Source organism: Gigantopelta aegis, chromosome 3 (genome assembly GCF_016097555.1).
Source record: "Gigantopelta aegis isolate Gae_Host chromosome 3, Gae_host_genome, whole genome shotgun sequence".
In the NCBI taxonomy this organism is placed as follows: Eukaryota; Metazoa; Mollusca; class Gastropoda; order Neomphalida; family Peltospiridae; genus Gigantopelta; species Gigantopelta aegis.
Window position 1 is genome coordinate 72454870 of NC_054701.1, and position 63198 is coordinate 72518067.

A 63198-nucleotide genomic window follows, 5' to 3' on the forward strand; every position below is an offset into this window, starting at 1 on the left:
TTCGTACATTATTGAAGTTGAGCATTCGGGAAAATGTACGTAGTATCGCTTCAACATCGAAATTATATTATTAAAACGTAAAAGCATTGTTGACGTCATGTGGAAGAAATGGTGACGTCTTTGTTGCAAGATTTCCGGCAATTTTCGTAATTTAACGGAAAATGTCGAATAACCATTGAAATGTGTGCGAGTGGTCTGGCATACGTGTAAATTGGGGGGAAATATAGTTTTACAATTTTTAAGATAACGATAAACCATAGACAGGCGCGGATCCAGGGGAGACGCCAAGTGGCGCCCCCTTCACACACCCCTGGATCCGCGCCTGGTATATATATCAATTTCCATAAGTATTTTGCTCAAATACAGATGTTTCGGGGAGGATGCAAAATTTTTCCACGGTGGGGAAGTGTGGTGCAATAAAATAAATAAAAAAGTGATAATAATAATAATATAAAATTCAAAAGAAATAAAAGTAGAAATACTTGTTATGGGCAGATGCAGGATTTTTTTCTAGGGAGAGTGTACGTGCACCATTTAAGAAAAGGTACAGTAATTTAATGCAATACATGTATGTAGCTATTGTGCTTAAATGAATCAAAATTATTTTACGGATCACCGCAGTTTTATGACCCTTAACTCAGGCGCGTGCGCAGGGGTGGGTGGGTTTGGGGGTCAAACCCCCCCCCCACCCCCCCGCTCAAGGCGAACAAAAATTTCATATCCCGATTTTTTACATTCCTGTGAATGTGATCAGAAAGCAGCTCGGCTAGCCAGCAGAAAACACCTCAGAATATCCCTAAAAGGGGTCAATTTTTCAAAATTTTGGCCCCCCCCCCCTGCAACATTTCCTGCGCACGCCCCTGCTTAACGTTTGCCAAAGGAGCCACTGGACCCCGTTGGATCCGCGTCTGTATACCAGTACTGAGACTCCATTGTACTCTGACGGTAAGGTTGGCGAGATGTAGCCCAGTGGTAAAGCGCTCACTTGATGCGCGGTCGGTCTGGGATCGATCCCCGTCAATGGCCCATTGGGCTATTTCTCGTTCCAGCCAGTGCACCACGACTGGTATAAATAACAAAGGCCGTGGTATGTGCTATCCTGTCTGTGGGATTGTGCATATAAAGGATCCCTAAAAATGTAGTGAGTTTCCTCTAGGATTATGTCAAAATTACCAATTGTTTGACATCCAATAGCCTTTGATTAATAAATCAATGTGCTCTAGTGGTGTCGTTAAACAAAACAAACTCCTGACGGTAACAGAGTACTCGGGCTATGAGCCTCGGAACTAGAATCTGTCACCATGGTTTGGACATTGAACGTATGCATTGGCGACATAGTCTTTTAGGGCTTTTTGTTATATTCAAGCTTTGTATTTCTTGAATCATACATATTACTGATATCTGACCGCGTCTCGTTATTAGTGATAGAGAGGAAACTCTCTGCATTTTTTCCATTAGTAGAGAGGGATCTTTTATATGCACCATCCCACAGACTAGGGCCTCCACGAGTCCAAGATATTGGACTCGAATACTCGAGGGTCAAACTCGACCCGGACCTGAATACTCGAGGGTCAAACTCGACCCGGACCTAAGTACCCGACACTTACACTAGATGATAATGAGACAACAGAATACAGTAAAATAGCATTATGCATCTTAATTCTATCGCTGAACATGGATGCCAAATGATGCCATTGTATTGCATTCCATACATTCAACGTTTGTTTTCCCTTCATGTCGTATAGCCCTATACTGTAACCGTCGGCTAGCATGTGGCAAAGTGACGTAAAAATAGAATTAAATGAGAGTGCTATTCCTTGCATGGGTACTCGAATCCTGTGAACGGACTCGAGTACTCGTGGAGACCCACCACAGACAGGATAGCAGATGCCACGGTTTTTGATATACCAGTCGGGGTGCACTGGCTGCAACGAGACATAGCCCAATGAGTGCACCAAAATACAGCATACCGGTATGGTTTGTTGTAATTCCGTGACCACCTGCGTAAGTGTTAATCACTATTATTATGTAGCAAACTTTTAAATGGAATGAATGATAGCACCATTATACTTCAAAATTCGGAGAAATACCTTTCTGGACTTATAGATAAAAAACCAAACATTATTATTGCTTAATAGTTCTTTCTGTATTGAAACTAAGCCGACATTTGAATTGTATATCAAGAAAGTAATTTTAAAGCTTAGAGCATTCGTTCTGTTAAATTGTTACCCTATAAAAAGTTAAAATAAGGACCAAATTTCAATTATCGTGGAAATTTCCCACATACCGAATATAAAAGCCATCCATTAAATTCATTTAGACTTCTATTCAAAGTTAGAAACTTTAACGAAATTTTAATGTACAGTAACCTCATGGGGGAAGAGTTTGGGCAGATTATCTGTAAAGATAACTGAATTTAAAGCAGAATTTAGGAGTTGGACTTAAAATAGGAACAGTATTCAACAAAAATATAGATTTGATTTTTATCTGACCTGTGGTCATTTTACAATGTGAAAACGTAGATACATAAATCCAAAACATCATATGTGTACAATATGGGGTGAAAGGCTATAACACGTTTTCCTGGCATCTGGAACTTAAAAATTAATAATTTAAAACTATTTTTGTTATTAAGGTTATAAACATTTTTGTTATTAAGGTTATTATATTGGGGGGGGGGGGGGGGGGGGGGGGGGGAGTCAAGATAATTAAATTCTAGCACATAACAGGAGTTAAAGGTATTGACCCGGTGTATTAACTCGAGGCTGATTATAATCTTAGTAACAGAAAAGGTAATTTTGACCTATAGTCTCGCTACATTTTTCCGTTAGCAGCAAGGGATCTTTTATATGCACCATCCCAAAGACAGGATAACACATATCACGGCCTTTGATATACCAGTCGTGGTGCATTGGGTGGAACGAAACATAGCCCAATGGGCCCACCGACGGGGATTGATCCTAAACCGACCGCGCATCAAGCGAGCGCTTTACCATTGGGCTACGTCTTGCCCCCGTTTGACAGTAATGCTAATATTATGAATAAATGTTTTTATCCAGATTCGGGCATTTTCGTATAATTCGGGGGGGGGGGGGGGGGGAATCAGCCTCTCCCCCCCCCCCCCCTCTCCTAAAAAAGGAATCCCGTACGCAGTTGGAATCGCTGATCATAAAATTAATGTTTCAAAATTCAGCATTTAAAGTCGCAGACCCTAGCTTCAATTCTTAAAATGGATACCAAGATTAGTTAATCTATAAACCTGTAACACATATGAATAAGTTACAACAGAGTGAAACAAGAACTTGAGACGTTGAAACGGAGAAACACGCTTTAAAATAGACTAGAACTCGACTCATAATCGTATCATCTCAGAAGCAAGTGCGTTTTAAAAATTATGAAAAATTAATTTTGTAATATCAGAAACACCGGGATAAACAGAAACACTTCGGTTGTGCGGATATGGATATTCTAAACAATAAAATATAAGTAATGCTTGATTTCAGTGATCATAAACGGCTCTAATAGTGAAAAATATGCCTTAAAAGGACATTCCTGATTTTGCTGCATTGTAAGATGTTTCCGACTAATAAAATATTTCTACGATTAATCTTACATATTAAATATATTTTCTTGTTTAGAATATCAGTGTCTGTATATTTAATGTGTTTCTGGTCGTCTTAATATTTCTAAGAAGCCCAAACTGGATTTTGTCTTCAAATAATTTTGTACGTACGAAAAAACAATATTTGGGGAAATAAAATGAAATCTAACCTAATACAAATATCAGAACAATCAGAAACATGTTTAATATACAGCCACTAATATTTTATGCAGAGAAATATATTTGACATGTAATTACTATCGTTAAAAAGTCTGTTAGTCGATAACATCTTTAAAATTGCAGCAAACTCAGGACTGTCCCTTTAAGTGTTTAAAAACTAGGGTCGGTCACTTTAATTTCAAAACAATTTAAATGGATGGTGGTGCACCCAATCATTTCACCCCATAGGTTGTCTTTGTCAACAACGTTGGGCTCCCCACTCCCATGCGAGCCAGAAATACGTGACCGAGGTTAAAACAAACTAGGCTATGGCTTCAACATAAAGTTAATAGGCCCTAATGGTTCTGTGCATGGGCCACTCACTTCTCGGACTACAACTATCTTTGGACATCTTACATACTGTGACATACGTGAGGCTGCAATGTATGTAGCCTACAAGGAGTGGATATTTCTATGACCGGTCAAAGACGGGTCAAGGGTACGGAAAAATTAAGTTGTATCCTAACAGGCCGCGAGCGATTATTTCAGAAATCATTATTTATCCGTCGCGTCGCACGCGTCCAGTTAGGATACGGAGATTGAAATCAATGATTTCTACAATAATCGTTCATATCGATCGCGGCAGGTTAAACTGTATCCTAACCGGCCGCGAGCGATTATTTTAGAAATCAACGATTTGAATCGCCGTATTCTAACCACACGCGTGCGGCGTAACGGATAAATGTGTCGCGTCGCACGCGTCCAGTTAGGATATGCAGGGCCGTAGCTAGCGGGGGGGGGGGGGGGGGGGGGGGGGGGGGGGGGGGGGGAGAATAGAGCGAGACAAGAGACAAGGGGGAAATTGCCCCCCCCCCCCCCGAAAAAATCCGGAAAGCATTACAGAAACTTAAAGAAAATTATCTTCTTAACTGTTTAAGGAGTTTTAGACTATTAACTACTCAATTGCCCCCCCCCCCCCCAAAAAAAAAAAACCCCAAAGAAACAACAAACATTCTAGCTGTGGGCCTGATATGGCGATTGAAATCAATGATTTCTAAAATAATCGATCGCGGCCAGTTAGGATACAGCTTTACTACTAACTCCACACCTATAAATATGCTGGTGAATTTTTGTTCCATATCTTTTTTTAAACTTAAACACGCGGATGTTAAAACACTAATAAGCAATGATTACTTAAACTTTAAAAGGAACTGTCCAGACGAATGTGCAAAGGCGAGTGTGTTGCGGTCGAACCCACTGGTTTGAACACGAAATAGCCCAATGGGCCCACCAACGGGGATCGATCCTAGACTGACCGCGCATCAAACGATCACTTTACCAAACAAGAAAAAATATGTAATGCTAGTAGTGAAAAAGCCGTCGGTTGAAAACCTGCTAAAAAGTTTGTTTTGTTTAAAGGCACTACTAGATCACAGTTAAGTAGTTGACTTGCCTGGAGTTCTGCTTCTATACAAATCCAATCCTCATTTTTCAGCGAATTCAGTGGTTTTAACAGTTCTCATCAAATTTTGTCGTGTTCGTTCAACGCTTTTTGGTTTCCCGAATAAATTTTTAAAAATCAGTTTCGCATGTGGTCGACAATGTATGAACTGACCGTTTCAGCGCTGTCCCACAGACAGCAGCACATCACATACCACAGGCTTTGATACACTAGTCGTTAGAATGGCAACGAACCCACACCGGCCTCAGTTGTGTCATGGTTAAGCCATCGGACATAAGTGATTCTTGTACATGTAGGAGTATTTTATATTTGAATAACATACAAATAATAAAAATGTTGTTACTGTAGTTTTTGTTTATTAAAATTGTGTGGAGAACATTATACCATTTTCAAACATATTGTAATCTCCTGCAACCTGGGCCCCGTTTCACGGAACGATCTTAGCGCTACAATTAATTATCAGGGTCTGTATATTCAATGGGTCTCTTAATATTTGTAAGAAGCCCAAACATGATTTTGTCTTCAAATAATTTAGCATGTACGAAAAAATATATTTCAGGAAATAAAACGAAATTTAACACTGCCTTAGCCCCAAGATCGTTTCGTAAAACGGGGCCTCCAGTAGGAAACCGGTCCAACCGTTCTCAATATATCGATGTCTGCAAACTTGGTGTGCAATTATATATATATATTATATAATCATTTTGATATTCTTACTTCTTTGTGACCTAATAGCCAATCTGTTTTTTATGCTCCGTTTCGTACACATTCATTCATGCAAACTCGGGTGGGTGAGTGGGGTGGGGTGGTAATATTAAGGCAGTTTTTCTTTTCAGGCCTAGCTCTGGGTGAGCAAAACATTCCGCCAAATTGTCTATTAAACTTTAAAAATTGCAGAATGTTAAAATATTAGACAAAATTATTTTGCCAAATTAAAATAAAATTCGCCAACTGCTTTCAAAATTCGCAACTGGCAAATTTGGTAAGTGCCGGAGCTAGCCCTGCTTTTACTCGTAAAAAAAAACAAAAAAAACAACAACAACAAGAAGACGACTTGGTTCATGATCATCCCATCTTTAATTCAATATCAGTCCACTAAATTATGATCGTGGTCGCTCCTTCTTGCCCTTGAACAGAGCCCATAGCGAGGTGTTGGCCACTTTGACAATCTTAAACCGCACACCGGGAATATCTCCCACGGCGTGGCCTTTCCGTCCAAACCCGGCAACCAAAACTTCGTCATTTTCCTGGCAATGACAAAATAAAGCCAAATTAACAAGATTTAACAACCTTTGAAAATTTTGCACAACAATAATTTTAGTCAACATGTTTCATACATATATATATATCTATATAAAAAGACAAAAATGTATGTTTTTTGGGTCATACTGTAGATAAATAAAAATCTGGATTGTGTCCCCCCCCCCCCAAAGACTGTGCCCCCTCCACTAGAGATTAAGCCCCCACCCCTAATCCAGATATTTTTCCTATTGGCCTGCTTTGACCGAGCTTTTCATTTTTGACAGTTATGCCTCTATTTAACGACGCACTCCACACATTTCATTTACGGTCATATGGCGTCAGACATATGGTTAAGGACCACAGATATTGAGGGAGAAAACCCACCATCGCCACTTCATGGGGCTACTCTTTTCGATTGGCAGCAAGGGATCTTTTATATGCACCATCCCACAGACAGGATAGCACATACCACGGCCTTTGATGTACAAGTCGTGGTGCACTGGCTGGAGTGGGAAATAGCCCAATGGGCCCAATGACGGGGATCGATCTCAAATTGACTGTGCAACAAAGAGCGCTTTACCACTGGGCTACATCCCACCTTCCTCTTGAATAAATTCCCATAAAATTCAAAATTTATCTAAAGCTATATACAAAATTTGAGGCACAGTAAAAAAAATAGTCCTGAAAACTATGTTGGACGGACAGACAGACGACGGATAGAAAACCCCCACTATGGTCCCATCTGGTTGAACCGACAGGGGACTAATAAAGATATAACGTCATAATAATATAAATCCTCAACTTGTATCCTCCACCCCCCTCATTGGACAAACACTTTTTTCTTCTTTAAACATACATGATCCTTAATGTGCAGTATTTTCAATGTCCTAACATTTATTTTTTTCATAAAAAAAAAAATCCATCTCCTTCTCCCAATTTGAAAAACAAATTGACTGAAAATTTTGCATTTTATTTATTACAGCTTAAAATATCTAGAAATTTAGAAATATACAGGCCATAGGATTTCAAATTTCATGGAAAACACTCTTTTGGTTCTGTGCTTTGTGATAATCAGAAACGTTTTTTTTTAATAATTATATATAGATATTATTTTTGCTGAATGTTGTAATCAATTATGAAATTTCGGTTCTGTGATTTTAATGAGAACCCAATGACACGGTACCAGAAACAATGGTTTCTGTGAAATTTGAGGGCCTGAATAAAGCAAGTTTGTTTTGTTTAATGACACCACTAGAGCACATTGATTTATTTATCACTGACTATTGGATGTCAAACATTTGTTAACTTTGACAGTCTTAGAAAGGAAACTCGCTACATTTTTTCATTAGAGCAAGGGATCTTTAATATCCACCAACTGCCAGGATAACACATACCACGGCCTTTGTTATACCAGTCATGGTGCACCAGCTGGAACGAGAAACAGACCACCTACGGGGATCGATCCCAGACCGACCACACATCAGGTGAACGCTTTCTCACTGGGCTATGTCCCTGCCCCTTTAGAAATAAAACAATGATTACTATGGCGATGTGTCCCATTGATCAAGTGTCCCATTGATCAAGTGTCCCAACCGCACGTCTCATTGATCAAGTGTCCCAACCGCACGTCTCATTGATCAAATGTTGCCCAAATAAAATTTAAAATGTTCATAAACTGTTTATCATATGACACATATTTGGTATATCCCTGGAAAAAGTTACGTGGGATGTGAAGAATTCACCTCAATATAGTTCAAGCAGCCGTCATTGGGGACAAAGGCAGTGATTTTTTTGCCGTTCTTGATCAGCTGAACTCGTACACACTTCCGGATGGCAGAATTAGGCTGTTTGGCTTCTACTCCCCTGAAAAACAAATTTAAAAAAACAGTAACAGCAGGTCACATTTTACTTCCTGTTTCAAGCCACAAGGTCTGCTGAAAATGAAAGTTAATGTTTGTTTTGTTTAGCGACACCACTAGAGCACACTGAATTTTTTTTTAATCATCGCCTGTTGGTTGTCAAACATTTGGTAATTTTGACATAGAGAGGAAACCCACAACGTTTTTCCTTTAGTAGCAAGGGATATTTTATATACACTATCCCAAGCAAAATGTGCCTCTGTAAACATTTTCAGTGCAGTTTAATTTTTAGCAATCACAAACATAATCCTGATACTTTAACAAAGCCTGGGGGATTAATAGCTGAAGAAAGTTACTAGTCCCCAGGAAAAATCACTAGCCCCCACCCCACCCCCACTTCATTAGTGAAGCAGTTTGAGAAGACGAAACCTATATGGGATCTAGCAAGTTGTTCAAGGATGGACATCCATAATAAAATTAATAAAAGTGAACTTTCAAATTTGTTGTCATTTGTGGTTAGTTTTCGTATTTGTTTAATGGAGATTCCTTATTTAGAAGCCATTGTCACAGGTTTCTTGCTAACAATTGATACGTTTTAAAAGATCATAATTATGTACGATAAACATTACAGTAAATTACACCAACTTGGTCGTCATTCAGTCAATGTTTTTGGGGTGTGTTTTTTTTTTTTTTTATTATTAAATTACACCCCACTCCCCCATAAAAGTGGCAGCAAAGGGTGGGGTTTTACAAAGTCATACAACTCGGGAATAATCTTTACTGTTACTGAATTATTTTATTGTCCTAATACACTTAGATGTCCACTGGTAAACTCGAGACGTTTGAAAGAAGCTAGTTAAAATCGATCGATGCCAACATGATCTATTACACTGAGTTTATTTATGACCGACGAAACTAAAACAAAGCATACACACAAAATGTTCGCTTCCGAATATGCCTCATGTCAATTTATTTTGATGAAATTTAATACATCTACAATTTGTATATTTAACAGGTTTTATTGACAAAATAGTTTGGCTGTCTGCATCATGAATCTTGGTCACAACTGCTCAGTATTACACGCCCGGGGGACCAGCGCCATTTAAATTGTACATGCCCTCGGGGATTTCTAATCGCCTGGGGCGAGGGGCCAAGCGTTAGCATCTATTCGCGTGTGCCATTTCTACATTTATTTAAATATTCATATTTTTACAGATGTACAACAAATGGTTAACGTACACTTTTTCCCGGATAATTCCCTTGGCATGGGACACCTGTGCCATTCCTAGGTTTATTTAAATATTGATATTTTTACGTATGTACAACAAATGGTTAACCTACACTTTTTCCAAGACAATTCCCTTGGCGTGGGATGAGCCCTGGAAAGGGTTAGCCTTCCATCGTGTTCCCAAATGGGCCTTCTTGTAGTCCTTGTCGTGCCACCTCTGTTCTCGGCGGTGGGTCCTCTGTTTCCGAGCTGTATGAAGACCCTTAGGCTTTCCTAAACACAAACAACAATATCAGAGATTAAATTATACTCAACAAAATGGAAGGGTCACCAGACCTTTTGCTTGGCTCGAAATAGCGGCCTGCGAAAAGCAATCTATTTTTTAGAAAATAAAAATTAACCTGCAAAAATTACTAAAACAAATTGCAGTTAATATTTTTTTTTGAAGTCCACATTTATCAAAAACGTAATTCACTATTGTTTGGTATCTATGTATACCTTTTACAATATATATATATATGAAGTATCAATAAAATTAATTCTAAAACATTTGATCCGTTTTTAATATATTCACAATAAAAAAGTCACATTTTCCCCATCGCTTGCCAAACCGCCTGTCGACTCCAATAGCCAAGTCACATGACCCTGTGACACACTAACCAGCATATCATGAAAGTGTAATTCGCAGCTTTTCAGACATTTTACTGGGAAGGTGGAAAACATGTATTTTTATAGCCCGAGTACTCTTACTGTAAGAGAGCTAGACGGACATTTGGACATAAACACGCTCTCATTACAGTCAGAGACCAACTTATGTCTTTTTTTGGCAATTCCTGACTACCAAACGGTAGGCAACGAGTCCCGCTCTAATACCACAACAATCCTATGTTTGACGTCAAATACCTTTACATAAATAATTTTCGAGTTAAGTGATACAAAAAAATCCACATATTAATCACTAATACACATACTACAGAAAGAAACCCGACAGCACCCACATTCAGCTACGCTTCGTGACACTCCGTCGCAACAATTACAAAGCTCGGCGATCTATTTCGAGACTGGGCGATTCCGCCTTGTGCAGCAGTTACAGGGGTCATCTCATAAGAGGAGGCAGTACGTAGCAGGGGTTTCCCTAGAGCGATAAGCCGACACGGCCCGTGCTCCCTTTGCCAGCCAAGTAAGCGCCTTCATGTCTGGTAAGTGCCTTAACTGCAGGACCGTGTCGGCTTAATTTGTAACATGTATACAAAACAATGGAGCTGTGATCCGTAACGTCATTCACCACACATTATCACACTTCCATTTGGTATCTCTGCAATTCTTTAGATGTTCACTTTGAGGTCCATTGATCGCACCGTTTTAATTGTCGGCGGGCTTGTGCTGGTCACGTGGTACAGGTGATCGGCTACTACTAATCCGCCAGATAACTGCTTGTTGTAATAATGTCTGTATGCTTGGGAATTACGCATCAAGACAAATCAAAAGAAAATACCTATTAATTGAATAAACATCTTTGAAGGTGAAATTCTTGAGTAAAACATGTCACCATTATTTTAATTTTGTAAAGTCTTTAAACCAAAGTAATAAAAACAAACCGACACTGCATGTCAATTTGAATACACATGCCAGTTCAGGGCCGAAAGACATGTCGGCTATCCCAAGGGCCGAGTTCAGCCAGACTGAGCGAAAACAAAAACGTTCGCTACACTGGTTTGTGCGCTTCACGTTAAACCAAATGGAAACGACGGACACCAATCAAATAGTTCGCGAACGTTAGGAAGAACGTTCGTTGGCTGAACTGAGGTAAGCTCTCGGCGTAATATACGTCACGCTTCAGAGTCAGCTAACACCCACGTGTCAAGAGACATCGTTGCGGACATGAATAATACGATTACACGGAAGTAAATCTTGATGTAAATGTGTAGAAAAACAATAGTTGTTTGCATCAATGAATACCTAACTGCAGTTTCGTTATTTCCTTTGTCTTTGTTAATTTTGTACCTATGGTCGAGAGCACGCACTGAGATCGCGATCGCAGGAAATGAACATGCAGTATTTATACAAATTGCAGTTAAACGTATACTGAATTAGTTTACAATAATCATATTTGTTAGATAATGCTAGATATCTATTTGTTAAACTGTAAGGTGACAAGCATTTAACACGACGCTGAAATCAACAGCAACAACATGGCGCAAATTATGAAATTGTTGTGGGTGGGGAATTGATGGGTTATTTTTTTTTAAAGTTTTAACCCCCCCCCCCAAAAAACAAAAACAAAAAAAAACAACCACCCCAAAACCAACCACAACATGATTTGATATATTGAAGGCAAACACTTAACGGTTTTCAACCCACTACCCAACTTCTTTTGGCTTGATTTTTGTGTTATAATGATGCTATATATGTAAGCGCCTTAAAAAAATCCTGGGGAAAGGCCTGCGTAGCACATACTTTTGCTGTATCCTGTCGATAACACCCCAAATGTATCCTTCAAATTCAAAATGGAATCAATAATGTGTAATTGTTTTGGTTTAATGACGTAATGAAATCCAAATTCATCCAAAACGGCATTAGCCAACTCTTCCATGTTGTAACTTCGCTTGATATGAGACGGCCCCTGTAACTGCTGCACAAGGCGGAATCGCCCAGTGCGCGATCACGTGGTCTACGTCTCGAAATAGATCGCCGAGCTTTGCAATTGTTGTGACGGAGTGTCACGAAGCGTAGCTGAATGTGGGTGCTGTCGGGTTTCTTTCTGTAGTAAGTGTATTAGTGATTAATATGTGGATTTTTTTGTATCACTTAACTCGAAAATGATTGATGTAAAGGTATTTGACGTCAAACATAGGATTGTTGTGGTATTAGAGCGGGACTCGTTGCCTACCGTTTGGTAGTCAGGAATTGCCAAAAAAAGACATAGGTTGGTCTCTGACTGTAATGAGAGCATGTTTATGTCCAAATGTCCGTTTAGCTCTCTTACAGTCAGAGTACTCGGGCTAGTATTTTTAAAACGCAAAATTTTTATTATATTGAATTGAACTGTATGGATGGAACATTCTTTTGGAGAGTTTTCAAATGTAAAATATGGTGAACCATTGTTTAGTGTTTGGGGCGAACTGACAAAATATTTGGGGGCGAACTGGTACATGGGGCAAACGGGGCGAAACGCCATGGATTCCCACGGAGTTACTTCCCCTGAATAGAAAATTAATTTTAATTACATGGTTAGATGAAACTTTAATAAAATTATCATTATTTTAAAGGTGTTTCATCAGAACACATATAAAAAGTCACTATATTTTTGGTTTGCGGTCCCCATTTTAAATTAATATTTCAAGAAAACCATATCGCTTGTGCGTGCAGAGTCGACCACACAAAATACCATTTGAAGAAACTTTATTTTGCACAAGTTGCGTAAATCAGACGATTGAAACATATCACTATTTCAAACAATATCTAAAAGAACGTCGTCTTGATAACTTATTGATTTTGTAGTCTGTTTGTTTTTGTGTAATTCTGTTAAATTGTTCACGCACGTGGGCAACAAACTCACCCATATTAGCGACAATTTGTAAAAGGACGATCTCGCGAGAACTGAACGAGATCTCAATTGGGTTTCGACTGGTTCTATTCACTATGTACATTGCGGTTAAAGCATTCACTGGCAAGTTCCGTGAAATTTATTGTCACCGTTGAATTATTGTGTATATATTGTGTGTGTAATTTTATTGTATATTATGCGACTTCGAATATAGTAGCTAGAGCTCTGCTGCCATAGACTATATTCCTGTAACAGATTTGGAATGGGTTTTTTTTGTGGCATTTATATATATTTTCCCCCGGCGTTGAAAAGTGAGGGGGACGCGTCCCCCCTGTCCCCCACCGATCGACGCTCATGATATATATATATATATATATATATATATATATATATATATATATATATATATATATATATATATATATATATATATATATATATATATATATATATATATATATATATATATATATACACACCCGTTTTTGCCAAAAAGATATTTGACAAAAATTAATGGAGCAGCAACTTCACCCGTACCCCTGATATTTACAAAACCATTAGGCTACTGGAGGGGGCAAAGGTCCACATTTTTTTTGTATCAAATTTAGACAACGTCACATAAACGTGTTGTTGTTGATAGTTTTCATCTTCAGACATATTTATGAAACATTATTAGCAAAAGATAGATACATCCTAACAAAATATCGTTCACACTCGCATTGTTTAAATGTCGAAACAGAAAGATAATTTGGTTTGGATAGAAACCAACGTATATGTAAATTCTGCGATAGAGGAGATATTGTGCAAAGATGACTTTCAGTTTATACTTGAATTCCGAATTAAATACAGTTTAAAATGTTACTATTGTAAATTATCGGTTTTAAGACAAATTAAGTTATATTTACCTAACCCTAGTATCTGTAAATTTCTCTACGTTTGTACAGCAAAACGTAAATCATTAGAAAACTTGTATCCCACTTTAAACATAATACTTTATATTTATTGTTATATGTAATGTTTGTTGTATTGCGATTTTGTTTAGCACTGTGTACGGTATTGTATGTTGTTTTATTAAAATAATGTCACAACAGTTTGTAAATAATCATTACAAAATTATTTTTACTAATGAAATGTTTATTTGGTCTCGTTTTTGGTTCATATCGGTTATCTGTTTATAAAGCGCAGCAGAGAAAAATAAGTTAATATATCCTATCACGTGAAACATCACGTGTCCAATAATAATCAAAATGGAGAAAACGTACATTTCCTCCTTTGCTTTACTTTTCCTGTTCTGCTGCGTTTCAGTTGCCGATAAAGTTCCAGTTCTTTTATGGTCACCTACCAGGTACAGATTCTTTAAGAAAAAACTACATTGTAATATGTTTTAATAAATCGGTGAATAATCCTAACAACAATTGTCGGTCTTTATGGTTTTTACACTACCTGCCCTCGTCACGTGACAGCACCGGCACAGTCAACAGTGAATGCTGAGTGATGATAAATTAATAATAATATTAATTGGGTAAAACATGAACGTGAGCGCATTTTCCACTGTCTTGGGCGTATGCTTCAACAGCTTGCTCAGAATGTTCACTTGCATTATGTCATGGGCCTTGCAGTTTCCACTAAATTTGGCCAGTTTCAGTATAAAATAAATAAAATGTATTCTACCAATATTATTGAATATAGGCCTATAAGTTTATGGGAAATTGCAGGTGTGTGGCACATATGGCCATATGGGACGGGATTTAGCTCAGTCAGTTGAGTACTTGTCTGATGTGCTTGTGTCGCAGGATCGAACCACCTCGGTGGATCCATTCAACTGTATGGGTTTTTCTGGTTCCAGCCAGTGCACCATAACTGATCAAAGGTTGTGGTATGTGCTTTCCTGTCTCTGGGAAAGTGCATATAAAAGATCCCATGCTACTAATGGAAAAATGTAGCAGGTTTCCTCTTATGACTACGGGTCAGAATTACCAAATGTTTGACATACAATAGCAGATGATTAATAAATCAATGTGCTCTTGTGGTGTTGTTGAGCAAAACAATCTTTAACATATGGCCACAAGAGTAAACACTTGTTACTTTATACAGCGTTTCCCCTAGGGGCCGGTGGCCAGTGAAGGGAAAACAAATAAACCATCATGATGATGGTCAAATTAAATTTGTTTTAAAAAATCAACCAACATCGGTCATATGTAAAAAGGAAAACGGATCTACAAGTCAATACTTTCGATTTCTTTTCACATGCAACAGTTCACTAATGAATATATGGTCACCAGTAATCTATGCGGCATAATGCTCCATCCCTGAAATGAATATACTTACAGATGTAATTTTATTAAAGTCCAAGTTAACAAAATGTTGCAGTCATTTTGGTACAATTTTCCTTTAACTACAGTCTACTAAGTGACTGGTACCCAAACAGTTGTTACTCTAACATAGTGCAGGCGTAACAAATTAAATGGTGACCAGTCTCGTCAGATCAGGGTGGGTTTTTTTAAGGTTGCACATAAGCATATTGTTTTACGAACTTCCAAATGTTTTTTTTTTTGTTTGGTCTTTGGGTTTTTGTGTTGTTTTTTAAATTAGATTTAAACATTACATAATTAAATTTGCAAGACTTGAAAGAACTTATTTTTAAGTGCATTATTATATGATGAATTAACACAAATTTAAACATGTACGGCACTTACATATATAAAAAAAATATTTACTTTCTTTTATTTGTTTTATCAGTCACTGAGTGATTACAATTTAGCAGGTGAATTTTTTATCATGACCAGTAACTTTTTTATCCATTGGTCAGTATGGGAAGTCAATTATTTTTTAAATTCTAGAACCCCTGATATACATACAGAAGTAGGGCTAATGAATATTCAATCATAGATAATTAATTTTTCAAATCACCAATCCCATGGTTAGTGGATTTTTTTAAAGTTCTAGAAGACCTGGGTTTTACTTTTAGATAAATAGATAGATAACAGATAATACATATTACAATCAGTAATTCAGTAATATGTATTATATGTTTGTGCTTAGTCTAATACTTTTATACTTCTTTTTCAAATTATTGTTTTGACATTATGCAAATATTTAATAATAATAAACATTATTATTAAAATCTATCTTAAAATATCTCCTATAAGTGTACATGACACCCTCGTGTATTCCATAATGCATCTAAAAACAACTGGAAATTAAAAAAAAACATTAAGGGGAGCATGCCCCCGAACTCCCCTTGCATTTTCGCAGCCTTTAGGGCTCAGTTAACATTGCAGTTTATATTAATTATTTATTTTTAAGAGATTCAGAGAGCTTTTGCTGGATTTTGAGATTCCATGTCGTAATCTTAATTCCATTTCCGATCCAAAATTCACAGAATCCAGAAATCCAACTAAATTCACAGCCAGTGAGGAATTGCATGCATTTTTAAAATATGTAATATTATCATGAACATATGTTACATAATATGCAATCAAATTCTATTAGTTATTCCTATTTATTTGTAAACCACAGTTCTGTTAGACTATTCAACCCCATTGAATAACTATTAGTGTCATGTTAATTCCATCTTCTTCTTGTTTTTTTGTTGCTTTTTCAGACCATTGAGTGATCTACCCCCAACGTATGCTGGTAACAGCATTGATAGCAGTTCCTTTCATCAGAAATATATTGCCCCATTAACATCAAAACCAGGACAGAACCTGGTTGCATTCATTCAAGACAAGGTACATATGTTCAGCCGTGCAGGAACGATATCTGGGTGGGGGGTGGGGGTGTCACAGCCTCCATAATGGGGTCGGCCCACAAGCTATATATTAGTTTACCTTTATATAGATTATGACAAAATGTTCATTTACGTCTTAGTGGATGCACCCTCCCCCTATTGCTAGAGGCCTGGTATTTTGCCAGCTCCTCAACCAGCAGGAGTGGGATGTAGTTCAGTGGTAGAGTGATTGCCACAGTTGCAATGAATTTAAAGTGTGTTGTTGTTTACTGACACCACTAGAACACACTGACTTGTTAATCAATCGCTGTTGGAATGTTTTATTTTCCATGGGGGAGGTGCATATAAAAGATCCCTTTGCAGCTTAAGAAAACCGTCTTCGACAAATGTTTGAGAAAGTCACGAGCAGGGTTTCTGCCAGAAAGTAAAACGGGTATGCCGTATGGCGCCATACCCAAATGTTTTTGCAGATTAAATTTTTTTAAGTTAACATTTTGACAAAATTAATGACTCTTATCATTACTGTATGAAATTTGGGTATGGCGCCATACCCATTTTACCCTCTGGCGGAAACCCTGCCTGTTGATTGTGGTTGCATTCAATTCCATAGCACCTTACCCAAAAATTTCTTTCTGGCAGAAACACTGACTAGCCCTCACAGAAGCTTTGGCTAATGCCCTATGTATTATTGTAATACATTTGATAATTTCCACTGTCCCAGATGAAAAATGCACCAGGGGTTAGTTGATTTGTTGAACCCTGAAGAAAGTCAAAGCGGCCTTCATTGATTATTATTATTATGTGCATATGGTAATTAAAATTTGCAACAGCTACAAGATCAGCTACATGCAGGGCCGGATTTAGACGGATATGGGGGGGGGGGGGGGGGGGGGGGGGGGGGGGGGGGGGGGGGGTGGGGGGGGGGGTGGGGGGGGGGGGGGGTGGAGGGGTGGGGGGGGGTGGGGGGGGTGGCTTCAGGTCCATGACAAAAAACAACAACTAATTTTTGTAATTATTACATTTTTTAATAAAGAAAGTCCTTAGTCTGGGGAGCCACTCTGGCAAGGGGGCCCGGGGCAATTGCCCCCTTTGCCCCGTTATAAATCTGGCACTGGCAACATGTCTAGCTGTAGCCATTTATCTTAAGCTATCTTGCTATGAGACTGAGTACATTGAAATGGTCAATCATTGAACAACTATTATAAACATAGGCTGGGTGAAAGCAAACTGTTTTTATCACAATGCTTGTTTGTTCACAATATATGTGAAGTTTTATTCATGCATTTTTCTAACAACTGACAATACATTTACTAACAGAAACATTCATGATTGTAATTCAGTTCCAGTTGTTTCCTCCTGCAAGTTTTGAACCCCAATCTTGTTTATTGCAGCTGAGTTTGGAAGATTTCACAAAGCATGCTGATGTATACAACCCCTTCAGTGATGGAGGTGCCTTTAAGAATGTTAAGGTTTGTTGCAGACACAGATATTTTTGTTAAAGTTGAACCTTAATATAATATCCTGAAGATCCTGAAATTAATGCGATCATAACATTTCATTATTTCAGTGTAACACCATAGACAAAAAAATAATATAATAATTGTTTTTATCGAAGTGGCTACATATTTTTAAGCATTTGTATAAATGCAGGGCAGGACGTAGCCCAGTGGTAAAGCATTCGCTTGATGCGTAGTCGATCCCCGTCGGTGGACCCATTGGGCCATTTCTCATTCCAGCCAGTGCTCCACAACTGGTGTAACAAAGGCCGTGGTATGTACTATCCTGTCACTGGGATGGTGCATATAAAAGATCCCTTGCTGCTAATCGAAAAGAGTAGCCCATGAAGTGGCGACAGCGGGTTTCCTCTCTCAATATCTGTGTGGTCCTTAACCATATGTCTGACGCTATATAACCGTAAATAAAATGTGTTGAGTGCGTCATTAAATAAAACATTTCCTTCCTTGTTTAATGTAATAGTTGCTCTGTAATTTTTATTATTATTATTTTTTAATTATTATTTTTTATACATGCTAGTTTTGATATACAGTATAACTTCGATTTAACGCCAACCAATGTTCCAAAATAATGTTGGCGTTATATCGAGTTGGCGGTATAGTGAGGGTGCCTTGGGTTTACAACCAAACTTTTTTTTTTTTTTAAGTTGCTGAATGTCAAGAATATGATATGTTTTAAATGTAAATAACAGTAACAAAAGTAACAACAACCAGGTAACAACATTATTATTTTATTTGTCTATAAACATGGCAAGTCAATACACTAAAACATAAAACGCACACATTTCAATCGATCTGTGAAATACATTTATTTTTGTTCAATCCGCGATTGAAATAATGAATCTAATGTACCCATCTGTCACGTGATCACTATAGCGGTTGTTCTTTCTATACCAAGTGTTGATTGGACACAAACACCGCGCCTGCCTAAACAATTCTATCACTTACATCCGTTAATTGCTACACAATAAACAAAAACAGATTCAGTGTGTACTGCCAGTGTACAACGGTGTTAGGATTTCCCTAATCAACAGATCGCTAGTAATTATGTCACTATAATCAACTTTGTGACCAGACCATTGGCGGCAAAATCGAGGGAATTATAATGGTTAAATGGAGTTCGGTTCAAAAATGTCGTTGGCGGATGGCGGATACCGAGGGTGGCGTTATATCGAGGGAAATAAACATGAATGAAAACGGTACTTTAAAGAAAGTTGGCGGTATGCGAGGTTAGCGTTAAATCGGGGGGCAATAAATCGAGGGTACACTGTAATTTCATTTTACAAATCGATTCATATATATTTTTTTCACATGTAGGGTTTCATGGACGACCATTTTTCTGCTGATCTGCCATCAGTCCATTCTCCACACTCTGTCCTTGACCTTCTGAAAAAAGACTTTGTGGGCAAAATACATCAGGTGACTTCACCATCAGAGTTGTCCAAACTGTCCCTCAACAAGGATGAGAGTTATCTTATCCTGGTAACTCTTCCTGCCATTCAGGGCGCGGCTGATGAAGGAAAAGCTTTTTCAAAGAATGGTATATTGGTCAAACTTTTTTTCTTTTTTTATTGTATATACTATTGTCTCCTTTCCTTTCTCTCCTTTGAATTCCATCTCATTTCTTCCCAATCTCGCAACTGCTTCCATCTTTCAAGTTCTTTTGCTTTCCAACTCCACATCCCAGTCCTTGTTCTTTCCAGCTGTGACATGTGCTTGTCTCTTGTGGCTATCTGTGCCGCACACCTGTCGTTTCACCATCAGCTTTAACTGTGGGCTTAGTCTGACCACTTAGGAGAGAGTTCAGCGGGCCCTAATCTAGAATTAAAAAAGTAGGAGAAGTGACTTCTCCCTTCCAAGGAGAAAGGGGAGAAATGTGATCAAAATCTGTGAAGTGAACATTTATCTATACACTTCTTAGTGTTTCGTCATATTCCGCTTTCATTCAAAAGCATTCTGAATTATACATTCGATTCAAATCATAATATTTATTTGCTTTCAAGGACATCTACTTCCGGTAATAAACTTTAATCAAGACAATTGAATATTTTCATTAAACATGTGATAGAAACTAAGAATTAAGTAATTGATAATTAATGTGTTACAGGGCTTCTAGATTATGGTAGCCCCACTCCCATGGCTAGTGGTATTCAATGCTGGGCTAGTAAATAACTACTATTGCCATGCCCGACAGCTAGTGAACTTTTTTTGGGGTCAATGTTGCAGTTAAGTCTATTTTGTACATATGAATATCCTGCCCCCACCCCAACACACAATGTTAGTGTTTTTAAGCTCTATCTCCCTTTTTAGGTGACATATCTGATTATTACTATTATTTAGTAACTGTATAAACTTAAAGTAAGGTAGGGCTAGTGCATTTTTAATTGTGGCTAGTACATTTTTAAAATCACTGATCCCATGGCTAGTGGATTTTATAAAAATTTCTAGAAGCCCTGTGTTACTATGTCAGGACTTGCTTTTTTGCAATACTTCAAGATATTCAGCTGAAATGTTGTGTGGAACTTTGTCATGTAGAGTTATAAGTCAGTTTAACTTTCATGGGGTTTTCAGGATTTCTACAAGTTTTATCAAATCCACCAGTCATGGGATCAAAGATTTAAAAAATGTACAAGCCATGATTAAAAATTCACTAGCCCTACTTTACTTAAAGTTAATACAGTTTTACTAATAGTAAAATATGTCACCTAAAGAGAGAGAGATATATAGCTGTAAAACACTAACAATGGGGGGTGGGGGTGGGGGAAGGATATTCATATTTACAAAATAGACTTAACTGCAACATCTGACAAAACAAATTCACCAGCTGTCGGGCATGGCAATAGTAGTTATTTACTAGCCTAATATTGAATATCACTAGCCATGGGAGTAAGGCTACCATAATCTAGAAGTCCTGCCTGGCATGGCAATAGTAGTTATTTACTAGCCCAATATTGAATATCACTAGCCATGGGAGTAAGGCTACCATAATCTAGAAGTCCTGCCTGGCATGGCAATAGTAGTTATTTACTAGCCCAGTATTGAATATCACTAGCCATGGGAGTAAGGCTACCATAATCTAGAAATCCTGCCTGGCATGGCAATAGTAGTTATTTACTAGCCCAATATTGAATATCACTAGCCATGGGAGTACGGCTACCATAATCTAGAAGTTCTGTCTGGCATGGCAATAGTAGTTATTTACTAGCCCAGTATTGAATATCACTAGCCATGGGAGTACGGCTACTACCAATTTATGGTATAATGTAGAAGCTCTGGGTTTTGCCCATTTTTGACAGTTTTATGGACCTTGAACTTAGTAGATGCGAAAAATGTTTGGGGCCCCATTGAGGATATGTATTGCTTTAACTTGTTTTGCTTTCTGTTGTTTTTTTCAGTACTTTTAGTTAGCTTGTTTATGTATCAGTCTGTACGTTTTAGTCAGCTGATCACTTAGTGTGTTAATTATTATTTAATATTTGATAAAATGTTATTTATTAATATAATTTTATGAATGTTTTTTTTCATCCAGATGAACTGATTGGTGATTGGTGTTTTTTTTGGTTTTTCAGTACTTTTAGTTAGCTAGTTTATGTATCGGTCTGTAAGTTTTAGTCAGCTGATCACTTGGTGTGTTAATTATTATGTAATATTTGATAAAACTTTATTTTTTAATATAATTTTATGAATTTTTTTTTTTTTTTATCCAGATTAACTGATTGGTGATTGGTTTTAGTTTTTTTCAGTACTTTTAGTTAGCTAGTTTATGTATCAATCTGTACGTTTTAATCAGCTGATCACTTAGTATGTTAATTATTATTTAATATTTGATAAAATTTTATTTATTAATATAATTTTATGATTTTTTTTTTTTCATCCAGATGAACTGATTGCTGAAGTAATCAAACAGCTGGGGAAGATGGCCATTCAGTACACAGCAATGTACACAGCCAAGAGGTCAAAGGTAACTGTCGTGATTAAACATGTATAGCTAGCCGGATGTATTGGTCAGTCTAGAAAAATGTAACAGGTTTCCTCTAATGACCATTTTGTTCCAGCGAGTGCACCACGACTGGTATATCAAAAGCTGTGGTATGATGTACTACCCTGTCTGTGGGATGGTGCATATAAAAGATCCCTTACTGCTAATCAAAAAGAGTAGCTAATGAAGTGGCGACAGCAGGTTTCCTCTATCAATATCTGTGTGGTCCTTAACTATACATCTGATGTGCGGTCGGTTTAGGATTGTACACCACGACTGGTATATCCACGGCCATGATATGTGCAGTATGTCTGTGGGATGATGAAAATAAAATATCCATTGCTACTAATAAAAAAATATACCAGGTTTCCTCGTGAAGACTGTCACAAAATAAAAAAAATGTTTGACATCCAATAGCCGACGATTAATAAATCAATGTGCTCTAGTGGTGTCATTAAACAAAATAAAAAAATATTTTATAGCCAGATCAAGTTTTGGAATTTATTCAAGGGACATAACTGTCAAAACTGGAATGTATCCATGTTTGGCAGAATTATGGCCCTTGAACGTAGGCGACCGTGACATTTGTGGGGCTTGGTAGATTGAAGGAAAGAAGAAAGGAAATGTTTTATTTAATGACACACCTCAACACATTTAATTTACAGTTATATTGCTTCTTTTCTCTTTTTTTTACAGCGCGATGTGAAGAGTGAAACGGCTCACAGAGGCCGTCACCTGCTAGCTACGGAAGGTGGAAACAAGTCGTACATATTTGTGAACTACACCAACCAGATTTACTTCTATGCCCGCGGCATTAAGCTGGATATCATGAGAGGCAGGACGTCTGTTGAGATGTTGAACTTGCCGACAGCCCCCGATAAATACAGCGACAATGGGACAGAAGTGATGAATAACACTGCAGTGTAAGTCAATAGGTCTACTGAATCCTTTACATAATTATATAAATTCTATTCTTAATGGAAATAATATTTTCATATGCTTAACTTTTCTGACACCCAATTATAACCAATGTGTATTTTTGTGCTGGGGTGTCATTAAACATTCAATTATTCATTCATTTGTTTTTGAAAATAGCAACATACCTAGTGCTGGGGTCAATCCCCGTCAGTGGGGCCATTGAGCTATTTCTCGTTCAAGCCAGTGCACTACAATTGGTATATCAAAGGCTGTGGTATGTGCTATCCTGTCTGTTGGATGGAGCATGTAAAATATCACTTAGTACAAATGGACAATATAGCAGGTTTCCTCTCTAAGATTATATGTAAAGATTACCAAATGTTTGACATCCAATACCCAATGTTTAACAAATCAATGTGCTCTAGTGGTTCTGTCCCGGATCAGGCCACTGGCTATCCAGAACTAGGATTTTTTAACGAGTGTAGTGAGGCATCGAAATAAGTTGAGACTGGTCGTTCAGGGTACCAGGAGGTTTCCACATACCGGGAAAGTCGAGAACGGTACTTCACTCGCCAAAGAAATCTCATTAAGCTAAAACTATACTGCCTAAATCTTCATCCACTGAGTGTTATTAAGATACATATACAGTATCAGTACAGAGAGAACAGTGGTGTGAATGAATAGCAAAGTGTTGGTGAGTCGGTGATGGTATTTTATAGTAATAATGGAAATATAACTTTCAGGGCTCACCCTGTCTATTGCCAAATTAGTCGATTGTTAAATATTTTACAAAGTGGCTACAGTATTTGGTATTTGGTTAATTAAAAAAATCTTAAATTAACCACATTTTAATAATTTTCAAGGATACAGACGTGCAGAAATGAAAAATATTTAAGTAACCTGCCGGACCTAACCAACTAAAATTTACTAGCCCACCAGAATTTCTACTAGTCCGCCAGTCTATAGAACAATATATTATTAATAATAATATAATATACAGTGTCCATACTTCAAATTAAATATATAGATATATTGACAAAACATTATTAATAACATTTGGTAAGTGATCACCATCACGTGTCAAATGAAATCAAAAACACAAATAGACCGTTGGGCTGGTAGTTGCATTTTTTAAATCATCCGTAAGAAGGTTTACTCGCATTTGGCGGGCAAGTACTGTTTGTAGCCCTGAGTATATACTCTACATATCTGAAAATTGGCTGAAGCAAGATTTGGTCACATGTGAACCTTGAATGTGTTGTTGTTCAACGGCGTCGTGGTTAGGCCATCGGTCTACAGGCTGGTAGGTACTGGGTTCGGATCCCAGTCGAGGTATGGGATTTTTAATCCAGATACCGACTCCAAAGCCTGAGTGGGAGTGTTCTGCAAGGCTCAATGGGTAGGCGTAAACCACTTGCACCAACTAGTGATCCATAACTGGTTCAACAAAGGCCATGGTTTGTGCTATCCTGCCTGTGGGAATCGCAAATAAAAGATCCCTTGCTGCTAATCGGAAAGAGTAGCCCATGTAGTGGCAACAGCTGGTTTCCTCTCAAAATCTGTGTGGTCCTTAACAATATGTCTGATGCCATATAACCGTAAATAAAATGTGTTGAGTGTGTCGTTAAATAAAACATTTCTTTCTTTTTCTTTCTTGAATGTGTTGAACCTTTAGGTTACCAGGTCTGTATTTTGTGGTAACCTGTACACGGGTTACCCAAGGCTTCTAGATAATGGTAGCCCCACTCCCATGGCTAGTAATATTCAATGTTGGGCTTGTAAATAACTACAGTTGTCATGCCCGACGGCTAGTGAAAACCGAAATTGTCAAATGTTGCAGTTACGTCTATTTTGTAAATATGAATATACTGACCTGACTCTAACCCCCAATGTTAGGTGACATATCTGATATTACTATTATTTAGTAAAATTGTATTAACTTAAAAGTAAAGTAGGGTTAGTGAATTTTTAATCGTGGCTAGTAAATTTTTAAAATTACTGTTTCCATGGCTAGTGGATTTAAAAAGAATTCTAGAAGCCATTAGTTACCAGACACAGTGATTGTTTCGATGCCTGATAGTGCGGGGGCATAACATTAATATGATGTACAGATATGAAAGTTTTCCGGGTATATCCAGAATTAGAAATTTTTAATTGTCTGTACAGTGTTTTCAGAATTTTCCATTGTTTGGCTAGCATTTTCCATATTCTCTTTCCAAAATGTATGATATGGTTTCAGCTGGTACTTTGCATACATTCTGAATGGTGGTGGGGATGTCATTTTATGCAATAATAACCCTAGGGTTACTCTCGCAGTGCTTCTAGAATTTTTACAAAACAGACTAGCCATGGGATCAGTGATTTTAAAAATGTACTTGCCATGGTTAAATATTCACTAGCCCTACTTTACTTAATATAATTTTACTAATAGTAATAATTAGATATGTTACCTAAAGAGATAAAAACACCAAGATTGTGGGGTGGCAGGGGTGGGGGCAGCATATTCATATTTATAACATAGACTGAAATTCAGCATTTGTCAACTTTTTTTCACTAGCCGTCGGGTATGGTAATATTAGTTATTTACTAGCCCATCATTGAATATCACTAGCCACGGGAGTGGGGCTACCATAATCTAGAAGCCCTGCTCTCAGTATCCTGGTACCAATGTTAAAATTGCAGGATTTTTTTTTCTTTTCGAAACCCATTCTCATCTCAGAATGTACATGTAGTTCGGTGGCATTGATAAATATAGATAACCACACTAATTTTTGCTTGATATCATTTTTACGTAATAAGTGAACTTGCCATGTTCCTATATGGCAGAATGAAAGTGAGGTCTGATACCATGGGAAGTTGACAAGTTTCTAAAAATTATATCTTATCGAAAGTGAGTGTTATTTTATTTATTACCTACCTTCAAATAATGTAAGCTCTGACATTTACTTCTAACATAATGAGACTTGCGAATGCATGGAGCTAAGACCAGGGAAGATGATGTCGCTTACCGAAATGATGTCATTTAACAAATAATACTCAACTGGTGGTGCATATGAAATTTGTACAACACACCCAGACGTTAACCATATGGGGGCGGGATGTGATAAAGTGCACGCCTGATGCGCGGTCGGTTTAGGATCGATCCACGTCGGTGGGCCCATTGGACTATTTCTCGTTCCAGCCAGTGCACCACGACTGGTATATAAAAGGCTGTGGTATTTGCTATCCTGTCTGGGGAATGGTGCATATAAAAGATCACATGCTACTAATGAAAAAATGTAGCAGGTTTCCTCTCTATGACTGTGTCAAAAATTACCATATGTTTGACATCCAATAGCCAATGATTAATAAATCAATGTGCTCTAGTGGTGTCATTAAACAAAATATAAACTTTTTTCACCATGTGGGTAATAAACAAGACTACATATAAGTAAAGGCAAAATTAATGACTTGGCCAACACGGGGGAGGGGTAGGGGGTGGAGTCGGCTGCTTCCTAAATCCATGTCTGAGGTTGCAACAAAAATTTAGACTGAAGCCCATAAAATATTTACAATTTGGCAAATCTGCTGAGAAAAGCTGTCATTAAATAAAAATTCAAGTTTCATTTAGCCCACCAGCTAAAAAAGGCAATACATCTATAAACGACAGATGATTTTCGAATAGGCTTTTTGGCGAAGTACATGTACTACTGAAATACATTCGCCAAATTCCAAATGGTGTTAATTCGCATTTGGTGATTTTGTCGAGCGACAGCTTAAATATATAAATAAGTGACAGTAAATTTATTAAGTTAACAGTCTGCATTGCTTTGGTCTTAAATCCCTTAAGACACACCGGTACATGAAATGATAATGAACGGAAAGGAAATAAGTAAATTGTTAGTTAAATCCTGTTAGTTACCAAATATTGACAAGAATGTTAGAGTTCCATATTTATCTTATTTGAAATGTAATCTAAATGATTATTCTTGACTTACCTTATTGCCTGGATATTTCAGAATATGTTTACTTTATACCAGTTTTAAAGTCTATAGTGGCATGAACCATATTTCTAAGTATGTTTACTTTATATCAGTTTTAAAGTCACAGTGGCATGTACCACTGATGTATCAACTGACTATTGATGACTTTCTGAGACCAGGGTCGACAGTTTTCAAAGAATTTTACGAGTAAGATGAAAGTAATTGATATAAAGATTGTTTTATTTTATTTAATAGGTTTCAGTTGTCGTTTCAATCAGTGACGCCTTTAAATAAGACAGAAGAATACAATGTTTCCTTCAGGTGAGTCACAGTCCGACACTGGCATTGTAATAGGTGAGTCACAGTACGACACTGGCATTGTAATGGGTGAGTGATTCCGACACTGGCATTGTAATGGGTGAGTGAGTTTGACACTGGCATTGTAATGGGGGAGTCACAGTCAGACACTGGCATTGTAATGGGTGAGTGAGTCAGACACTGGCATTGTAATGGGTGAGTGAGTCCGACACTGGCATTGTATTGGGTAAGTGAGTCCGACACTGGTGTTGTATTGGGTGAGTGAGTCCGACACTGGCATTGTATTGCGTGAGTCCGACACTGGCATTGTAATGGGTGAGTGAGTCCAACACTGGCATTGTAATGGGTGAGTGAGTCCGACACTGGCATTGTAATGGGTGAGTGAGTCAGACACTGGCATTGTAATGGGTGAGTGAGTCCGACACTGACATTGTACTGGGTGAGTGAGTCAGACACTGGCATTGTAATGGGTGAGTGAGTCCGACACTGGCATTGTAATGGGTGAGTGAGTCCGACACTGGCATTGTAATGGGTGAGTGAGTCCGACACTGGCATTGTAATGGGTGAGTGAGTCCGACACTGGCATTGTATTGGGTAAGTGAGTCCGACACTGGCATTGTATTGGGTGAGTGAGTCCGACACTGGCATTGTATTGTGTGAGTCCGACACTGGCATTGTAATGGGCGAGTGAGTCCGACACTGGCATTGTAATGGGCGAGTGAGTCCGACACTGGCATTGTAATGGGTGAGTGAGTCCGACACTGGCATTGTAATGGGCGAGTGAGTCCGACACTGGCATTGTAATGGGCGAGTGAGTCCGACACTGGCATTGTAATGGGTGAGTGAGTCCGACACTGGCATTGTATTGCGTGAGTCCGACACTGGCATTGTAATGGGCGAGTGAGTCCGACACTGGCATTGTAATGGGTGAGTGAGTCCGACACTGGCATTGTAATGGGTGAGCATGTAGGAGGGGTGGATATTTTGCCCCCAGACACCTGAGACTGTAAAACTGCCATAGGCTGTGGGGTGCGTTTTGTAATGATGTCATAGCCTATGATGGTTTTACAATATATAGCTAAGATAGCTTTGGAAATCTTTAGTCAAGTCTATAGGCATCCAATAGGATCCAGAACATTTTATTAATATTAGTCCCCTACCGGTCCAACAAGTGGGGACTGTAGGCTTCATCTCCGGCCTGCTCTCTCTGTATGTCCATCCATCTGTCCCATATAACAAGTGGGGACTGCAGGCTTCATCTCCGGCCTGCTCTCTCTGTCTGTCCATCCATCTGTCCCATATAACAAGTGGGGACTGCAGGCTTCATCTCCGGCCTGCTCTCTCTGTCTGTCCATCCATCTGTCCCATATAACAAGTGGGGGACTGCAGGCTTCATCTCCGGCCTGCTCTCTCTGTCTGTCCATCCATATGTCCCATATAACAAGTGGGGACTGTAGGCTTCATCTCCGGCCTGCTCTCTCTGTCTGTCCATCCATCTGTCCCATATAACAAGTGGGGACTGCAGGCTTCATCTCCGGCCTGCTCTCTCTGTCTGTCCATCCATCTGTCCCATATAACAAGTGGGGACTGCAGGCTTCATCTCCGGCCTGCTCTCTCTGTCTGTCCATCCATCTGTCCCATATAACAAGTGGGAACTGTAGGCTTCATCTCCGGCCTGCTCTCTCTGTCTGTCCATCCATCTGTCCCATATAACAAGTGGGGACTGTAGGCTTCATCTCCGGCCTGCTCTCTCTGTCTGTCCATCCATCTGTCCCATATAACAAGTGGGGACTGTAGTCTTCATCTCCGGCCTGCTGCTCTGTCCATCCATCTGTCCCATATAACAAGTGGGGACTGTAGGCTTCATCTCCGGCCTGCTCTCTCTGTCTGTCCATCCATCTGTCCCATATAACAAGTGGGGACTGTAGGCTTCATCTCCGGCCTGCTCTCTCTGTCTGTCCATCCATCTGTCCCATATAACAAGTGGGGACTGTAGACTTCATCTCCGGCCTGCTCTCTCTGTCTGTCCATCCATCTGTCCCATATAACAAGTGGGGACTGTAGGCTTCATCTCCGGCCTGCTCTCTCTGTCTGTCCATCCATCTGTCCCATATATAGTTTTCCAGATGTTTTATTAACAATGCCAAGAGATATTCAGCTTAATGTTTGTGTATAGCTTTATCATGTGCGGTTACAGATCAGGTTTGACTTGCATGACAATTTACCCATTTTTGACAGATTTATGCCCCTTGAATTTATGAGACTTTTTTTGCAATGCCTCAAGATATTGAGATGGAATTTTATATATTTTTTTATGATGTACAGTTACAATCTGATTAAAATTAGTTCTACTGGTCTCACCAGTAGATCTAACAGCATTGCATGGACTCCCATGTCCAGGTGACATTTCATCTATAAATAACAATTTAAATATTGACCAATTAAACTTTGCCTTTTATAACGTTATTCGGGAGCATACAAATTCTAAAAATATCGGTCGAGTCTGTTTATGCAATAGGCGAACTTGTTGGTCTATTTCAACATTAAAAAAGCAGGGGGAAAAGTGCAGTAATAAACTCTGGATTGTATACTAGTATAAACAGATTTTATGGCTATACCATCACGTTTTTTTTTTCCGTCCTACAGGCACACCCACCAACAGATTGCCTGCAGACAAGCTGATTTGAATATGTCTATGGATAGGCTTCAAAGATATACTCATCTTGAAAAATCCCGGGGGGGGGGGGGGGGGGTATAGTGGGCCCACGGTCTATTGTAATTTACCAGAATCATTTTGTATACCCTCGGCATAATCCCGAATGTTTTCAAATTCTTTTCAAATCACTAGCATGATTTTGCAAGTAAGGTTTTGATTGGTCGAATGAAAGGTCGACTGGACATTAGCTCCAACGGGCTGCTGTTAGATCCACATGTAATAGTGGAGCTAATTTTAATTAGATTGGTACAGTTACAGATCAACTTTAAGTTTTATGGTGATTTATCCATTTTTTCACAGAGTTATGGCTTTAGGAGATAAGAGAATTAGTCACCAGGTAGGTGACATCAGTTCCTTCAGCAGTACTCTCAGAATGTTTGATTAGAAATCAGTCATACCCAGCTGAAAATAACATGGTGGGAGTAGAATAAGAATAAGGGCACAATAATATAGGGTCTTCTTGGCTTGGACAAAAAGGGCACTTGGGGTGGTGGGGGGGGGGTAAATGCTACCCCCCTCTCCGCTACAAGGCATGACCTTGGAAATTGCGACCAAATTTTTCTTTTCATACATAAATAATCTGTCGAGGGTCAGATAGAGATGGAGGTGCCAGAAACCTTTGTGGTATATGTGAATGTTAATAGAGTTCTCACTCATACCTAATCAGCAAACACGATAATGTAGTGTATGTATGATAAAATGGTCAGATAGGTGGGAATTTATGTTGCCAAGGGCTGGTATGCGTAAATCTCAGCTGAAGATTCACAAATAACTCTGGTCTTTTACCTATTATTGGTGATTGGGGGGGGGGGGGGGGGGGGGGGGGGGGGGGTCACATAGCCCAGCAGTAGAGTGCTTACTTGATGCGAGGTTGGTTTGGGATCGATCCCTGTCCCTGGCTATTTCTCGCTCATGCTAGTGCAACCACGGACTGGTACATTAAATGCTGTGGTTTGTGCTATCCTCTCTATGGGATGGTGCATATAAAAGATCCCTTGCTGCTAATCGATAAAGCCATAGTGTGTCTTTAAATAAACCATTTCTTTCTAACCTGTTATGAATTCTTCATTCTTGCTGTCTCTTCTAACCGGTGGGGGATGGGATTTAGCTCGATCAGTTGAGTGCTCGCTCGAGGTGCTTCCATCATAGGATCGAACCACCTCATTGGATCCATTCTGCTGATTGGGTGTTTTCTCGTTCCAACCAGTGCATAACAACTGGTCAAAGGCCATGGTACATGTGCTTTCCTGTCTGTTAGAAAATGCATATAAAAGATCCCTTGCTGCATTAGGAAAAAGTAGTGGATTTCCGTGTTAGATTTACCAAATGTTTGACATCCAATAGCCGATGATTAATTAAATGAATATGCTTTAACTTTAACTGTTTATGATGTCAGGGGCTGAAGATTCACAAATAGCTGTGGTCTTCTACCTGTTATGGATTCTTCATTCATTCCATTCTTCAGGGGGTGGGACATAGCCCAATGGTAACGTGCTCGATTGATGCACAGTCGGTTTAGGATCAATCACCGTCGGTGGCCCCATTGGGCTATTTCTCATTCCAGCCAGTGCTCCACAACTGGTGTAGCAAAGACCTTAGTATGTACTATCCTGTGTGGGATGGTGCATATAAAAGATCCCTTGCTGCTAATCGTAAAGAGTAGCCCATGAAGTGGCGACAGTGGGTTTCCTCTCTCTCTATCTGTGTGGTCCTTAACCATATGTCTGACACCATATAACCATAAATAAAATGTGTTGAGTGTGTTGTTAAATAAAATATTTCCTTCCTTCCGTCCATTCTTGCCATCTCTTCTTTCAGGTTTGAGCTGAAAACACATGCAATGGCCTGGTCGTTGCAGAACCTCACTGTGAGTGTGGACAGTGCGAACCAGTCTAATTCCGTGAAGGACTTGTTGATGAACGTGCGGGAGCTGTACATGGATCTGCCCGTCAAGTTCTCATATCACTGCTCTCTTATGACCTTGACCTCAATAGACAAGAATGGAACCTACGTGAAAATTACATTCAATGGTTTTCAGGTAACTCGCATTTAATATTATGTAGCCATGATATTTAATGTTTTTCAGGTAACTTTGTTTTAAAACTACATTCCCTAGAATATTTTTATTATTTAAGCATATAGAACAGAAAATCCAATTACGTTTGGTGCATATATGACGCCGCACTCCGCATTGGTTTCACTACGCTGGCTTATACAGGTCAAAAACAAAGCAAATATTTTGAAAGTTGGGCACTTTTGACGGACTCGTACCAATCTCGGTTTTCATTGGCTTATCACAAGTATAGATTTCCCCAACAAGAGATCACGTCAGATTTCACAGTTTTTGAACAAATTTAACTGTCTTGATTGAGGGGTCGTCTCATATCTCCAAAACATATTTATATCCATAGAGGTATGGTACAACGCCTTTCCAGGGGTCGGTGAGTGGGGGATTTGCCTTGAAATTTTGACAGTGGCCAGCTGTTGGCATACACGTTACATGTAAGGGGGTGTTACTAATTACGTGACGCTCTAGGGGTAGAGGAAGAGGGTACTGTGTTCGATTTACGTAACATTTTTCAAGACTATATTTTATTTTAATTCATTAAAAAAGGTGGGGGGTTTTAAATGCATGATCAGTCTAGGATCGATCCCCATCGGCAGGTATACAAAAAGACCATGGTATGTGATATCCTGTCTGTGGGATGGTACATATAAACGATCACTTGCTAAAAAAAAATGTAGTGGGTTTCCAAGGCACGTGTGCAGGGATTTCAGCGGGGTTGGGGTTATAGACTGTGTTGAGTGAAGTTTATATGGGGCCATGCTCCCCCAAGAAATACATTTCAATTTTTTTTAAGCTTTGGCAAGTAAGGGTTTTGACCTCCAATACCCTCCCCCTGCACATGCACCCGATTCCTCTCTAAGATTATATGTCAAAATTACCAAATGTTAGACATCCAACAGCAGATGGAAGGAAGGATAGGATATGTTTTATTTAATGACGTACTCAGCACATTTTATTTACGGATGTATGGGGTCGGATGATTATTAAATCAGTATGCTTTATCTTTGATGTCGTTAAACACACACCCCCCCCCTTCCCCCCCCCCCCCAACTTTACTCTTTCCAAACAAAATAATATTTATTTCAATTTGTCGATTTTAACACGTAAAATTAAGAAGTGAAAACTTTCATTGTTTATTTTATTTTTAAAATATATACATAATTAATGTGTTACTAGTATACAAACTAAACTTTGAAAGTTCTACTAACACTTTATAAAATATATATTCTGAAATAGGAATGTACAACTGTCGATAATACGTTGTCAAGATCAAACCGGTTTTAACTAAAGACTCTAGTACCGTATCCTCAACCGAACGTTCTTCATACAGCGCAAGATTTCTCTTTTAATTTTTTGAGACGAACACTACAATTTGAAATTGGCAAACGCACGTGTTAACTGAAACTGACAACAGTATGTCGTTTGTGCTTTGCCGAGCTATGGCGGCACAGGCGACGAATCGAGGGTATACTTTTGCCGATCTCCGTTCATAGCGAACACACACAAGTTTTTTAAAAGTGCATTTGAGCCTGTATTTCATATTTGTAAATGATGTTATAATATGGTAACCAGAGAATGTAACTTTAACATTATGTAACCATGATATTTAATGGTTTTCAGGGAACTGTTTTAATTTATGTAACCATGATATTTAATGGTTTTCAGGTAACTGTTTTAATTTATGTAGCCATGATATTTAATGGTTTTCAGGGAACTGTTTTAATTTATGTAGCCATGATATTGAATGGTTTTCAGGGAACTGTTTTAATTTATGTAGCCATGATATTTAATGGTTTTCAGGGAACTGTTTTAATGTATGTAGCCATGATATTTAATGGTTTTCAGGGAACTGTTTTAATTTATGTAACCATGATATTTAATGGTTTTCTCAATTGAGTGCTCGCCTGGGGTGCTTGTCTCGCAGGATCGACCTACCCTGGTGGAACCATTCAACTGGTTGGATTTTTTTCTCATTCCAACTAGTGCACCACAACTGGACAAAGGGCCGTGGTATGTGCTTTCCTGTCTGTGGGAAAGTGCATATAAAAGATACCTTGCTGCTTTTGAAAAAAAATGTAGCATGTTTCCACTGATGATTAATGTGTCAGAATTATCAAATATTTGACATCCAATAGCTGATGATTAATTAATTAAACAAACAAAACATTTTTTTTTTTCTTTTCACATTAATGTTTTCTCTCTCTTGCAGTTTCAGCCATTTCGAAGCAAGGGAAATCGGTTTGGTGATGGGTGGGACTGCGTGGGCTACTTCACCACCCCCATTCTGATGGGGCTGCTGCCCGTGGCAATGTTGGTGTTCATTCTCTTCTGTGGAATGTACATGCTGGCCGGTCTCAGCACCATGGACCGATTTGACGACCCCAAGGGCAAAACTGTTAACGTTAATGTCCAGGAATAAGCAGATGAACTTCGTGATAGATTTTGGGGTGTTTTTGTTTGTGTTAAGTAGACTGCACATTGGGGGAACTCCGGCCATAGGATTTAAAATTTCTTTTCACATTACCTGTCGTCACAAGTGCACCTCCCCAAACCCCCCCCCCCCCCCACCTCCCACCCCACCCCACCCCCACGCGAGTGGTCTGGTCCGAACATCCCACGGCCAATGGGATGGCCTAAAATTCTTCACTGTATGCTCCCTGTAGTTCCGGTCATGTGACTTTTTCGATTCCTTGCTTTGTTATCAGGGGAACCCATCAGAAACTGTTTTAATAGAGGATAATAAACGAGTTACCAGTTATAATCAAATTTATGTCCCGAGTGAAATAATTTCCAGTTGTCACAAGCTTTAGCGAGTGACAAATGAAAATTATTTCATGAGGGACATAAATTTGATAATAACTGGAACCGAGTTTGTTATTCTGTTTATTACCTCAGCTATTTTTTCTCTAAAAACCTTTATTTTCCACGCACATGCACGAAGGCCAACCTGTATAAAAATGATGTAAACCACTACGCACTGTTCTGAGAATTACTATAACGTAATTTAATCACGTTCATAGATAATTTTAAAAAACACAAGTTCTCTTTATTCTGCTTCCAAATCTATAATGAATGCATTAAAATGACATTTTGTTATTAATTTAACACCAAAAACAGATACCCGTAAAGGCAAACTCTTTAAACTACATGACGTCATTTTGTGTGTTTGTCATATCGTGATGACGTCATATTTAGTACCAACAAAGTCATTGGTTTGTAAGCGTCAAATTGTCCAATAGTATTGTTCGTTAAACCAATGCAGAATATTTCTCACTGAGAAAATATGGAAAATATTTTCCCTGTTATGAGTGACCACTGGGGTAATAATTATATATATTTATATATTATTTTTGTTGAATAGTCTTCTTCTTCTTTTCGTTCGCTTGTTGACTACACGTCGAGGCCAGCAGTGACTATGAATGATACTGTTCTCTGTAGATTTCTTCTTCTGGAGAGTTGTTGTAGTTGTCCAGGTAGTCTCCCTCAGCTGCTGTAGGTTTATGCAGTCTTGGATGACATGTTCGGTCGTCTGTTCTGCTTTGTTGAATAGTCATACTCGATATAATAATCATAGGAAACGATCGTTACCGTGACATTTGTAGGCCTGGGAACTTTTTACGAGATGAGACCCACAGTCGTTGTTATTGTTCCAAACTACGTCGATGGCTTCCCATTTCTGTTTGGAAGGGACAAACTGATTTTTGCCCAAATTTAAAAACAAAAAGAAAGAAAAAAGAGCCGAATCTGGACAACAACGTTTATTCATATTTGCATTACTACCAAACAAACTATATAGAGTTAAAAACTAATCCCTACGCATTTGGTTATGGAGACAAGCCTGAGTTATTTGTAGACGATATGTCCCCATTTAAACATCACAGACTTTAGTTGCTCTCTGTTACAACCTTACTCTGCTGTGTTGCAGATTTGTAGATTAACTAAACTTATTGTTCATTTTCACGGCTGAAACAGGGCTTGTAGTAGAAAAATTAAATCCACTAGCTATGGGATCAGTGATTTAAAAAATTTACTAGCCACTATTAAAAATTCACTATGCCTACTTTACTTTTAACTTAACACAATTTTACTAAATAATAGTAATAATCAGATATGTCACCTAAAGAGGAAAATGGAGCTTAAAAACACTAAAATTTTGGGTTGGGTTGGGGTGTGGTCAGGATATTTATATTTACAAAATAGACTTAACTGCCACAATTGACCAAAAACAAATTTCACTAGCCATCGGGCATGGCGATAGTGGTTATTTACTAGCCCAACATTGAATATCACTAGCCATGGGAGTGGGGCTACCATAATCTAGAAGCCTTGTGAAACTAGGGTCTGCACCTTTAAACCAGGGTCTGCCCCTTTAAATCAGGGTCTGCACCTTTAAACCAGGGTCTGGGTCTGCACCTTTAAACCAGGGTCTGCCCCTTTAAGCCAGGGTCTGCCCCTTTAAACCAGGGGTCTGCCCCTTTAAGCCAGGGTCCGGGGTCTGCACCTTTAAACCAGTCTCCTCAGTGTGCAGTCTGCTTTACTTCATGTCCATGTTTCAAAATGGATTCTAAGAATAATGTAATCACATTAAAAGTTTGACATCTTAAGAAACAAATGTTATTATCCAAGACATTTTATGTAAAACAGCTCTGAATGAATGATTAACTATTTAATGACATGCCAACATGCCAGTAAGGCCATTTAAAAAATAAAAACATAAACAACATTCTGACAGATAAATGTTTCATAACATTGCCATATGCAAGTCTTCTCTTTTTAAGGTGGGCTGTTGCCCATACCTGCCATTGCCCACATCCGTTGCTGACCAGGTGGGCTACAAGCCATCCATCTAGTCCAAAATAATGATGAAAAATTCACCCGCCTACCTTTGTAAAATGTGGAACATCAAATGAATATCCTTAAAATGAAGGCATTTGAATCAACATCTTTAGGGAGGCCCACCCAAAGTGCATTGTTCTCGATCCGTTAAAAATAGCTTGCCCAGCCTGTGAAAACCCTATTTAGGTAGGCTGTTTTCAGCACTCTTGAATATTTTAAAATGCTAGGCAGACATTTGAATAAAACAATATTTGGGTAAATGAAAATGATTAATTAATTTTTTATATATTTTTTTAAATTATAAAAAGTGTGTTGGTTCTTATCAAGGCATTTTGCCAAAAGTAACAATGATATGACATGTTCTGTAAGATAAGAGAAATCGAATAGCAAATGCATTTGTTTGGAATTTCCATTAAGATGTATCTTAAAGATGTTTGATTAGTGATAAGCATAATAACCAAAACAAAAATATCATTTACATCAAAATTACAAATATGAAGAAGTTATGTTACACTACAGGATGGGCGAATTTTTTTATAGTTATAACAGAAAAAACCCAACAACATACAGGATGGGCGAAAGTTATATTGTTACAACAGATACATTTTTTTTTTAAAATAAGCACTAAAATGTCATGCATATTATGTACAAAATATTTCAATATGTTGTTCATATGCACAACAACAATAATTGTATTAGTACACGTATGTTGTTTTACTTGTTTATGACAAGATGTGTAGCCTGGGTTCCATGTTACACAGCGATCTTAGCGCTAATACCACCTTAAGTGCCTATTGTGGTTGGGCACATACAGTGGTTTTAGCACTAAGACCACTTCTTAAAATGGGGCACAGGAGTCAATTTCACAAAACATTACGTTTATATCTGCGACCAGTTATACTGGGTATATATTTACATGCATTTGGCATCTATATCACCCAGAAAATAACATCATTATTGAAGATGAAGCATTTTAAAGACAAAATAAAATGAAATACTATAATATTAATAGTAATACAAATTGAGGTTTAGTTGTAGATTTACGTTTACATGTAAAACGTATTGTGAAATTGAGTTGAGAAATGCTTATATTTTAAAAAAACACAATTAAAAGGACATTTCTGAGTTTACTGCATTGTAAGATCTTTCTGACTAATAAACTATTTCTACGATTAAGCTTACATATTAAATATATTTTCTTGTTTAGAACATCAGTCTGTATATTCAATGTGTTTCTGGTCGTCTTAATAATTTTGTACGTCCAAAAAATAACAATATTTTAGAAAATAAAATAAAATTTTACCTATTACAAATATTAGGACGATCAGAAACACATTTAATATACAGCTACTAATATTTTATGCAGAAAAATATATTTGATATGTAATTACAGTCGTCAAAAAGTCTGTTAAAAATTGCAGCAAACTCGGGAATGTCCCTTTAAGAGCTACATAGCTGATGTGTTAGGATTTTCTTAATGCAATGACCCCAGACATAGCAGAGCTTAAGATATGTGTATATTATTTTGGTATAACTCTTGGGTTTTGGGGTGTTTTTTTTAAAAGAACAAAACTTGAAGAATCTTTTTACAGTGTTAATGTGATTGAACCTTGTTTTATTCCCAAGAAATTGTATTTTGTTTGGACTACAAGTATACTGTGTCACATAATTGTAATTATAAATAACTTATTCTCTGTGATGACATTCCAAATGTTATATAAATATGAGTCTTCAGGCAGTAGTGTTGTTCGTATAAAGTTGACAATAAAATATTGAATCATTTGTGATATTTATTTTTATTTTTTTATTTTATAATTCGGATTTCCTAAGCCGTTAAATAGTTCGTAAGTGTTAATAGAAAAACTCAAATTATTTCCATTTGATCCAATTTATTAGTTATTATTCACTAATAATAATATATAATATTAGTAGTATTAAAATGTTGAGCAAATTTTATATCCCTTTTGACTTTCTCATCCTCCACCCACACACACACCAGTTACAGAATGAATGAAAGTTTAACAACACCCCAGCACAAAAACACGTAACCAGGTTAAAATTCTAAAGTTAAATGCAGAATCACTTTGAAAAACCATAAGCTCGAAGGAAGAGAGACGGAAATGTTTTATTTAATGATTTACTCAACACATTTTAATTACGGTTATATGACGTTAGATCTACGGTTAAGGTCTGAAGATTACTAAAGAGGAAACCTGCCACTAAATGGGTTACGTTTTTCATTGAGCAGCATGGGGTCATTAATATGCATCATTCTAGCTTTTCAATCTAATTAAAATTATCTCCACTATTACATGTGGATCTAACAGCAGCCAGTTGGAGCTCATGTCCACCAATGTTTCAATATTTTAATTTTAATTAGATTGCTAGGTTTTCTTTTGCAGATGAAATTCAGCGCATACCTAAAACTTCTCAAACGATTAAGAAGAGGATTTTCTTTAAGTTTCTATTATTTTTCACCAGATTTTTTGTTTACCCCCAACGCTAGCTACGGCCCTGCATTCCACAAATGGGATGTAACTAAACATATCACAGTCTTTGTTACACCAATTGTGGAGCACTGGCTGGAACGAGAAATGGGCCCACAGAAGAGGTGAATGAAGTAATCATTTTATGCAAATATTTAAAGAAATGTGTATGGCCAGTTAAGGCAAGGATGATGGCAGTTTAGACTTTGAGAGAAGCAAGAGAGAGGCTTTTATTATTCACAGGCAGTTTGAAAATATATGCCAGTCGTGTGTCGGCGATAGTGTCGACGCGACGGTCTTGTAGGTACATTCATTTCGTTTCCATGGCCACGAGGTTGCAGACTGGCATTATGACGTCATAAACGTTTGCCCATTGCGTTCTTCAGCGACGTTGCTAAAGCATTTTGTAGTGGACTTATTGGAATTCTAATGGGTTGTTTGTTTTGAATTGTGTTTTGATGTAAAGGTAGGTATTTACCTATTATAATATATTTATAAATTATTATAAAGAAAATGAATGTTCACAGAAGGACCATTCAAATATGTAACGCACGAGGGGTGAGGAGGTGTAAGTCCAATGTTGCGTTGTAGGGTGTTTATCAGAAGGCACTCATGTGCGTAATGCAAAAAACAAAATCCGGGAATAGGTCGAGGCTGTCTGTAATTGTTTTATAAAATATCCTCTTAAAATTTACTCGAAAAAAAGATAGAAAAAAAAATGCTTCAAAAAAGGCTCAGAATGCATAGATCTACAGGCGTCCTGAGTTTCAAAATGTTCACGTGGGGAGGCCCCTGAATTCCCCCGCTAAAATGTTTCTGGCTACGCCCCTCTTTACTGAATAGCGTTACATAACGTAACATTTTTACTCTTTAAAGGAACATTCCTGAGTTTGCTGCAATTTTTAAGATTGTTATCGACTAACGGAGACTTTTTAACGATTGTAATTACATATCAAATATATTTTTCTGCATCAAATATTATTAACTGTATATTAAATGTGTTTCTGATCGTTCTAATATTTGTACTAGGTTAAATTTATTTTTATTTCCTAAAATATTGTTTTTTCGTACGTACGAAATTATTTGAAGACAAATTCCAGGTTGGGCTACTTATAAATACTAAGACGACCAGAAACACATTGAATATACAGACACTGATATTCTAAACAAGAAAATATATTTAATATGTAAGTTTAATCGTAGAAATATTTTATTAGTCGGCAACATCTTACAATGCAGCAAACTCAGCAATGTCCCTTTAACGATTTTTTCTCTCTCGTGAACGTTCTGCCACGACACTAGTGTATATTCTAAAGTGAGGAATCCATGTGTACGTAATGCGTTGTGCGTAAACAACAGTTAATTCCCGAACTGCTCGGTGATCGTTCCAATATGCATCATGCAGACAATAGTTTGTACGGGCATAGAAAGTAGTGAAACTAATGCAAGCAGGCATGACTTCACTGCAAAAGGCAAATTATAATATATTATAGACCCCCAAAAACCCAACATCCAACTAAAATATAAATGGGGGTAGATTGCGTATGTATTATGCATTTTAGTATACTGTGGAATAATGTAGGTGCCCTTTTAAAACGTTGACCCCCCCCCCCCCCCCCCCCCCCCTTCGTAGAAAAATCACGCATTCGCCCCAGATATGATATTTAGCATATTATTTGTTACATGTGTTATATAATCATAATTCCAATTATTTTACATTGTCTTATGTGTGATGTTAAAAAGGGTGGGTAATACCTACAAATTCCTTTCTGTAAGCTTTTTCCAAAAGGACAAACAAGCTTCGCGCACATGAATATGCGCATACATTGAAACAGTCAAAACACAGTACGCAATACGCATCACACACCAGGGCCGTAGCTAGGTTTTTTTGTTGGGGGAAAGGGGGGGGGGGGGGCGGGGCATATGAATAGTCTAAAACTCCTTAAACGGATAAGAAGATAATTTTCTTTAAGTTTCTATATTTTTTCCCGGATTTTTTTCTTGGGGGCAACCCCCCCCCCCCCACACACACACACACACCACTACCACCACCACCACCACTACCACTACCTACGGCCCTGCACACAGTACGTGACATGAATGTATATTACTGTTAACTGTCGGTTTTTAAAAACAATTTGTGAACAATTTGGGAGGGTCTCTTCTTCTTTTCCTTTTTTTAAATTTTTAGTTTTGTTTGTTTTGTTCAATTTTTATTTGTGTTGTTAGCGATGCATAGATATGTTAACAGTATGCAAATCCAGTTCACTTTCCTTTCCATCACTATTACTGTCAATCAAACGTCTACACCAATATGGCTTTTTTTGTATTGTGTGTTTCCGCTCGATTCATAACGTTATGATGTCTAATGTAAGCAGTAACAAATACCTAAACATCGCTAGACCCTGTTGATCGTGTTCCGTGCATTGGGAGATAGTCGAAATGTCTGGAGTCCTCAATACACCGAGCCACTTAGTGCAAACGTGTTTTTGTGCACTTCAACCTTGACGAGAAGTTTGGGTGGTCCACGACAGACCTGGATTTTATGTATATTTTCAAAATATTCCTCACGATGATCCACTGAGATATGTATTTATTGCTGGTTTTTTCACTAGGTATACACTGGTCTACCAATCATCGAGAGAGAACCAAAAAAAATGCAATTTGGAGCCCAAGCTCTTTTATTACATGATGTTTATAGTCGTAAAACAAATATTGAAATGGCCCGGAAACGAATAATCCAATTAGGTGGAAATATTAGATTTGCCAGACACTTTCAGTTAACCGTGTGCCAGTCTCAGCGGAGCCATTCGCATAGTGGGTACCTAGTTTCCATAGATGGAGGGGATGGGGATAGGGATGGGGGTGCTACCGTGTTGCCTATTCACCGCTGATGGAAGCCGGGTTGTGTATTGGAGGGATCCACTTATAACCACACCAGGTACAGACATGGATATCAGCCCCATCCCATAATTTTAAAGGATTGGGGGTAGATCAAAAGTTAAAGTTTGTTTTGTTTAACGACACCACAAGAGCGCAGGCCTCCCAGACCTCCTATATTTCCTCTTCTTTTTTTTATAGGATCTATAAAACTCCTATATTGTGATTAATTTCCTATAGTTCCTATATTTGACTCGATTGTTTTCCCAAAATGCTGATGAGTGCCGATGAATAAAATATAGTACTGAGTTATACTTGCAGTGAAAGGCAGCCAGTCTGTCAGAAATTCAGAAGATGCTTTGAATGTGGGAGATCTGTATCAAGTGCCAGTCAAGATCCTGCTCACCTGATGAAGTGAGGAGGATGTATTACTGATACAAGATGCACCAACATTCAAAGTATCCTGGATATCGGCATGGACTGCTGGCAACCCTTGGTATATATTCGTTGAGGTAGTAGATGGTATCTTATGTACATACGCAAGGTAAGAACATACCATTAGTAATGTAAATGTCTTTAGAAATCCATGTAAAATGTCCATAATCGTGATAATCGGACCAAAATTTCCTATAAAACTCTTATATTTGACCTCAAAATTCCTATAAAACTCCTATATTTGACCTCAAAATTCCTATAAAACTCCTATATTTTGGTATGCAAATTTCTATATTTCCTATATTTTAATATGTACAAGTGGCTGGGAGGCCTGAGAGCACATTGATTTATTAACCATCGGCCATTGAATGACACACGTTTGGTATTAAATTTTGACATATAGTCTTGGAGAGGAAACCCGCTACATTTTTCCATTAGTAGCAGATAATTTTTTATATGCACCATACATAGTCATGATGGCACATACAGCGGCCTTTGATATACCAGCCGTTGTGAACTGACTGGAACGAGAAGCAGCCCAATTGCGGGGTTAGATCCTAAACCGACCGCGCATCAGGCTAGCGCTTTACCACTTGGCTACTTATATAAAAAAAAAAACTTTTCTACTCGCGTCGCCTGTTTGTAAATTCTAACGTAATTTCCTGTCATTATGTGATTATGATTATAATGACATAAGTATCTGATAGAGGAAAAAACGTCCTAATCCTTAATTTCTCACCACCCTACACCCTCCCTGCGAGCATCTAGCGTTCAGGATCAGTAGGCTATCCCATCATAAAACATATGGAGAGAAGTAACATATGTTCATTGAACTTTTTTTCCCTCTCTTTTTATGAGTACAAATTACGCAATCACACGGATCTATTCGGTACAGCTCAGGGGCAGAACAATACATTTATGAGGGCAGGGAGGGGAGCCAGTACCGACACATATAAACGAAGGACAATGTGCAGCAGAATACAAAGCGGGTACCGGCCTCGGTGATGTCGTGGTTATCCCATGGGACATAAGGCTGGTAGGCACTGGGTTCGCATCCCGGTACCGGCTCCCACCCAGAGAGATGTTTAACGACTCAGTGGATAGGTGTAAGACCACTACACGCTCTTCTCTCTCACTAACCACTAACAGTTAGCAACAAACCCACTGTCTTGGACAGATAGCTGAAATGTGTGCCCATGACAGCGTGCTTGAACCTTAATTGGATATAAGCACGGAAATAAGTTGAATGAACTTAACTTCCTATCATTATATGATTATTACTATAATGACATAAGAATCTGATAGATACTAGAAAACATAAAGCTGACCTAATTCTTACTTTCTCCCCACCCCACACATACACACACACCCTCCCTCCGAGCACTTAGCATTCGGGAGCTGGATCCCATCATAAAACATATGGAGAGAAGTAACATATGTTCATTAAACCTTTTTCTCTCTCTTTATGAGTACAAATTACGCAATCACACGTATCTATTCGGTACAGCCCAGGGGCAGAATCATACATTTATTAGGGCGGGGGGGGGGGGGGGGGGGGGGGCAAGTACCGACACATATGAACGAGGGACAATGTGTGCAGCTCGCAGCAGAATACAAAGCGGGTACCGGCCTCGGTAGTGTCGTGGTTAAGCCATGGGACATAAGGCTGGTAGGTACTGGGTTCGCATCCCGGTACCAGCTCCCACCCAGAGCGCGTTTTAACGACTCGGTGGGTAGGTGTAAGACCACTGCACACTCTTTTCTCTCTCACTAACCACTAACAACTAACAACTAACCCACTGTCCTGGACAGTTAGCTGAGGTGTGTGCCTAGGACAGCGTGCTTGAACCTTAATTGGATACAAGCACGAAAATAAGCTGAAATTAATGAATGAAAGCGGGTGGTCGGTACTGGGTCGTCGACTGTCTTATCCGCCCCTGAATTACAAAAACAGAACACCCACTAGATTACCAAGGTTCCGTCAAACCTGGAGAGCAAATGTCAGATGCCCTCGAATGATCGTCTGTTCGAGGCGTTTCCTTGTTCCTATCCAACCATCACAGCTATGAATACTATTCAGAATTCCCATTTCATTGAAACAGCATTACGATCCACAACCAAAGCAGTTAAATTTAAAATGCAGACCCCCAACTGTCAATAACCAATAAGGTGGTGATGTGCACTTTTTTATCTTTTTTTTCTTTTTCTTTTTTTTTTGCCATTAGGATTTACAGCTATATGATTGCTGTTCTGGATTTTAATTTAGGCCAGTCGGAACGATATCTGAAGTGGAGCACAACCAAAGAAAAAGAAAAAGAAAGAATAAAATAAAATAAAGAGAAAAAATGTGTACATTTTCGTCTTCAAGTGATGGTGAACAGCTCCAACCTCACCCCTACCGCAGTTGCAACGGGCTTGTAATTTAATGTTGGTTGTCATATCGTATGCATGTTAAAACAAGCAGATTCTTCTAACAACAGTCCAGACGTACAGTTCCAAACTGTCGAAAGTTATAAAACTAGAGAGAAACACTTTCTTTTTTTACTTCTTCTTCTTCTTCTTTTTCTCGTTATTTTAATTTACCAAAAATTACAGCTGTGAATACCATTCAAGAGTTTAATTTAAAGTTGTGTCAAATACGTCCAAGAAGCAAATTTGTTGAATTATCCATTTAGTGCACAATCGAGAATTATGTCCCCTCCTACCCCCTCCCTGATTACTGGAAGCTATAAGTATTGTGAGATGAATGCGTAGTTTAAAACTGAATTAAGTTCTGCAGCTGCGCTAATAACTTAATTGTACAGGAATAGAAAGTCCTTTGATGTTTTATAACCACAAGGACTATGAATCAGCAAAGTAAACGGAATTTACAAAAGTGCTAAATCAACCGGCAGCTTTGCCTCTCTATGCTGTAACACCTTTTATTAATATAGACAAATTCTTTCGTCGCGCCCCGTGTTTAACGACACCACTAGAGCACGTTGATTTATTAATCATCGGCTGTTATGATGTCAAACATTTGTGTAATTCTGACATATAGACATAAAAGGAAGGAAATTACAAGGAAATGTTTTATTTAACGACGCCACTCAACACATTTTATTTACGGTTATATGGCGTCGGACATATGGTTAAGGACCACACAGATATTGGGGGAGGAAACCCGCTGTCGCCACTTCATGGGCTACTCTTTTCGATTAGCAGCAAGGGATCTTTTATATACACCATCGATTAGACAGGATAGCACATACCACGGTCTTTGATGTACCAGTCGTGGGGCACTGGTTGGAACGAGAAATAGCCCAATGGACGCACTGACGGGGATCGATCCCAAACCGACTGCGCATCAAGCGAGCGGTTCACCATTGGGCTACGTCGTAAGAGGAAACCCGTTACATTTTCCCATTAAGATCAGGTAAGTCATAAGTTTTAAGGTGCACATTCGGAACAAACTGTTGTAGCACACACCTGTTGTCGACTTTCGCCGGTTCCTCCGTTCAGAGCTGGAGAAGATTTGTGGTGGGTAGAAGAGGGGTTCGTCTGCGCTGGCATGTGCAAGGGAGCACAAACAGACCGACCAGGGTAGGTAGCGAGTGAAGGTTGGTTTTGGTACTATTGAATTTGCAAATGTCCCGTAGGACTGAAGCCAAATAGAAAATGTTGCGTAAATTTTTAAAGGTAACTTTGACGCATAATTTAGAATGATTCATCAAAACTGAAAATGAAGCTAATTGGTTGATTTGATTTAGTTGCTGGAACCTTTTGGCATTGGGTAAAGTGAGCTTGTAATCTTTTTTCCAATTCCTCAGGGTGCGAGTGCAAGTGTGTGTTAGGGAGCCAGTTTTCTTTTTCCTCGCTCCCTGTGGAACGTAGTGCAGTGGTGCTAGGCCAATATATTTCGATTACCAAATGTTTGACACCACCCCACAGACAGATAGCACACACCACAGCCTTTGATATATCAGTCGTGGTGCACTGGCTGTAACGAGAAATAGCCCAATGTGCCCACCGACGATTGCGTTGCACAAAGACAGCAAACTTGTCGAGAACATCCGCCTGGCATTACGTTACGAAATGTCTGCCTCAACTAAACTCGCTTAATTTCATTGGTCGTCCTTTAAAGATTTTTTTTTAGAGTCTACTAGTAAATTAAATTATAGCATCGTAATTTTTATGGGAAATGCTTATAATTTAAAGTAATAGTTAGCTGGGAATCCGCCATTATGAAACTTTGAGACTTCACTTTTAAGAGAGCGCTCGCCTGATGCGAGATCGGTTTGGGCCCATTGGACTATTTCTCGTTCCAGCCAGTGTACCATGACTGGTATATCAAAAGCCGTGGTATGTGTTTTCCTGTCTGTGGGAAAGTGCATATAAAAGATCCCTTGCTGCATTAGGAAAAATGTAGCGGGTTTCCATCCAATAGCCGATGATTAATTAATCAATATGTGCTCTAGTGGTGTAGTTAAACAAAATAAAATAAAATTGTTTGTTTGGGACGGGGTGGGGGGGGGGGAGCAACTGAGTAGTTAATAGTCTAAAACTCCTTAAACGGTTAAGAAGAGAATTTCTTTAAGTTTCTATAATTTCTGCCCTCTCCCCCTCCCCCCCCCCCCCCCCCCCCCAGCGGCCCTGTTTTAAGAGGTAAAGTAGCGTATAGCACTACTTGTATATGAAAAGAAATCGTTCCCAGAACACGCAGCCTACCAGGATATTACAGACGAATAACTGATTATAATTTGCATCTATCAAACACTGGCTTTTCAACCCCAGCACCCCTGTGGATCTGCATTTGAAAAGATTTCCCATGAAGCGGTGACTAAAACAGTTTAGTATATAATCACTTACACAAATGCTTACCGAGAAGATTAAAAAAAAAAAAAAAAAAAAAAAAAAAAGAGGAAAAAAATCACTCTCATTGACTGTGCACCTGTTGAGCGAACAGCTGAGCGAGGCTGGCAACTATGTTATGTCATTCACCTATCAGGATAAACCATACGCATATCATGTATGTGTGTATTCATCTCTAGTTATCTCCAAGTGAATGGATGTTTCATCCCGGATAAATCGTCCCACCTGTCCAGTGGCGAATCCAGATGGAAGTCGGGAGGGGAGGGTAAAGGACCAGGTCGACTTTTATTTGGGTTTATTATTTTTTTTATTTAAACTTACGGCTCAAGCACGCTGTCTCAGACGCGGATTCAGGGTGATTTGAGGGGGTGTGGCCCCACTTGCACCGACAGTCTGCCCCCACCCTCACCCCATCCCCACCCCCACCCCCTGCTAACGCCGATAAATTTGCTACCTATTTTAAAATGTATTTACCGCTATTATACATCTTCGTTTGGATTCGCGCCTGTGTCTGGTTAGTTTGTAGTGAGAGAGACGTCGATGTACAGGCCTTAAAATACAGTTCCTGATTGATTAGTTAAAATTTTGGGTAGGAACCGGTACCGAGATGAGAACCCAGTACCTACCAGTCATACGCTCAAGAATAACATATGCGTGTTTATTTTTCAGTAAATAGGGGAGGGACGGGTTAGTTGAGCCACTGGCTTAGTTGATCCACCTCTTCCCATTGGTTTCTGAATAGAGACATGTGACATTTCGCACCATATTTGGAGAGGCCACGACCCTGTGCCTTAATGATGTAATGGTCAGGCAGCAGGCACACTTGTGTAAATTTTGCCTTGAAAAAGACATTTTAACACAGGAGAAAGTAAGATTCATCACTCAGGGTATAATGATTTATATCAAAAGAATCATATCTAGTTTGCATGTTCCCTGACTTGTGATTAAAACATTGTTTTACTGTGTATTTTCCATGAACAGTTTGGGTTAAGTTTGTGCCACCATTTTAACAGCATGGATTAAAATATTAAAATGGCCAGTGTGGGGCAAGTTGTGCTAGTGTGATTGGGGTATGTTGATCCATGAACAAATTATTCCATTTTGTTTTCTAAATATGATCAACTTACCCATATTGTCTTTTTTTTTCTAGTATGTTTTGTCCATATTAAAAATTAACGTTTTCAGTTTTTCTCAACATATGTTTATCAGACATTCCTATATGCTTAATATGTTTGGATTTTAAAATTACGATGTTTATTACGTTTGAATTTGTTTGCGTTCGAATAAAACAATCTTCATGTGTGATTTTACCAAGTGGGACTTGTAGAGATACAGAATAACGTGTCGAGATATAACTTTCAAGTAATTTGTGTTTGAGACAGGATTTGAAGTTAGTTCTCAAATGTTAATGCGTTCTTGTTGACTTTATTCTATGATTTAACGTGACTGATGGTATGTTATATAGTCATGAAAGTATATTATTATTTATGAGATATGTTCTCGAGAAATCTCTCGTAGCAGGCTATTGTAGAGAGACATATTAAAAATGAACGTTTTCAATCTGACTCACAATATGTTTATCAGACATTTCTATATGCTTAATATGTTTGGAGTTTCAAATTACGATGTTTATTATTTTTTGAGTTTGTTTGCATTCGAATAAAACAATCTTCAAGTAAAGTACAGTATATTGATCAACTTGCCCCTTGACCTGGCACATCTTACCCCAAAAGGTGGGTTATTTGAGTGCGAGTAATTTTAACATGCTCATATACCACTAGAGTTTCGAGCATGTCCGTCCCGGGGCCTGTCTCTGGATAGCCAGTGACTTGCTCCGGGACAGAAAAAAAAAATTAAGGGGACAATTTTGAAATTTACATCCAAAAATTAAATAGTGGGCTTTTAAAATTTTGATGCGCATCTCTAATTAATATAATTAATAAAGAAAATTCTACTCATTAAATTTGGTCGCTAGATTAGATTGGGCAGTCAAAATGAAATTAGATAGATAACACGCCTGATTTGGGATGGGGGGGGGGGGGGGGGTGAAAATTAACAGAATTTTGAAAATAGTAATTAGTAAAATAAATTAGTAGGGTTAAAATTAGAAAGAAAAAAGTTACAAGCCAAAAATAAAAAGAATTGACTGCTCGGTCGAATATTTATATAATTTGGAGCATTTTGGAAGGACAGTCCAAAAATAAATAAGAGAAAGAAGTGAGGATCGGACTATTTAATAATATTTAAAAAAAGAAGAAGTAATTTTGACATGAATTTTTGAACGAAGGTCTAAAAGTTTTTGAAGTCCGATCTATACGTCCACGTGAGTGGCCTCGTTAAGGCCGTTAGGTTGTTACGTCGGTGAGGCTGGCGTGTCCCGGAGGTTCGGCAGCAGATGTTGGCGTCGTAACTGGGTACTGACTACCGTACTGTAGTCGGGGCCGCAGACCGCTCGGATCATCTTATGTAGATTTCGGTTGTCCAACTTGTTCGAAAGTATGGTCTGTCTATAGGTCTGCTCCCTCCGGTGCGTCACGACTACGGTGTGGCGAGTACCGAACATCTTGCTGTGAAGTTCGTACTCGCTGCCGTCCTCCAGGGGTCTCCAGTCCGCGTTGAGGTAACTGCCACGGAGCTTGGTTGGGTCTGTCGTGTCCCCCTGCATGTACTGATGAAGGTGTTTCTTCAGTCCGCTCACTGCGACGGTCCACTCGGACTCTTGAGAGGGGGGGGGGGGGGGGGGGGACTACCGGCGCTGGTCTCTCGGTCTTGGCTGGCTGGTTGGTCGGTGATGTTGCCTTCCTCTTGCCAACGGCGGCTGATCGGGCCTGTGGCGTGGCGACAGGCTATACCGGCGATACCGGCCAGTTCTGCCTGGGCACGTGACGGTCGGCGATGGAGGGTCGTCGTGGGGTGTCTCACACACCGCGGTGTTGAGTCGGTCCCTCTCGGTGGTCGACGGTTCCCGCAGGGCTGGTCTCGTCAACTCAGGCTGGGCTGAGGGCGGCGTCGCAGAAGGAACCGCCGCCAGCTTTGGTTCCCCCCCACGCCCCCCCCCCCCCCCCCCCCCCGTGCCGTTCCTGGCGCGCTTTTCCTCTTCCTCCATCTCCTGTTCTTCGTCAGTACGATCACGTCACCGTACACCAAAGTCACGGAAGCCCGTGACCCAGTGTACGAGACGCGATACTCCAAAAGTTTCCCATAACTGCATAAGAGTCCCCCCAGGTTGGGGGGGGGGGGGGGGGGGGGGCAACTCGAGAGTACAAGGCGACACGTCTGTTCTCATCGTGAATCAGTTTATGAGTTCCGGGTTATTTGAGCCATTTTTTATAAAATGTTTGATAATCCACTATTATGCAGGGACACGACTAACATATGATAACTTGACTAGAATGTGTGCACACCTGTATGCTGCAAACATTAGGCTATAAACCATCACCTAGCATATCTTAATTCAAGTACAGGACTTATTAGATTAAAAATTGGCTCAACTAACCCGTTCCTCCCCTACTAATGATATTCCTAGCGCGGCTCCTTGAGGATCAGGAAGACTAGATCTCGAATCAATAACCGCTACTTCTCAGACGCACGTGCGTTTTTAAAAATATGAAAAATGCATTTTGTGATATTAGAAACAATAAATATTTAAACAATAAAATATTTATAAGTCATGTTTGATGTCAGTGATCATAAACGGCTCTAATTGTGAAAATATGCTGTAGTGTATAAAAACCTGGGTCGGTCCCTTTAACAGCAATACAGCAAATAGTCCCTCTCAAAGACCCTTTCTCAATATCTTAGATCTTGATATCTATATAGTTTCGACCCTCCCCCTTTTCAAAATCTGCCACTGAATTCTAATTTGATTATGTTGCATGGTTACCGATTTCCATGCTGGTCACTCCTCTTTTATTATAAGTGCATTATCGCTGTGGTTAAAAAAAAAAGAAAACACAAAAAGATATTCTATGAAATATCTGAATATAATCGATAAGGCTGCTTTAATGCTTGTACTGCACCGGGTGATATGCAGATAAAACTAATCTGTAAGATCCCTACCGCTTTGAAGCTATTAATCATGTAAAGTATACCAACGAAACCTATTACATAACGTCGTTTAATTTGCCGAGCAATATAGCAGTTTGATTCTATCAGAAATGCATTTCAGATAATAAAGAGGCTCAAAACGTAGTTACACTATTACATTAAACTGATTTCAACTTTCATAATGTGACAGTGTTTTTTATTTGACAGATGGCATTAATTATAAGATAAAAGGTGAGAATGTTATGTAACTCGAGTTATTTTTGCAGACAAAAACAGTTTCCAGTCAAACAAATATGTCTGCATATGTCAAAGGAATGATAAAAGCATTGAGTGAGAAATTGGTTCTGAAATACAGGAAACGGTGATTTTAAAATTATTTGAAGTGTAAATCTGTTTTGGCCTGGCTCCCACCCAGAGTTTTAACAGCTTAGTGGGGAGATGTAAGGCCAGTACTTTGACTTCTCTCTCAAAGATACATATAGAGAATAATACATGAGGGGCCGTTAGATACCATTTAACTTATTACGAGTTGTTTAAAAACGTATCTAACGAGCGAAAGCGAGTTGGATATTTTTAAACAACTCGTTGTATTAGATAAATGGTATCTAACGGCCGCTCATGTAGTATTCTATTTCTTACATATCCAGAAGAAAAAAGAACAGTTTTAAAATAAATTTAAATGTCTTTTCCAACGAAAACCTATTTACGGCCCTTGCGCTTATAGTTAATTTTCAGGTTAACTTGTACGTAACAGAGTGATCGACAATGAATGAATGGTTAACGACACCCAGCACGAAAAATACATCGGCTACTGGGTGTCAAACTATGGTAATGCAAACAAATAAGGTGATGATTAACATCAATATAAAAATTCAAGATTTAAATAAAAACCGTGTAAAGAACTCTGCAAAAATACAAATATCACAGATAGATACTGACTTTTACTCAAAATTCCAAGTTGTGCTGTATTGGCCATTCTCAAAGAATGTTACACCCCTGCACCACGGTGAGGTTACAGCACGCGCAGGGGCAGAGTGATCGATTCGACCGTTCTTTTTTCTCACTGGAAGGTATGGCATTGGTGACCTGGTCATCACCCCACACACACCCCCCAACCCCCTAAATTGTGTGAGTTATAATTTTATTATATATTAATTTTTATTTTTATTTACGATCCCTCTCCAAACCTCCCCAAAGTTCTATTTGCATTCCGCCTCATGTCATTGGGGCCCCCTCTAAATGGATTTTCTGGATCCGCCACTGATCACCTAGGAGCAGCCAGTCGTATGTTTTTAAAACGCGCGTATATGTGTTAACAAGTATGTGTTATCAAAAATAACGAATAATGTTCTCACCAACGGGTGTGTTAGAATAACATTTATATAAAGCGTTCTTACAATGGCAACATTTTCTTAACAACAATGTATATCCTAATGTTTATCCTCCTAAACCTAAACCAAAATTTTAATTTGTAAACTGTATGTATTAGTATATTTGAATTTATATTTATATTTGGTATTTATATTTTGTGTTTATCGCACAACTGTTTATCATCCTAATTTGTACATAATTGACGGCATTTGTATATCAGAGAGGTTTGCAACCACCCCGTTAATGTTGCTGTTACTGTTACTGAAGTTGGTTATGTCACAGCAATTTGCTTTCCGCTTGTTACGATTAAAAGCTCTGTTAAACGTAGTAAATTCCATAGCCAATATATAAATTAAGAAATAATAATAATAATAATAATAATAATAAACATTTTGAGTCACTAACCGTGTTGATGAGAGAAACAACGATTAGTACTGTTACCGAATCATGTTAACTAATTATGATTAGCTATCGGTATCCGTAACAGTAATTGTGTGGCTGCTGAATCTCACTATAATGTAACACACAACGCAACTGTTCGCTTTGTGTTTCTGTTTGTATTCTTGTCCGTTTTGTGCCTATAGCCATGTTTGCTTTTGGCGAATAAACTGATTCTGATTCTCTCACTAACCAATATCAACTCAGGCGCAGATCCAGATTTTATTTGCAGGGGGTGTTCATATGCAACTAATTAAATGAAAAATATTTAAGAGTGCATAGTGTCATTCATTAAAATAAGGAGGGGGGGGGGGCAATGTTGCCTGAGCAGTGGGGACCGGACTCCCTCGACCCCCACCCCCACCTGGATCCGCGCCGGAACTAACCGTTAACTCAGACAGACCAGCTAACTGAGGCATGTTCCAAGTGCAGTATGTTTAAACCTTAAAGGCGCGGACCCTAGTTTCAGTCCATGAAAATGGACTCTAAGTTTAGTTAATCTACAAACATGCAACACATCTGAATAAGGATATAACAAAAAGAAGCTAAATTCTAGTTCAATCAACTGGTAAAGAAAGGTGCCAGAAAGCCGTGCTAGAAAAACATCTAGCACTCGTACCCTAGACGCTAATGCGCACTTTTCATTGGTTAATTGCTCTTGTCATTTAGGAGGTTGTTACCTGTTCATTACGTCATTCCATAATCAAGGGTAGTGCCAATCTGATTAAAATTAGCTCTACTGGGTCTGCCAGTAGATCTAACAGCATTGCATGAACTCCCATGTCCAGGTGACATTTCATCTATAAATAACAATTTATAGGAATGGGAACTCTATTTACGTGCCCATATCCAATAAAGGTTCAGGCACGCCTACCATGGATCCAGCCTTTGACATAGCCAGTGAGTGGTTCCGGGGCAGAATAACAATTTAAATATCGACCAATTACACTTCGCCTTTTATAGCGTTATTCGGGAGCATACAAATTCTAAAAATACCGGGCGAGATTATTTATGCAATAGGCGAAGTTGTTGGTCTATTTCAACATTGAAAAAAACAGGGGGGAAATGTGCAGTAATAAACTCTGGATTGTATACTAGTATAAAGAGATTTTATCGCTATATCATCACGGGGTTTTTTTGGGGTTTTTTTTTGTTTGTTTGTCTTGAAACGAATTTTATATTGAAATTAGTTTCCGGCATACTTCGTAATTCACCCGAATCATTTCGTATACTCTCGGCATAATCCCGAATGTTTTCAAATCACTTCAAATCACTACACTTCCAAGCTAACTTGCGATGAGGACAGACGTCTCGCCATGTACTCTCGAGTTACGCCCCCCCCCCCCCCCAAAAAAAAAATGGGGGGGACTCTTACTGAGTTACGGGAAGCTACTTGAATATCTCATCACTTACACCGGGTCACGGGCTTCCGTGACTTTGGTGTACGGCGACGCGATCGTACAGAAGAAGAGGAGGAGATGGAGGAAGAGGAAAAGCGCGCCAGGAACGGCGCGGGGGGGGGGGGGGGGGGGGGGGGACCAAAACTGACGGCTCAACCGCCAGCGGCGGTCCCTTCTGCGACGCCGCCCCCAGCCCAGCCTGAGTCGAGGAAACCTGCTACGCCGGAACCGTCGACCACCGAGAGGGACAGACTCAACACCGCGGTGTGTGAGACGCCCCGTAAAGGCCCTCCATCGCCGACCACTACGTGGCCCAGACAGAACTGGCCGGTATCCCCGGTACTGCCAGTCGTCAAGCCACCGGCCCGATCAGCCGCCGTTGGAAAGAGGAAGGCCGTCGCTCAGCCGAGCGACCAACCTGACAAGGCCCGGCCTCCACCTTCACAACCACCGTCCCCCTCCGACTCAGAAGCCGTCTGGAAAGTTCAGATCGGGAAAATCAGGTCCGGCTTCCTGAAGTTCGTGCAGGGGGACACATCGGATCATACATCACTGATGGGCGGACTAGTGAAACCAGAACTGAAACAACTGCCTGATGGAAGCGCTTACGAGCTACACACCATCAAATCTACAGCCGGCAAGACGGGGTTGGTACTAACTCAGCGCCGAGAAGGAGTGGTATATGGGCACGTTAAACTAGTCATCATCATCATCATCAAATCACTAGCATGATTTTGCAAGTAAGGTTTTGATTGGTCGAATGAAAGGTCAACTGGACATGAGCTCCAACGGACTGCTGTTAGATCCACATGTAATTGTGGAGCTAATTTTAATTAGATTGGGGTAGTGCTTGACGTCATGTAATATGTAACGCAGAGGGGACTGCAGGTTCTTGGTCAGGTCCAGGTCCCAAGCCCTGATCAAGGGATCCATGGGGCTAATCACCCTGGGTAAAACAGGGTTTTTGTTTGTTGAAGCCCAAAATGGAGATATCTGAAAATCGAGCGAGAGCAGGTTTTAGTAATCATTACGATTAATGTTAAACTATATAAGTCGGTCGTCGGTAGTGATTGTTGGTACAGAACAGAGGGCAGGCTCCATATGCTGTATTGCTACTAGTAGGTAACTAATACAGAAACCCTGCACATAATTCCATTCAGCTCCAAAATACAAATCACTATAATAAAATAGTTGCATTTTTAAAAAGCGTGAGATTGTAGTAGTGTTGCGCGAGTGCGTGATCTTTTTTATAAAAAAGTGAGACTTACGCACAATGCGTGACAGTTGACATGTATGGTAACGCTGCATGCATTCCTTTTAGTGACGTAGCATATATCAGCTGAGAGAACGAGTAACGTCACGGTATAAACATAAAATGCAGGGAATTTTATAATAATGATACTAAAATTATAGGAATCATTGAACTTGAGAATCATTAAACAAATACGGTATAAGAATCATTAAACAAATACGGTATAAGAATCATTAAACAAATACGGTAATGTCAGGGTTGGGACCCCGTTATCACTACCTTACATTAATGTTTCATATACTCCCATATGCAAACTACAGACAACATTATTTTACAACATGCTTTCTCTGAATGCACAAGCCTTGAAAAGAAAAATATTGGTTGGCTTCACAAATTATATTATTACATTGGTGAGTTGAATCAAAAACGAAGCATTGTCAATTATCCCATTCATCTTATAAATATAATTAAAACTAAGTATCACAATATTTTAAAAGACAATCTTACAGCTCCAGCCAAAAGAGATGGACCCAGTAATAAGATGCGAACGTACAAATTATATAAACACAATATTCAACTAGAGCCATATTTATTACACTGTATACATCCAGAATACCATAAAGCTTTTATTAAATTACGTCTCAGAGACCACTAATCAAAAATAGAGACTGGGCGCCATACAAAACCCTTCACTCCAGTGGAAGAACGTTTATGTGACCACTGCAATGTAATTGAAGATGAATACCATCATATCACAATATGTAAGAAATATAATAGTCAACGTGTCGAATTATATGCATATCTAACTTTCCATAAATACCTATTTACAAGTATGAGGATGCAAGAAAAATTTATACTAGTATATATTATGCAAAACCAAAATCCAGCCTGTGCTGGTGCGGTAAGTTTTTATCTTTTTATCTTATCTTTTTATAGGATAAACAATATATAAGAATATAAATAATATGTTGTGACAGTAATAAACACGTTACCACAAAAGGAAAGAAGAAAAAATTGAAGGAAGTAAAATAAACATACAGATAAAAATAATAATAATACTTAAAAAAATTAAGATAAATAATAAATAAATAATACCTATCGTTTTTCTCGGCTGATAAAGTTTATCAACAGTGTACTTTACACGTTACACGTAATAATATATTGCTATAGTCCGTCCAATCCTCCTATAAAAATGTGGTTTTGTAAATAATTACAGTTTGGTTTGACGTAAGAAGAAAAGTAAAAATGTTTTTGAAATAAAATTATTTTTAAAACCCCATTATTTTTTAGTGCAATTTAGAAAACAATCGATTCAGCAATAAATAGCTTGTAGTAAATTCCATAGTATTAAAAACGCCGTTCCTTGTGGGAAGGACTGTAGTATGCTAACACAAAAAGAGAGAGAGAAAGAACTTTATCATAATGATAGTATAAAATAACCACAAACATTTTTGTTTGTAAACGACACCGCGGCAGCCCCCTTCAGGTCACACATCGGACATGTGTCGGAACATTAAGCAAAACACGTTTATGTAAGGTAATATATTTTTGTAAGCAAGTGATAATTTTCGTTGCGTAAGTGTAAACTGTTTATTCAACCTTGCTACAAAATATGCAAAAGATATAAACATTCAACTTATCTACGTTACCCGCTGCCGTTGTTGGAAGCTTGTTTTTGATTTTATATTTTATCGTGTGTATTTATTACGTGCTAAAATAATCCACTGTGCACGAAAACATGATGAAACAAAAACAGATTAGTCATCTGAAATCATCACTAAAGGTTCGGCTGGTAAACGTTTCTTTTGAAAATAGTTTAATGAGCCATGACTTCAACGCACACGAAAGCACGCGCTCATGCAGGCACGTACAGCACCAACGCGCATATGTACTATTTAAATACACATTAAGCAGCAAGTCATCCATTCAAATGTTCTCGTTCCAGCCACTGCACAACGACTGGTATATCAAAGGCCGTGGTATGCATTACCCTGTCTGTGGGATGGTGCATATAAAAGATCTCTTGCTGCTAATCGGAAAGAGTAGTCTATAAAGTAGCGACAGCGGGTTTCCTCTCTCAATATCTGTGTGGTCCTTAACCATATGTCTGACGCCATATAACCGTCAATAAAATGTGTTGAGTGCGTCGTTAAATAAAACATTTCCTTCCTTCTTCCATTCAAACGTGATCCGTGATCCGTGATCCGTGTCCGAGTCCGTGTATGCGTGAATTGAGCATCCATAAATATGAAAACCAAACCAATGTCCCACTGTTATTGATGTTATCGAGGTCATGCCAAGCTTCAAAATAATGCATCTGTGTCAGTGAAAAATCGCCCACAGAGTGATTCCTCGCGGACGAGGACACAGACGCAGACATGGAGCGGATCAATGGATGCTTCGCAACGTCTTCCCTATGTAGCGATTTCTCACGGACACGGACGCGGACGCGGATCACGAATCACGTATGAATGGATAGCTAGCGTATCCGTGTATACATATATAACATGTACAATTTACGTACAGGCACCACACACCCATTTGTCGTGTCATTGCTTGTTGTAGCAGCTTAATATTGTTCGGTTTAGGAAATAGTTCCTCATAAAAAAAAATATGATGTGCTTTTTGACATCTGTCTTTGATGATTAAGCTATGTCTCCATGTGCGGCTATGCGTATGCGTATGCGTATGCGCGAACGTGTGCGTATCTAAAAATTCGCTTCTATGTATTTAAATTGTGATGTCTCCATGTGTACGTATGCGTATGCGTGAGCGTCTGCGTAAAAAAAAACAAAAAACGTACGCACAGAATCGGTACATGTAGCGAATGTTTCTCTACGCTCACGCAGTACGGACACGTAAATTCTATAAAATTACGTCATCGGTGAATTTCACGCTAAATTTGAAGCTAACATTGTGTGCGTCTTTTCGTGATTTCAATCTTTTCAACATGAAAACCATTAAAGTATCGAAGGTATTGGTGGAAACACGTTTCATCTAGTAACAATTCAGCTACAAGATGATGGTATGCGCCATATTCCTTCCTTCTTCTTCTCCTTCTTTTTGACGGATAGGATTAACCCACCACCGGTGCTTTCTTCTTCCCCTCTTTCTTAAAGTTGTGGCAATTGTCAGTGCCAGTAACATGTCGTCATCTTCTTCTTCGTCCAGAAGGGCTAGAACCTTTCCCCAACTCATATTTCGGTGGCCACTTCCTCAATTTACACGTTGTGACGTCACGCCAAAACATTATACGCATTCTTCTTCGTACACATGGAGTCATAGCTTTAAGCTATATCTCCATGTGCGCGTATGCGTATGCGCGAATGTGTGCGTACGCGTATGCGTAATGACTGTCTCCATGTGTGCGTAGAAGAATGCGTAAAAAAAATTGGCGTGACGTCACAACGTGTAAGTTGAGGAAGTGGCTACCGAAATATGAGTAGGGGAAAAGTTATAAGAAGAAGAAGAACAACAACAACAACAATAATAACAATAACAAATATATAATAATAATAATAATAATAATAATAGGGGCCTAATAATAATAATAATAATAATAATAATAATGTTGAACAGATTGAAATCACGAAAAGACGCACACAATGTTAGCTTCAAATTTAGCGGGGAATTCACCGATGACGTAATTTTATGGAATTTACGTGTCGTTACTGCGTGAGCGTAGAGAAAAATTTGCTACATGTACCGATTCTGTGCGTACGTTTGTTTTACGCAGACGCTTACGCATACGCATACGTACACATGGAGACACCACAATTTAAATACATAGAAACGAAGTTTTAGATACGCACACGTTTTTTGCGCATACACATACGCGCGCAACTGTGTAGGTGGTGTAGTGTCACTTGTATAACATTAGCACGAGGCACGGCTCAGGCATGATGGTTGCTAACTGAAAACGTTCGTGGTCTACCCATGTTGATTTTTTACACGGTACTTGTCGGTTGAAAGCACTCTCTGAAATTAGTATTCACATGACCCTCACAATTGTGTTGTATTTTTCACAGAATATATTCTGACATATAAATTATATGATTTAAGAAAAAAAGTTCATAAATGTTTACTGTTACAGACATCCCACTCGTTTCAAACTTATTTTGCTTCTGACAACAGAAAACAACATTTTAGAGCTCAATCTTGGCACTAACTATTGCAATAATATTATAAATCATACGTATCGACTTGTCTATATCAGTGTTTACTTAGTTGTAGGCCTATGTTAAATGTACAATTAGGAGCGTACGCGCGCACACATGCCGACTACCCTGTCCATTTTGGCTATTAAATTGGCTCTGATACATTAAGCAGCACCTAGTTAAATCCAATCTACTTTTCATTAGTGCATTTGATGTTCAGGTTAAACAGCTGATTAATTAACTCACTTCGCAGATATGTACCTGACACACACAGTTTGATTCTACAGTAGGTTAATAGTAGGAAGATTCCAACAGAGAACCGAAAGTTCGTCATGCTCTTTAATGGTCTCTGTCGCCTTTCATCTGGAATAGTTAGTGTCGCGCTGTGGTGAAGGCCTACAACACGGAATACATTTAATTGGTTATTCATTATTTAGGTTTACGATGTTTAGATGATCTGATTATATTTCGTTGATTTTGGTTTGTTTGTTGTCTTTTTTTTTTTGTCTTTTTTGTTGTTGTTTAGTTTGGGTTGGGTTTGGGGTTTTTTTTGTGGGGATGTTTTTGTTTTTGTTTTTTTGTTTTTTGTTTTTTTGGGGAGGGGTTGTTGTTTCGTTGTTTTGTTTTGTTTTTGTGTTTGTTGGTGTCATTTTGATGGTTTTAGAATGGTGGGGTTAAGGTTTTTTTTGTATGTTGTTTGGAGGTTTTATGGGGTTACAGTTTTTTTTTTTTTTTTTTTTTTTTTTTTGTTGTTGTAGTTCTTCTTGTGTTTGTTGATGGTGGTTGTTTTGTTGGAGTTGGGATTGTTTGTTATTTCTAGTTTTTTGTCGGTTCGGGGTTGTTGGTTTTGGGATGGAATGTTGTTTGGGGTTGATTTTGGGGATAGAGTGAAGAAGAAGAAAAATAATAAGAAGAAAAATAAGAAGAATACCTGTCTGTCTGTCTGTCTGCCCCCCCCCCCCCCCCAATCTATCTATCTATCTCTCTCTCTCTCTCTCTCTCTCTCTCTCTCTCTCTCTCTCTCTCTCTCTCTCTCTCTCTCTCTGTATATATATCCCTCCTTCCCTCCTTGATCCCTCTAGTTTTGTTGTTGTTTATTAATTAATCTATTTTTTCATTAATCGATGTACTCGATAATAATACTAAGTACCAGTGAAGCTTAGAACATCTTAACACTGTAAATTATGAGGGGTCAATTCTTCATAGCTTAGCCGGATGGGGTCATCAGTGTTGTAAATGGTTAACTAACCCATTTTCTTGATTATTTGCAGAAGTGTTGTTAACTTAATTTCATCCGTGTTGATGAAACCTACCAGACAGCAAACTGTCTTGGCGTGTTTGTTCTTGTAACTAACCGCGATATGCGATATCCGCTGATGACATTTATTACAAGTTGTGCTAACCATAATCTTGATTTTGGAGAATTTCTCCAGACCGGTTAATCGATAGTGCAATTTCGGGAATGGCCATTAACTGATGGGTGATCGGACCAATTACTTGTGGGAACAGGTTTTTGAACTTAGCACATTGGTGTGTGTATGGAGGTGTGAATGTGATTTTATTTTGTTATGGGGAGGGGAGAGGCTGATTTTTGCCCGAATTCAACAAAAACCCTGAATCTGGATGACAACATTTATTCGTATTGGCATTACCACGGGCGTTGGAGGGTGCCAAAAAGTGAGGGGGCACATGGTCACACACACATATAATATTATATAAATACATGTTAAAATATATAAACACCATCGTTGCTTCCTACGCCAGTGATTACTACCAAATAGCTATATAGGTTGTAACTAAACCACTGCATTTTTACATATAGGTTGCAACCAAACCACTATGCATTTTCACATGGATTATATAACTAAATTATGTTGTGGGTAATATGATGGAAATACATGGTGAACCGGTTTATGGTTAGCTCATTTTACCCGAATATCTATTGTTTTTGCCAGAATTTGAGCATTTGATCCATCACTAGGGAGGGGCAGGCTTCCCTCCCCCCTCCAACCCCTATGTGGCGGTGGAGACTTGTCTATTTTTATCATATATTTTTTAATTACCATTAACTGGTGGCTGATCAGAATAATTGTGAGAACATCGTTTTAGAACATAGCACAGGGAGAGTGGAGATATTCATCTCCAAGAGTTCACAAAATCGTGGTTATGCCCGTGTGGGTTTTCGAGGTAAAAACGTACCGAAAACAGCTTGTCCCGTATGTACTGGCTTACCTTTGGCCCCACACACCTCTTGGGACCACTTTAGCACAGAGAGTAGGCAGGTCCCGCAAGGAGAGCACATGTGTACCCCATATTTTGTGATATGCATAGCGACCAACCCATAATGAATAAAGTGGGGAAATATTGGATGTTTTAGCTCTGTTCGTCACATTTGAAGTTCAGTAAAAGGTAAAAGCCAACTGATTTGTTATTCAGACGAAGTTGATTGATAAAATATAACTTACACAATCAGAGATATAAGTAAACAGTATTGTATTGGTGGTAAAATAAAGCACACATAGTATGTACATTGATTTTATAACAAATCACTTACTGGTCATAACTTGCATGCACCTTGATCGTTTGCCTTTAACGTCCAATGTTTGTGATAGTATGTTAGTGGATAAAGTTAAATGGTGATTATTTATATATACATGTGTGTGTGTGTGTGTGTGTGTGTGTGCGCGCGCGCGTGTGTGTGTGTGTGTGTGTGTGTGTGTGTGTGTGTGTGTGTGTATCATC

At 38.8% G+C, this 63198-nt stretch overlaps 2 protein-coding genes and 2 long non-coding RNA genes across 4 annotated transcripts in view; 2 read left to right on the forward strand and 2 right to left on the reverse strand.

Annotated features, from left to right (window-relative positions):
• The window catches only part of LOC121369041, a 65367-nt gene extending 65079 nt beyond the window's left edge, over nt 1-288 (reverse strand). The window contains exon 1 of the long non-coding RNA XR_005957545.1: nt 1-288. This exon is cut by the window's left edge and continues 160 nt beyond it. This is a non-coding gene — a long non-coding RNA (uncharacterized LOC121369041).
• A 5992-nt stretch (nt 289-6280) lies between these two features.
• Nucleotides 6281-9831, reverse strand: LOC121368828 (40S ribosomal protein S23; the record flags this gene model as incomplete). The annotated part of the gene is made up of 3 exons (XM_041493574.1): nt 6281-6469; nt 8207-8327; nt 9665-9831. Coding segments are annotated over 3 exons (435 nt in total), but the record flags the coding sequence as incomplete, so codon positions are not given.
• A 4489-nt stretch (nt 9832-14320) lies between these two features.
• On the forward strand, nt 14321-34743 carry LOC121369042 (V-type proton ATPase subunit S1-like). Its single transcript, XM_041493855.1, has 9 exons — nt 14321-14443; nt 16703-16829; nt 18220-18297; nt 19660-19882; nt 22221-22303; nt 23018-23244; nt 27457-27522; nt 32054-32273; nt 34513-34743. Exons 1-9 carry the CDS (start codon nt 14346-14348, stop codon nt 34720-34722), a joined length of 1332 nt encoding a protein of 443 aa, XP_041349789.1. The 5' UTR covers nt 14321-14345; the 3' UTR covers nt 34723-34743.
• A 5210-nt stretch (nt 34744-39953) lies between these two features.
• LOC121392331 lies at nt 39954-45547 on the forward strand. Its single transcript, XR_005960482.1, has 2 exons — nt 39954-40091; nt 45166-45547. It is a non-coding gene; the product is annotated as an uncharacterized LOC121392331 (long non-coding RNA).
• The last annotated feature ends 17651 nt before the right edge of the window (nt 45548-63198 follow it).

Bases quoted from the DNA above. Each gene is read 5' to 3' on its own strand.
- LOC121369042 (XM_041493855.1), top strand. From the start codon at position 14,346: ATGGAGAAAACGTACATTTCCTCCTTTGCTTTACTTTTCCTGTTCTGC. The intron at 14,444-16,702 runs GTACAGATTCTT...TTGCTTTTTCAG, and splicing joins CTTTTATGGTCACCTACCAG to ACCATTGAGTGATCTACCCC. The intron at 19,883-22,220 runs GTATATTGGTCA...TTTTTCATCCAG, and splicing joins AAAAGCTTTTTCAAAGAATG to ATGAACTGATTGCTGAAGTA.